This window comes from Rattus norvegicus, chromosome 2, assembly GCF_036323735.1.
Source record: "Rattus norvegicus strain BN/NHsdMcwi chromosome 2, GRCr8, whole genome shotgun sequence".
NCBI classification, from domain to species: Eukaryota; Metazoa; Chordata; class Mammalia; order Rodentia; family Muridae; genus Rattus; species Rattus norvegicus.
This window is the reverse complement of record NC_086020.1, coordinates 29,325,856-29,397,944: the sequence shown is the minus strand read 5'-3', so window position 1 is coordinate 29,397,944 and position 72,089 is coordinate 29,325,856. Positions and strand designations below refer to the sequence as shown.

General features: G+C 41.8%; 1 pseudogene; it reads left to right on the top strand.

Moving 5' to 3' along the window:
- The first annotated feature begins 61,345 nt into the window (after positions 1 to 61,345).
- Positions 61,346 to 62,344, top strand: Npm1-ps10 (nucleophosmin 1, pseudogene 10; annotated as a pseudogene).
- Positions 62,345 to 72,089: the final 9,745 nt, after the last annotated feature.

Here is a 72,089-nt window from a genome sequence, read left to right as displayed (position 1 = left end):
GCCACGGATGGGAGATGTGTATCACCTTTCTCTTCAAGGCTTCAGGGATTATCACAGATGAGAAGGTACAATGAGCCAGAGGTGGGAAGAGTAGAGAGAGATGGTGCTTTCTGGACCCGACATGAGCTCACAGCAGCTATGGCTGCCTACATATGACTTGCACAAGCTCAAGCCAGTTAACATTCTAGAATGAAGTGGGAAAGAGTTCATGAGCCTCTACTTCTAATGAAGAGGTATGGACAGTTGATGGCTTCTATAGGATGAGATGTCAGTTTTCTTTAAGGGTGTGACTATAACTGGGAGTGCAGGGCAGCCTAGATTGGACTCAAAGAGTTATATGGAAAATAACTTCTGAATCAAGACCCTTCCAGGAGGGTCATAGGTGGCAGTGCTTCTGGAAAAGGGTCATCAGAGTTCTTCATCCCGGGTCTCCAGCTGGAGGAATTTTGATCCTGTCAGAACAGGCCATAGCAACTCACAGTTAGGATCTGGAGTCATATGGAGTAAGCATAGACTTGGTCAAGTGGTGATGGGTATAGAGGGGTGCACATGGGGGCCATTGGTTCTTTCTATGTCTGATAAAGAGGAACCCAGTACATTTTCATAGCTGCAACACCCAGAAATATAGAGAAGCATCATTGTCACCAATGTTTTTTTAATTTACGTAGAACATGCTACCCAAGGCCAGGGATAGGGTTTGCACATTCCAATTTCCAGGTCATGATGTATGGGGCATATTTCCCCACAACATAGGGTTGCTTTTTCAGCCAATCACTCAGCTTCCCACCTTACGTCTTGTGTGTCATTAACTAACTGCATATGTGTGACAACGTGGATATCACTTCCCTATGGTCCCTAATCTGTTTACTACTGGAACCGACAAGTCGATCCTTGATTATTCTGGTATTGACTTAGACCAGTGGTTCTCACCCGGGGAGTCCAGTGATCTTTTCACAGGGTTTCACTAGAAAACACAGACGCTTTCATTACAATTTGTAACAGTAGCAAAATTAGTTATGAAGTAGCAAGAAAAATAGTCTCATGGTTGGGGGCTGCCACAACGTGAAGAATTGTCTTAGAGGGTTGCATCATTAGGAAGGTTGAGGACCACTGGGCCAGAGAATGGTGAAAGCAAACAAAGCCCAGAAGCCAGGCTTTAGCAAACAGTTCACTGGTATACCAGTTTGTCGATTCTGTTTCCGTCCCGCAGAAAGGAGCGACACCACGACGTTCTTCTCAAAGCAGTTTACTCAGGAACCTTTCTTTCTGCATGCAAGCAGCAATCTCCATCCCCCAAGGACACTCCCTACTAAAAAACCTGTAACCACGCCCCATCAGTCCAGTCTACGTAGTTTCAGTTCATAGGTCCACGCCAAATGGCCTGATCTTGTGTCACGGTGCACCTGCGCAGCTCTCACGATGGGCGTGGCTTACTTTTGGGTGTATGAGGAAGTCAGGTGCTAGTCATAAGACTTGGCAGCAGTCCCGGGCGCCATCTTGGGATTGCCGCCACACCCCCTCCCCACACCAGTTGTCTCGCAAACTGGTACAACCATTCTGGAAATCAGTCTGGAGGATCCTCAGAAAATTGGACATTGAACTGCCTGAGGATCCAGCTATACCTCTCTTGGGCATATACCCAAAAGATGCCCCAACATATAAAAAAGACACGTGCTCCACTATGTTCATTGCAGCCTTATTTATAATAGCCAGAAGCTGGAAAGAACCCAGATGCCCTTCAACAGAGGAATGGATACAGAAAATGTGGTACATCTACACAATGGAATATTACTCAGCTATCAAAAACAACGAGTTTATGAAATTCGTAGGCAAATGGTTGGAACTGGAAAATATCATCCTGAGTGAGCTAACCCAAACACAGAAAGACATACATGGTATGCACTCACTGATAAGTGGCTATTAGCCCAAATGCTTGAATTACCCTAGATGCCTAGAACAAATGAAACTCAAGACAGATGATCAAAATGTGAATGCTTCACTCCTTCTTTAAAAGGGGAACAAGAATACCCTTGGCAGGGAATAGAGAGGCAAAGATTAAAACAGACACAGAAGGAACACCATTCAGAGCCTGCCCCACATGTGGCCCATACATATACAGCCATCCAATTAGACAAGATGAATGCAGCAAAGAAGTGCAGGCCGACAGGAGCCGGATGTATATCGCTCCTGAGAGACACAGCCAGAATACAGCAAATACAGGGTCGAATGCCAGCAGCAAACCACTGAACTGAGAACGGGACCCCTGTTGAAGGAATCAGAGAAAGAACTCGAAGAGCTTGAAGGAGCTCGATACCCCTTATGAACAACAATGCCAATCAACCAGAGCTTCCAGGGACTAAGCCACTACCTAAAGACTATACATGGACTGACCCTGGACTCTGACCTCATAGGTAGCAATGAATATTCTAGTAAGATCACCAGTGGAAGGGGAAGCCCTTGGTCCTGCTAAGACTGAACCCCCAGTGAACGTGATTGTTGGGGGGAGGGCAGTAATGGGGGGAGGGTGGGGAGGGGAACACCCATAAAGAAGGGGAGGGGGAGGGATTAGGGGGATGTTTGCCTGGAAACCGGGAAAGGGAATAACACTCGAAATGTAAATAAGAAACACTCAAGTTAATAAAAAAAAAAAAAGAAAAATAGTTACATGTATCTAACAAGAAAAAAAAAAGTAATGATTAGAAGGGAATAGACGAGCACACTGAGTTAACTCTTCACTGCCTCCAGTTCCATTAATGTATAAGCTGGCAGAGAACTGTACTTTGTGGAGTGGTGGATACCATGGGATATGTTAGCACACAGAGGGGTCAGCCAAGGAGAGTTTTTTTTTTCCTTTGGGGCTACATCTGTCTGTAGCATGCAGCTCTGTTTGTCTTTAGAGGAATTTGGTTTTTTTTTTTTTTTTTTTTTGGTTCTTTTTTTTCGGAGCTGGGGACCGAACCCAGGGCCTTGCGCTTCCTAGGTAAGCGCTCTACCACTGAGCTAAATCCCCAGAGGAATTTGTTAATGGTTCTGATCCTATCTGTTGCCAAGTCATCTTTAGAGGAACAATTTAAAATACTGTCTCTATGGTGATACCAGATAGGCCAATTTGTTTGTTTATTGGAGAATCATGCTTCACAGGGCTTGATTTGATGCCCTTCTCTGTAGTCTCCTTTGAGCATATGAAATTATCAACCAATCACAGAGAGCACTAATCATATGTAGGTCCAATATTAAAACAAAACCCAGAGAAAAAGTCTTTCAGGTGCCCCCCCCTCTCATATTATCTCATCCTTCCTCTTTGGGGCAGCCAGAGTTTGAGCAGCTGAAATAATTACATGATAGTTTAGTTGTATGATTTTTCCTTTTCTCTTCTGATTCTTCAACTTAGACAATTTGTAGGCTTGTCTAAAGTAGTACATAGACAGATTGAGAGCTTCTGAGTGTCCCTGTCAAAGGGCTGTAAATGCTTCAGGTAAGACAAGGTCAGAATTTCCTCCTGATCTTTCTTTTGTCTTAGAGGTTGCCATGGTGATAGGTGGGGTGAGATTGGAGTGGCAGACCATGCTTGACTAGCACTTGGGAGATAAAGGCCAAAAGGTCAGTAGTTCAAGGTCATTCTTTACTACATAGCAAGTTTGAAGACAATCTCTGTGACATGAGACCCTGTCAGATATATCCACACACCCCAAGTTACTGAAGAAATAACCAGAGAGCTGGGATTTATTATACTATATGAGGCTTATAAAAGCAATGTGGTTATTTCTGACTGAGCTATTTTTTTTAATCTCTATCATGGGGAAAACATAATCTGACTAAAATATCTCATGGCATTCTTTAATGCAAATAAATATCCCTTCTTCTTGTATTCCATCAAGGTTCCATGTAGCTTATTGTGTGTGTGTGTGTGTGTGTGTGTGTGTGTGTATACATTGTATAATTATAGATTATATATGTGTATTATATAATCTATAATCATATAGATTATAGATGGAGAAGATGTTCTTGCAACTGTACCATCATTTCACTTTATTCAGTATGCAATTTAGTTTCACTTGCATTGCAGAGAGTAAAGTTATATTATTCTAGGATTGTCAGAGGATTTGTATGTGTGTGTGTGTGTGTGTGTGTGTGTGTGTGTGTGTCAGGAAGAATAATGGGGAAGCTCAAACGGAGCTTTTCAGCAACACACAAGATTGCTGATACCTGTGTAAAGACATGTGCTCTATGTTGAGAGGGGTCTTTTTATAACTACACATATCATAACTACATGAGAACACTACCAATTGGAGCTCTTCCCAATAAGCACTGGCAGTGACTTAGTTCCTAGTGACGATATTCAAGAAAATGCATGACCAAGACTGTTCTTTACCTGTGACAGACACACGAGGATGGTAAAGAAGGCAGTTGCTTCTGCCGGGCATTGTGGTCATAGCACATGAAAGTGGACAGCATTCGGAATAGCTTGTAAGCCCTCAGTTCAGATGGAGGGCTTTATATAGGGCGGTACAGACTAAACTGTGCCTGTAGTGTCTTTGTAAAGATCACTCTTACTGTTGAACACCAAGTGACATTTGAGTGAAGAAATATGGAGCAAGAGCTCTAGGGCACTGGTTCTCAACCTGTCAGTTGAGACCCCTCTGGGGGGTTTTCATGTCAGATATCTTGCATATCAGATATTTACACAGTGATTCACAACTGTGAATCACTGTAGCAAAATTACAGTTAAGAAGTAGCAACAAAATAATTTTATGTTTGGAGGTCACCACAGTGTAAGGAGCTGTACTAAAGGGTTGTAGTATCAGGAAGGTTGAGAACCACTGGTCTAGGGGAAGGCACTCTACAGTTTGGTCCTAGGTATCTTCCTCAGATGGTGCATTATTCCTTTGGCCTGGGTTGACCAGTTATCCAAATGTGGTGACACATGAATAGTGAAGATGAGAAGGCTACCAGTCCACAGCTTCCCTAAGCTTAGCTGAGGGACTATGGATGTATGGTCAGAAAGAGTAATGCCCAATGGCAAAACAGTGGTGGCTGTACAGCACTAGAGGGATTGGGACTTTACGACAACTTTTACTTAAGCAAAAAAAAAAAAACAAACCAAAAACCAAAAAACAAAAAACAAAAAAAACCAAACCAAAACAACAACAACAACAAAAAAACCAAAACAAAAAAACTAGAATATTTCTTCAAGGATAACTAATTTTTTTTCATCAAGATTTCTTAGCTTATCTCAGGGGAGAAGAATTTCCATTTGATAGACAATTGGAAGTATCTCACATGTGATGTTTCCCCCTTATGTGCTTTTATCTATGAAAATAATAATAAAAGCCTTAGTAAACCTAGATGTAGCAGAAGACACCAAAGACTGTTAATTTACAATGCCGTGTCTGAAGCAGAAATCGTAAGGTAGAAAAGAAACATAAAAATTTCAGGCGTGCTTCTGAAATGTAACTTAGGCATGAACAACCAAAGGTTGTGAGACTAATAGAGCCTGTGTCCAGTTAATGCTATTGCTTGATGAACCGCATTGTCTACTGAGGTACTGTGGCCCTTTAAGAGAGAAAAGGGGGGGGGAGAGGGAGAGGAGGAGAGAGATAGGAGTAGAGATCACTGGTAATTTGAGTAACTGGTTATTTACTTGTTACAGTACTCAGTTGAGTCTCATTTTATGCCTCAAACTCATAAAGGACACTTAGCAAATACATTCCTCTCCTGAGCCCTGAGATTGTGTAACTAGGTTTACTCTTGTGTTGGTCCATAGTTTCCAAGCACCTGTGGATGTGGAAGTCAAGAGGAAGATCTGAGGGGCTGAGAGATCCTTATAGTAACATCTCGACTGAAAAAGAGAGATCTCTGTTAAAATGCTTACATTTATTTGACAAGAACAGAGAGCATTATGTAGATCTGAAAACACTGCTCTAATTTGATACCTAAATCACTAAAAAAAAAAAAAAAGTAACTTTCATCTCTAAGATATTTTCTGGCATTCAAAATCCTCTGTTTAAATTTTACTGTGACTAAAGGCCCAGTTCAAACCCTACCTCCCTTATGAAGACTCACAGAATATAGGTAGCACACATGGTCTTTGCCGGGCATGAGAGAAGAGATCATCATATTATTAACATGTATGCTGATAAATAGGGCATTTTTGATTTGCTTATAAGATTAGTAATACTTGGTATGTATTAGTTGTAATGTAGTGTTAATAAAAAATTTTATAAAAGAAAAAGTTCACAAAGAAATCACCTTATATATTATGTTTTATATATCACATATCTTACTATTTCCATTTTTTGTTACTGACCAAATAAAATAAATTAATTTTATTTATACTCATGATAGATTTTTTTTAACTTTGACATTTTTTTCTTTTAATTTTGTTTATGTCTTTATCCAAATAAATGTTTTATTTTGTACTTGCCCCTGGTTCTGGGTAGGAAAGGCTTTTTGAAATCTGAGTATAAAACTATTCAATTTCATATTTTCTTTTTCTTTTCTTTAGTCCCATTTTTAACAGTGCTTCTTTGGTTTAAATATTTATTTATTTATTTATTTATTTATTTATTTATTTATCTATTTAATGTGTATATGAGTACATTGTAGCTGTCTTCAGACACACCAGAAGAGGGCATTGGATCCCATTATTGATGGTTGTGAGCAAACGTATGGTTGCTGGGAATTGAATTCAGGATCCCTGGAAGAGCAGTCAATGCTCTTAACCTCTGAGGCATCTCTTCAAACCTGGTTCAAACTTATATTTATACTTAAATTATGAAGCTGTAACCTATATTATCAGCAAGTTAACCTATTTTGAAGTGTAGTGTTTAACAACTTTTAGCAGATGTATTATTGCGTACCCATCAGCAGAACTTGGTCTTAGGACATTTCCTTTGCCTCTCAAATATTTTATGTCATTTATATAATCATTAAATTATGATTTTGATCTGTATGAAATTTAGGTAGAAGGAATGAGGTTGAAAAATGTAGAAAGCATATAGACCAAAAGAAATAAATTAAATTAGGAATCTATTTTTTCCAAACTGGCTTTCCTTTTGCGCCTCCATCTCCACTTCTTACAAAAAAACCAAAATTCCTGAATATATAAACAAGGGACAGCCAACTTATGCCTACTGTATGCAAGGCAGAATACTCTGCTCTATAGTCTGTATTATGCCTTGTTCTGTTGACTGACTTCCATTAATGTGTGATAATCATGTTTTTATGATTACCAAATCACTTGGGTAAACCAGTCATGGAGTTGCTAACCTGTGGTTCTTGTGCCCCCCTTTCAGATATTACTTTGTACTGTGATTTGATTATTACATGTCCCCAATCTGATAGGTTCATATGTTGAATTATTGGTCCCCACCTGGTGATTCTATTTTGGAAGACTCTGGACACTTTTAGACATTGGGGCCTACTTGGAAAACGGAGGTCCTTGGGGGGCATGCCTCAGAGGCTTTACCTGGTCCTTAGCTCCTTCCCATCTCTTTGCTTCCTGTCTGCCTTGAAGTGGCTTTTTCACAAGCTCTTTCAACCATTACATTCTGCTTCATCACTTCAATACGATCCTGGATCGATATCTCTGAAACTGTAGGCCAAAATAAGGCCTTCTCCCCTTAGTTATTTCTGTCAGGTATTTTATCACAACCACTAGAAAAGTAACTACAAATATAACTTACATATCTATTTTTAGGTCATTTTTGTAAGTTTTCCAATTCCTCACAAAATACAAGTTTTCAGGATTTTTTTTTATATTTATTGAATTGGTAAAATTGAGAAAAAGTGAATTTAAAGTTGTTTAAATAGTTTTTGTGAAATTTGCTTCAAGTATTTTTGTTTCATTATTGAAATCACTATTTGCAAAATATTTGTGAATGTTAAAAATAAGTATACTATTTTTGTCTAACCACATATCAACTCTGTACTTGTTAATAATATCTATTTTCCAGTTGATGCTTTTGGACTTAAAACTATATAATGACACACTCTTTAAGTAAGAATATGAATATCTTCACTGGGTGTCTTAGTCTGGGTTTCTATTGCTGTGATGAAATACCATGACCAAAAGCAAGTCTGCAGGGAGGAAAATGCTAATTCAACTTATATTTCCACATTGTTGTCCATCACTGAAGGAAGTCAGGACAGGAACTCAAGCAGGGCTGCAATGTGGAGGCAAGAACTGATGCAGAGGCCATGGGAAGTATGCTGATTACTAGCTTGCTTCCCATGGCTTGCTCAGCTTATAGAACCCAGGACCACCAGCCCAGAGATGGAACCAACCACATTGGGTTGGGCCTGCTCCCATCAATAACCAATTAAGAAAATACCTTCTAGCAGATTTATGGAGGTATTTTGTCATTTGAGGTTTCCTCCTCTCAGATAACTCTAGGTTGTGTCAAAATGGCACAAGATTAGCCAGCACAATTGACCTCTTGTCAACTTGATGCACAAATGCATCATTACTAAGCCATAGACTTCCCTTTCTTATTTATACAAGATCTCATGTTAAAAACATAAATCACTTTAAAAGTCCCAGTCTTTATAAATTGAAGCACATTAAAATTTTAAAAATTTAAAATATTTTAAAATATTTCATCTCTTAAAAATCCAAAGTCTCTTTTAAATGTTCATTTGTGGGCCCCTGTAAACATCAAAATTAAATCCAATACCTCTTTAAGAGGGAAGAACCAGGGCAAATCATGGTCTGTGACAAAACCAATCCCCCTACAGTATAAATATAACTCAATGTCCAATCATCCGGGATCCACTCACCATCTTCTGAGCTCCTCCTAGGAGCTAAGGTCACTTCTCCCGCTCTGCCCTCTGCAGCAGACACAGTTGTCTTCTAGGTTTCAGCAGGCTCTGCTCCATTGCTACTGCTTAGTGGTCATCCCATGGTGCTGGCATCTCCAAAATGCTGAAGACTGCTGCATATGGGCTGCATTTGCACAAATCGCCTCTCGTAGGCTGTCTTTATTGTGCCAAGCCTCAACTTCTTTGCATGACCTCTTTCATGTCTTAGGCTTTCAACTGCTACTGAGGCAGCACCTTCACCAATGGCCTCTCCTGACCTCTCATGTTGCCAAGCCTCAACCATTCCATGATCTCTTCATACCCTCAAAAACCAGCACCATCTGCGTGACTCTTATACAGTACAAAATCCAGTTGCTAGCATGAGGTACAACTGTGGTCACCCTTGAAACACAGTTTCTATGTGTTTACTCTCAGGAAACACTTCCCAGTAGATTTAACCTCAGTGATGCTGGCCTCTTCTTAATCATCACTAAATTCTCAGTTCTACCTGACCAGCATCAAGAATCCCAGCAAAGCAAAGATTTCACTTTAGTAGTTCTGGTAACTTGTTAATCACAGCTAACCATAACCATGGAATCTTAAATCAACATAGCAATTAGCCCTGATAGAAACTTTAAATTTCCCCATGAAATTTCATGAGCCTGGTCTCCATCTTCTGCACTGCTCCCAACATTCTTCTCTTCCAAGCTTCTATAGACTATCACACTGAGCTCTCAACACCCAAAAGCTCTTTCAAGTTACAGAGTACTTCCACAATCCTTCCCAAAACATGGTCAAGTCAGTCACAGCAATACCCCACTTCTGGTACCAACTTGTCTTAGTTAGAGTTTCTATTGCTGTGATAAAAGATCATGACCAACATGCAAGTTGGGGAGGAAAGGATTTATTCAGCTTATATTTCCACAGTGTTGTTCATCACTCAAGGAAGTCAGGACAGGAAGTCAAACAGGACAGAAATCTAGAACTGGGAGCTGATGCAGAGGCCACAAAGGGGGTGATGCTTACCAGCTTGTTTTCCATGGCTTATTCAGCTTATAGAACCCAGGGCCACCAGCTTAAGAATCAAACCTGGGAATGAGCTGGAACCATCCTCATCAATAACTAATTAAGAAAATGCATTACAACTGGAACTTATGGAGGTATTGTTCCATCCTTTCAGATAACTATACTTTGTGTGTCAAGTTAATGTAAAACTAGTCAGCACACTAGGCATTTTTATAATCTTGACTTTCTCAGGAGATTTCTAGTCTCTTACTATAAACCACAAAGCTGAATCTTGGTGATTATATCAATATATACTCCATGATGAGTTTGTTTTTACTTCTCACCCTTTAAATCAGAAAGAAGTATTAGTTTTAAGAAATACCTCTTTTCTTCATTTTTTTAAGAGCATGATTCTGTCTGACTTTTAGAGTTCATTAGTCTGTGTTTGGGGGAGAGTCCTCTGATTCATGCTTATCTGTTTGTCTGTCATCTTTCCCTTTGAGAGTTTTTCAAGGCTGTATCACAGATCACTGGCTTGGGCTTCTGCCACTTTGCTCCTGTCCCTGTCTATATTTAGCTCATGGCTTGTTTCTCAGTGCCATTGTTTTCACTCCTGATTTCTTCTTTAATTTTGCAATGTCATTTAAAAATCGAATCTATCACCAATTATCGCCTTTTAAAACACAGATGTAGAAGTTTAGGAACCTCAGTGAATTCTTTTTGACTTATTTCCAACTTATGGCAGAGAATTTAGTATTTTTCAATATCCATTTTTTTCTTCTTCAGTAACAAAACTCCTGAAATTAAGAGGAGTGAATGGGTAACTTCCTTTCCATATGACTGACAACAAGAACCCTTTAGCAGAAAGCCCAAACTTCATAAATGTACTCAGGCTTCATGACCCTATAAGCAATATTGCTTATGATATGTACTGTCTAATTTTATGTCAACTTGACACATGCTAGAGTCATCGGAGAGAAAAACATCAACTGAGAAAATGCTACCAAAAGACTGGGGTGTAGGCAAGCATGTAGAACATTTTTAAAAACTATTGATGTTGGAGAGCCCAGCCCATTTTGAGCGGGACTACGTATGGGCAGGTACCTATGGTCACTTGATTTTTGACAAAGGAGCCAAAACCATCCAATGGAAAAAAGATAGCATTTTCAGCAAATGGTGCTGGTTCAACTGGAGGTCAACATGTAGAAGAATGCAGATCGATCCATGCTTATCACCCTGTACAAAGCTTAAGTCCAAGTGGATCAAGGACCTCCACATCAAACCAGATACACTCAAATTAATAGAAGAAAAACTAGGGAAGCATCTGGAACACATGGGCACTGGAAAAAATTTCCTGAAAAAAACACCAATGGCTTATGCTCTAAGATCAAGAATCGACAAATGGGATCTCATAAAACTGCAAAGCTTCTGTAAGGCAAAGGACACTGTGGTTAGGACAAATCGGCAACCAACAGATTGGGAAAAGATCTTTACCAGTCCTACAACAGATAGAGGCCTTATATCCAAAATATACAAAGAACTCAAGAAGTTAGACCGCAGGGAGACAAATAACCCTATTAAAAAATGGGGTTCAGAGCTAAACAAAGAATTCACAGCTGAGGAATGCCGAATGGCTGAGAAACACCTAAAGAAATGTTCAACATCTTTAGTCATAAGGGAAATGCAAATCAAAACAACCCTGAGATTTCACCTCACACCAATGAGAATGGCTAAGATCAAAAACTCAGGTGACAGCAAATGCTGGCGAGGATGCGGAGAAAGAGAAACACTCCTCCATTGTTGGTGGGATTGCAGACTGGTACAACCATTCTGGAAATCAGTCTGGAGGTTCCTCAGAAAATTGGACATTGAACTGCCTGAGGATCCAGCTATACCTCTCTTGGGCATATACCCAAAAGATGCCCCAACATATAAAAAAGACACGTGCTCCACTATGTTCATAGCAGCCTAATTTATAATAGCCAGAAGCTGGAAAGAACCCAGATGCCCTTCAACAGAGGAATGGATACAGAAAATGTGGTACATCTACACAATGGAATATTACTCAGCTATCAAAAACAACGGCTTTATGAAATTCGTAGGCAAATGGTTGGAACTGGAAAATATCATCCTGAGTGAGCTAACCCAATCACAGAAAGACATACATGGTATGCACTCATTGATAAGTGGCTATTAGCCCAAATGCTTGAATTACCCTAGATGCCTAGAACAAATGAAACTCAAGACGGATGATCAAAATGTGAATGCTTCACTCCTTCTCTAAAAGGGGAACAAGAATACCCTTGGCAGGGAAGAGAGAGGCAAAGATTAAAACAGAGACAGAAGGAACACCCATTCAGAGCCTGCCCCACATGGGGCCCATACATATTCAGCCACCCAATTAGACAAGATGGATGAAGCAAAGAAGTGCAGGCAGACAGGAGCCGGATGTAGATCGCTCCTGAGAGACACAGCCAGAATACAGCAAATACAGAGGCGAATGCCAGCAGCAAACCACTGAACTGAGAACGGGACCCCCGTTGAAGGAATCAGAGAAAGAACTGGAAGAGCTTGAAGGGGCTCGAGACCCCATATGTACAACAATGCCAAGCAACCAGAGCTTCCAGGGACTAAGCCACTACCTAAAGACTATACATGGACTGACCCTGGACTCTGACCCCATAGGTAGCAATGAATATCCTAGTAAGATCACCAGTGGAAGGGGAAGCCCTGGGTCCTGCTAAGACTGAAACCCCCAGTGAACTAGACTATGGGGGGAGGGCGGCAATGGGGGGAGGGTTGGGAGGGGAACACCCATAAGGAAGGGGAGGGGGGAGGGAGATGTTTGCCCGGAAACCAAAGAATTATTATTAAGTATTAAATAAATTTAAAAAAAAATTAGAAATGTGGGTGACCCACAAGCAGTTACATTCTTGCCAAATCTGCTATGATGGTTGATGGTCGTGGAAACTTTATCCTGGAGCCCTTTGGAATGGGAGGAACCTTTAAGACTGTTTTCTGGTTTACCTATAAGAATCTATTATTTTCTTGCTAAATGGACAACATTCAGGACTTAAGTAGGTTATCCTACATGTTAAAGAAGGTGAGAAATTATCTGTATTTAAAAAAAAAGAAAAAAATGTTTTAAAAAAAAACTATTAATTGATGTTGGAGAGCCCAGCCCATTTTGAGCGGGACTACGTATGGGCAGGTAGGTGATCTTGGTTTCTATAAAAAGCAGGCTGAACAAGTCACAGGGAGCAAGCCAGTGAGCAGCACTCTTCTGTGTCCCCTGAATCAGCTCCTGCCTCCAGGTTCCTGCTTTGTTTGAGTTCTTGCTCTGACCACCTTTGGTGACACACCGTTAGCTGGAAATGTGGGCTGAAATAAGCCCTTCACTCCCAAGTTGCTTTGGTTATGGTGTTTCACTACAGCAACAGTAATGCAAATTAGGACATGAAGGTTGTGTTTACTATTTAGACACAACCTTATTGGTCTTTTTCTCAAGAGAAACACATGTTCATTGTATTGGAACATTTTATTCCTGTGGAGATGTATATACTATAAAAAGGCAAGAAGAAACATGCTAAAGTTATCATAGCTTTCCTCTCAGAGATAACTTATTGACACCTTTAAAAAAACATTTTTTTCCTTCTTAGTTCATCTCTCTCACCCAGATCCACTCCTTCATTGCCCTTAAGAAAAGAGCAGGCCTCCCAGGGATATCAACAGAACACAGCATAGCAGGTTATAGGTAAGACTAGAAACAAACCCTGATATCAAGAAACACATCCCTAGGAGTAAAAAAGGTTCCAAGACCCAATGAAGAAGCAGAGGCACCCCTTCCCCCACTCCTATGTGTTCCACAGAATAACAAACTCCATATCATATACACAGAGGGCCTAGCACAGATCCATACAGGTTCTGGGGTTGTCACTTCAGTCTCCGTGAGCCCTGCTCAGTTGATTCTGTGGGCTGTGTTCTCCTGGTGTCCTCAACCCCTCTGCCTCCTATAATCCTCCCTCCTGTTCTTCTATGGGATTCTCCAAGCTCCCCCTGGTGTTTGGCTGTGTGTCTTTGTATCTGCTCCCATCAGCTGCTGGATGAAGCCTCTCCATTGGGACTATTGGCATAGGCACCGATCTAGGAATATATTATGCTATACGTGTTGACGTCCTTTTGAACATAGTTTCATATTTCTTATTAAACATGTGTATCTTCTCCAACATAAAAGTGAGATGAGACAGTTTCATAATTTGCTAATTTTTATCTGATGGCACATGAAAAATCACTTGTATTAGTATTTTCACAAAATTATTAATACTGTTAGTATGGATTGAATTATTGCTTAATGCCATTTACTGATCTATTTATTTACAAATAGATCATCTTATCATTGCTATACCCTTATTAGGTAGTTGCTATTAGTCTTTCTACTTAATGGATGAGGATAGTGAGATGCTAACGAGCTAAGTAACTTTATTTCTAAGCCCCTCAGTGTCTGGCACATAGTGTGTACTCAATTAATATTTGCTAAGTGAAGAAATGAGCAGGATCAGAGTAGCACAGTATGGATTCTGGTGTAGCTACCTGGCCCCAGCCAGAGGTATCGGTTTTTACTATCCATTTCACCGACTCTGTCCTTTTCTCTTTCTTCATGTCTAATTTTTCCACTTTTAAAGGAGTAGTTAGAATTCTTTTGTTGTTGTAAAAATATAAAAAAATAAAAAAAATATGGTTGTCTTTTATCCCCCATTAGATCCAGCACCTCAGTGCTCCAAGATATCTGCTGGATATCTTAATTCTCAGTCAGCAAAGCGTCTCACCCGCTCTGCTCCATCCCATGTCACACTGCCAAAGGCCTCTCTCTGAGCCGTCAGCAATCTCTCTACCTATCTAGTTCCTAAGGCAGGATTCCATGCCAGAAACACACATCCCAACCCTGTGGCGGACCAGACCAGCTGCCGCACACTTTCTTTCTTTCTTTCTTTCTTTCTTTCTTTCTTTCTTTCTTTCTTTCTTTCTTTTTTTATTATTAACTTGAGTATTTCTTATTTACATTTCGAGTGTTATTCCCTTTCCCGGTTTACGGGCCAACATCCCCCTAGCCTCTCCCCCTCCCCTTCTTTATGAGTGTTCCCCTCCCCATCCTCCCCCCATTGCCGCCCTCCCCCCAACAATCACGTTCACTGGGGGTTCAGTTTTAGCAGGACCAAGGGACCCCTTACACTGGTGATCTTACTAGGATATTCATTGCTACCTATGAGGTCAGAGTCCAGGGTCAGTCCATGTATAGTCTTTGGGTAGTGGCTTAGTCCCTGGAAGCTCTGGTTGGTTGGCATTGTTGTTCATATGGGGTCTCGAGCCCCTTCAAGCTCTTCCAGTTCTCTCTCTGATTCCTTCAACGGGGGTCCTATTCTCAGTTCAGTGGTTTGCTGCTGGCATTCGCCTCTGTATTTGCTGTATTCTGGCTGTGTCTCTCAGGAGAGATCTACATCCGGCTCCTGTCTGCCTGCACTTCTTTGCTTCATCCATCTTGTCTAATTGGGTGGCTGTATATGTATGAGCCACATGTGGGGCAGGCTCTGAATGGGTGTTCCTTCTGTCTCTGTTTTAATCTTTGCCTCTCTCTTCCCTGCCAAGGGTATTCTTGTTCCCCTTTTAGAGAAGGAGTGAAGCATTCACATTTTGATCATCTGTCTTGAGTTTCATGTGTTCTAGGCATCTAGGGTAATTCAAGCATTTGGGCTAATAGCCACTTATCAATGAGTGCATACCATGTGTGTTTTTCTGTGATTGGGTTACCTCACTCAGGATGATATTTTCCAGTTCCAACCATTTGCCTACGAATTTCATAAAGTCATTGTTTTTGATAGCTGAGTAATATTCCATTGTGTAGATGTACCACATTTTCTGTATCCATTCCTCTGTTGAAGGGGATCTGGGTTCTTTCCAGCTTCTGGCTATTATAAATAAGGCTGCTATGAACATAGTGGAGCACGTGTCTTTTTTATATGTTGGGGCATCTTTTGGGTATATGCCCAAGAGAGGTATAGCTGGATCCTCAGGCAGTTCAATGTCCAATTTTCTGAGGAACCTCCAGACTGATTTCCAGAATGGTTGTACCAGTCTGCAATCCCACCAACAATGGAGGAGTATTCCTCTTTCTCCATGCCGCACACTTTCTTACACTTAAATCACTACATGAAAGAACACACAACACAATAAATTTTGGCCCAATTGATAAGATATAATTGCCCACCTAAATATAAAAACCCAATACATCCATCCCTTAAAAACATTTGTAACAACCTGTAAAGGCACAGGAATCTTAACATCACCTGCCATATTGTCCTGCCACATCTTCTCTCCCTCTCCCTCCTGTCTCTTCCTCCTTTCCATTCCAGTCACCTCCTCTTCCTTCAAACTGCTCTCCTGCCCATCTTTCTTTCTCATCCAATGACAGGCCTCCTTCTATCTTGTACCTGCCTCCCCTGTGACATCACCCCACATTCTTTAATAAGGAAAGCCAGTGTGGTGGTCTCTTGAGTTGAATGGGAACCTGAGGATAGCTGCACGACCAAACCATACTGTTCTATAGTTGGCTCAAGCGAAGAATTTGGATTTAAACTCAACTAAAAATTCAGAGATGAGGAGTAATGCTCCCACCAGGCCACCTCAGCTGTTGGCAAGCCATCTTCTGATTTTGTTTTCTGTTGACTTCAAATTTTAAGGTGGCCGTCTGGAGGGATTAAAGACACTCACTGAAGATACTCATCAACTCTGCCCAGTTTACAGTGTGCTCGGAAGAGGTCTATCCAGCAACTTGTACCTATAGCACCTCAAGAAAGGCTAAGAAATGCGGTTTATCAGGAGCACATTGTCAAAATCCAGATGATGCTTAGGGGAAGGAGAATGACTGTGGACAGAGTGTCATAGCCCTGTTCTAGGAATTTTCTCTTAGTAGTGGTGTGGTGGGAAATGTTTTACTGTAGCCTTGTTGACTGTAATATTTGCATACCTATATATTTTCATTTTGGTAGGAACCAGTTTGTGAGCATATGTGCAGGCTGAAACATATCATATCTCTTGATGAGAACTACTACAGCTAATATCTTTATCTTGTCAAGTGAATAAGAGGTGCATGAGACCAAGCTCTCCACTGTGTTACTCCTACTGTGTTTTACCTAGTAATATTTGTGACGTGTGCTTGCCTGTCTACTTAGTGCTCATATATTAGAGGTTATTAATTTGATAGAAACAACAAAGAGGTTAAGGAAATGGGGCCAAGAGGGGAGCATTGGATCCTGACAGGGGGCTCAGCAAGTAAGGGTACTTTTCCACCAAGCATGATGACTTGGCTTTGATTCTAGGGACCCTCCATGATAGAAGGAGAGAACTGATCCCCATAAGCTGTCTTCTGACTTTCCCACTCATGCTATAGTACCTCCCACTCTGCACATACACACAAAACAAGTAGATAAATGTAAAGCATTAAAAGAAGGGAAATCCATTAAGCATTGAAAGAAGATAGCAGCACTTCATTAGCCAAGAACACTGGCTAGAACTTTGCCAGTGCTTGGACCACAAGGCATAGCAGAAAGAACAGAACAAATGTGCGATGACATCAAGGCAGAAATCACAGTGGCTTCTACTGATCACCATGTTACATAAATATTTGAGATGTTTGCATTAATTTCTAACAGTACCCTTAGAAAATAGGATGTTCTCACTGTAAGGGTTTCTATCCTGAAAGATGCATAGGAGGACACATTTTGGGTGGAGGGTTTCGTGGGTGGGTTGCTGACCTTATGCCTCCTCTGCCAGGAGTCCTGCCTGGCTACAGGAAGTGGCCACTTCAGGATTCATATCCCCCACTGCTAGGAGTCTCAGCTAGAGTCACCCCCATAGCACCCTGCTGGCCCAAGCCCCTGTTCCAGGTCTCTGGCTTGTCCATCTTCAATATCTATTCTATTTCCCTTTCTTCTTCAACCATCTTTCCTTGGATCCTCCTTGTTGTTTGGCTTTTCTTTCTTTCTTTCTTTCTTTCTTTCTTTCTTTCTTTCTTTCTTTCTTCCTTCCTTCCTTCCTTTCTTTCTTTCTTTCTTTCCTTCTTTCTTTTCTTTTCTTTTTTCTTTTTTTGGTTCTGTGGATTATAAAATGGTTACCCTGTACTATATGGCTAAGATGTGCAGGGACAAGGATAGAATAGAGACAGAGGGAATGGCCAACCAATGTCTGGCAAAAAATTGAGACCCATCTCATAGGCAAGAACCAATTCCTAACAAGGGCTCCACCCAGCCACCAATGGAAACAGACAGAGACCCACAGCCAAACACTGGGAGGAACTCAGGGAACCTTGTGGAGGAGTTGGGGAAGGGCTGAAGGACCCAAAGAGGACAGTGACTCCACAGAAAGACCAACAGAGTTAACTAAACTGGATCCCAGGGGGTTCTCAGAGACTGAACCACCAACCAAAGAGTGAGCATGTCCTGAACTTAGGTCTTCTGCACGTATGTAGCATATGGTTTTCATGTGGGTCCCCCAACAACTGAAGCAGGGGCTATCCCTGAATCTGTTGCCTGCCTGTGGATCCCTTTCCCCTAGTTAAGCCGCCTTGTCTGGCCTCCGTGGGAGAGGATGCGCCTAATCCTTCAGTGACTTGATGTGTACAGGAGAAGATGGTGAAGGGGTCAGGGGATGGGGGAGAGGAGCAACATTGCTCTCCCTTCTTAGAGGAGAAAGGAAGTGGGGAATGGGGGAGGATCTGTATGAATGGGTACTGGGAGGGGGGGTGATATCAGAATGCAAAGTGAATCAATAAATAAAAAAGATTCACTAGGTATCATAGATGTTTGACGCACTGATAATAAGACCTGACTCCCCCCTATCCCCCGCCCCTCCCCCAAATGTGCCTCTCGTGGATGGATCTAAATTGTGTAAGGACTGAAAAATCGATGAAAATTTATATACTCTTTGTGGAAACGGTCCCCAATTAGGTACAAATGTAGAAATTTATTTAGAGTGAGAGAAAACAACAAAGCAAGTTAAAATTAAAAATGGCAAATGCTGACAAGACCATAGGCATCGAAACTTCCAAAAAGTGTGGCATACAGTTTTAATTCATTAACTGTTTGGTACTCTTTTTCTCTCCTACTTTATTTTTGCTCCTGGAACTTTTAGCCACCTTTTTTGAGTGGCAAATGACTTGGTAATGTCAGTGTTCTGTGGAGAGAAAAGAAAGGGAGTTTAGTCTCCCCTCTATCATGTTTCACTGAAATTACTACAGCTTAGAAAAGTTTCTTTTTAATGTCATTCGTCAGTAAAATCATGTAGTAGTTAAGATCTTGTCCTCACAGTACTGGCAACCATGACCTCTGTGTTATCTGACAGGGGAGAGTCCATTTTGAGGAGGTATGTTGACAATCATGCTTTTACCTGCTTTCCTACATGTCTAAGGTTGAGGTAGATTCCCCCAGACTAGCTTTCACCTGGTTTTCTTTCACCACCCACACACTTCCTAGCGAGCACCACAGGACATTCATGTGCGAATGTGACAACCTTGTCAGGGCACTAGACTGACACACTCGTGTCAGGAGCATTCCAGGAAACACTCTCCACAGTAAGATAACTGCCCACACCTGGTCTACATAGGAAGTGCCAGAATTTAGGTAAATGTAGTCTTCCAATCCAGATGAACAGATTCCCAACTTACGCAAAGCTTAATTGTGTCCCTAGGTGTCGAGCATTGCTGCAATACCACGTGGTGTGCTGAGAAGCATGAAATAGCTGATGTTGAGATGGAAAGAGACAGAGCTCTTAACTTATTGTGGGTATGGTATCTTAGTTTGCACATTCTGAGACAGTGTAGCATGAAGTATGTTCCTTAGCAAACACCCTCTGGGTCGTTCCTGTGAAGAGCAACACTGGTTGGAAGAGTGCTCGACAGTCTTTTTGCTGGCCTCATGGAAGAACCCTGGAGCAAGAATGGCCCCTCATGCTGTTACCTCTTCACGTTAAATAGGTATAGATGTGGTAGAAAATCCAAAATCTCACCTCCATGTCCCTTCTCCAGGGTTAGCCAGAAGTATCCACTCCTTGTTCACATTTCTGGAGAGAAGTGTAGACACAGAATCCCATTCATATTGCTTCTTCTATTTTTATACAAAATGTGTGCACAAGGTCGGCATCTTGGCTTTTGCCTTTCCCAAAATCTTTCTTAAAGCTAATTTTAAATTAGTCTTAAAAACGAGAAAAGTATGAAGAAGGTCTGGAGAGTTCTCACAAAGCTTTTTCTGCCTCCCCACCCCCAATCCCCTCTTCTGGTATCTTCCAAATCAGAACAGCTGTCATGGCTGTTGAGTTTCCAGACACACTCTCCAAACCTAATATCAGCAAACAGAAAGCAGGGCCCGTGAGATTCGAAGATGTCATTAAGCAAGGCCTCCAGAAAGAGGTGTCTACATTCCCCTGCCATCCAGTCCATATCAGAACAAACAAAAGCGATGTACTAACATTGTCCCCAAAGACATTTTCTTCTCAATTCTAGATGCATAAAGTAACTACTGGTGAGAAAATATGGTGGAGAATATTTTGGGGCCCTAAATAAACAGCTCCTTTCCAGCGGTCTCTAGAATATATATGACGATGGAATGCATGTATGATGGTGTTCCCGTAAGATTGCAATGGAGCTGAAGATTCCCATAGACTAGTGATGTGGTGTAGAGTCATGTAGTACAACACTACACTCACATGGTAACTATGGTAACAACTCTATCATGTTGCTTTAGCAGAATTACAAGGATACCTTAGAAACATTGTGGGATCATGCAAAGGTTTCAGCTTCTTGGTGCATACAGCTATACTGTGGTATTTAGTAGCAATAGCACTGTCTAAAATGCACTTAATTTAAAATACTTTAATTGCTAAAAAGGCCAACAAATTTAGCAAGTCCCCTTCCCCCCTTTTTCTTACTAATGGTGGTATCACCTTGACTGTTCATAGCCACTGACTAAGGGGTGGTTGTTGAAAGTTGGGGCACCTGGAGCAATTTTGTATACGACAACAATGCAGCTGTTTTTATTTCCCTTTGTCTTCTGCTTTTAAAGATCTCATTTCAGGAGCAAGAACATTATTCTCACTTTCCCAGGTTTTCCTTAGTCAATGTCACATGGCTTCTATTCTGAAAGGCTATATCATCTTCTCCCCCTCCCCCTACGGCCCCCGCAAAACACAGATTTCCCTAAAGGATTTTTTTTTGCCTGCCTCAAATTGAGCTGTCATCCAGTTCACTGATGCAGCAAGAGTGAGGATACATGCACATAAATAACACAGGAGGATTTTTCCTGGCAAAATAAAAGGTGCCTTTAAACAGGCAGTGTGATGAGAGCCAATTATGAAACAGGCAGACCTATTATTATATATTTCTTGGCCAGAATCCTGTCAAATGGCCATATTTTGGGTTGTATGAAGTCCGAGAAATTTATAAATATTTAATAGTCTCTATAAAATGGCAGTTGGGCTAGGCAACTGTACTAAATGCTCAACTTCTTTACTCCATTTTCTAAGCTCCCCAAAGTCCAGTACAGTTTACTATCCCTTATTTTTTTTCAATAGTTTTATGTGTAAGAACTTGTAAAAATCGAAGAGATTTTTCTTTGTTATCTTTACTCAGCACCACAGATGATAATAGCTTATGTGTGACTTGCAAATTGTAATGACATAGAAGTCAATGCTAATTTATAATACTAATGATCAGATAAGGACTATATTTAAATTTTGCCAGTTTTTATGCAACTTCCTTTGTTTTTTGAAGTGTGGTATTTTACCGTATGTCTAGATTAGATTAACCATGACCACAATTGGCATATAAGATAAGACCGTTCTGTCACTACAAATAAAAGGCCACATGGTACCCCTTCCTGCACACCTTCTCACAGTAAGATACAAGTCGCACACCTTGTAGAGTAGCCAAGGTTAGAACAGAATAAAAACGCCAACCACTGATGAAGGTCGGAGAACCTGAAACTCTCATGCGCTACTGGAGGGAGTGTGAAGTGGAAAAGACACTTCAGAGAACAGTTTAGAAGACTCTTCAGATGGTAAATGAGTGCACGCCATGTGATCCAGCCATTTCCATTCGGGTGACACCACTATGACTCTGTAAGGACTTGGAGACAAATCCTGAACCACATAAACAATTGTGATAGACCCATGCAATGAAATAGCACTCAGCAAAAGGAATGTGTGTGTGTGTGTGTGTGTGTGTGTGTGTGTATGTGTGTGTGTATGTGTGTATGTGTGTGTGTGTGTGTATTTTTCTGTGAGTGTGTGTGTGTGAAAGGAGAGAGAGAGAGAGAGCATGCATCAAACCAGATAAAAATAATTATATATGATATCATTGCATTTATATGACTGACACTTGTATAGAAATGCAAACTAATTCTAGTGATCATTATTGTCGGTGCTAGTGGGAGGAAGGGAGTACAGTAAGGCCATTTTGAATAGAAGATACAGGGAATATGTGTGAGTAATAGCCGTGTTCCCTATCCTAAATTATGCTGGTAGGTTTGGGATGTGACCTATGTTAAAAGTTCTCAAAGTGCAACTTTAAATCTGTCTAATTTAGATTTCTCGTTTTGTTACTGTTGTTTGGTGGTTGTGGTCCTGGGGACTGAACCTAGGGCCTCATGCATGCTAGGTGAGCACGCCATCAGCGAGCTGTACTCTTGTGTTTTCGTCTTAGCTTTTGCGATAAGGTCTAACTAATTTGCCTAGGTTGAGCTTTCCCTCAACATGTAGTCCTGGTGGCCTTGAACTTACAGTCTTTCTATCTTAGCATCCTGAGTAGGTAGGACTCTAGAACTATATATCTTGCTATCTTCCTGTCTTAGCATCCTGAGTAGGTCAGACTGCAGACCTGTGTGGTTAGGCTCACCTTCAAGATTCCTTCATTTTCCCCAGTGAAGGCAATGCTAGATAGCCTTTGGCTCTGGCATCTCATCAGTTTCTAGGCTTCTTTTAGATTGGGTGGTTTCGGTGTTCTTTGTGCCAGACTCTTGGGCATAAATTTTGTGTCACAAAAATACTCTAGGGAGGCATAGTTTGCTACTAGCAGGACATATTTTTGTACTTCACCCAGGACTACTTTCTACTTTAGAGGAAATGGGATCCAATTACACTCTGCCAATTGCATAAGGGATTGATTCTGGAAATCTGGGATGACGACATTATATTTTTGATTGACTCCAGAATGTTTTAAGTGGCCATTACATCTGGCTGTTGCTTGGTAGCCTATCGCTTAATGCAGTTTTGGCATATCCAAGTCTTAACAAATGATCAGATTTGCATTCAGAGAAACAGAGTAGAAGGAGATGGCCATTTAGACTCTGCACTGAAATGGTACCCTGCACCGTGTGTGTGTGTGTGTGTGTGTGTGTGTGTGTGTGTGTGTGTGTGTGTGTGTTTGGGCTCTCTACACTTTTTATATCTTTCGTTTTCTCACAACACTAACAAATGAGTAAAGGTGGGGTGAGGAAGACCATGGTGCTCTCTTCAATTGACATCAAAGGCTTCAGAGTCAAGCTCAGTAGCCCCTCCCTACTCTTGTGACTTGTCCTTAACCCACCCTGAAGGGCAATAGACCTTGTTACTGATTTGTTGACTTGTAACTAAGTTAATTTTATTTGGGGGTAAGATTCAAGTTGACTAATGTCTAGGTCTGCTTTATCTCTGTTATATATTTTTTTCTTTACCTGTTAAGAACATGCTCAACAACAACAACAACAACAACAAAATAATAGCACTAGGTCTTTTTTTTACCACATCACCCCCTTCTTTGGGGATTTGACAGGCAAACTAATAGCTTGGATTCTGTATTCCACCTTGATTTATAGTGGCAGCATAGTTCTGATTTGGGAAAGGCAGATACTGATTTATGACCTGGATAAAAATGGTCAAAATTTTGATATGCCATCAACAGTTATAATAAATGAACCCTTGTGAGCCTGACTCTGAATTCAGTTGTGCTTAGTTAGATGTTGAATACTGAGAAGTTAATGATAACTGAGACAACAAAAGAGGCAGGAGGTTGATGCCTCAGTTTCCCCATGGCTCTAATGAATACTACAGTGAAATCTTACCCTCTTTTTATGTCTCCATTTTTTAATCAAGAAAGCACAACTGTGAAGGTTGTTTCTGACACCCATGAGTAGGTATTTCATGTATGAGTTGCACTTGAAATGTTCTGACAACTTATTAAAGAACGATGACCTAAAGTAAGGACATTGGTCTCTAATCTCAGCATTCAGAGACTGATGCAGGAGAATTGCATATTCAAGGCCAATCTGAGCACACAACAAGAACCCATACTGAAATAAATAAATTCAGGCTCAAGAGAAGTCGAGCAGATACCAAGTTATTAATAGTGTCAAACAACATAGATGATTCTTCTTTTTTTTATTAACTTGAGTATTTCTTATTTACATTTCGAGTGTTAATCCCTTTCCTGGTTTACAGGCCAACATCCCCCTAACTCCTCCCCCTCCCCTTCTTTATGGGTGTTCCCCTCCCCATCCTCTCCCCATTTTCGCCCTCCCCCCAACAGTCGCGTTCATTGGGGGTTCAGTCTTAGCAGGACGCAGGGCTTCCCCTTCCACTGGTGATCTTACTAGGATATTCAATGCTACCTATGAGGTCAGAGTCCAGGGTCAGTCCATGTATAGTCTTTAGGTAGTGGCTTAGTCCCTGGAAGCTCTGGTTGCTTGGCATTGTTGTTCATATGGGGTCTCGAGCCCCTTCAAGCTCTTCCAGTTCTTTCTCTGATTCCTTCAACGGGGGTCCTGTTCAGTGGTTTAATGATGGCATTCACCTCTGTATTTGCTGTATTCTGGCTGTGTCTCTCAGGAGAGATCTACATCCGGCTCCTGTCTGCCTGCACTTCTTTGCTTCATCCATCTTGTCTAATTGGGTGGCTGTATATGTATGGGCCACATGTGGGGCAGGCTCTGAATGGGTGTTCCTTCTGTGTCTGTTTTAATCTTTGCCTCTCTATTCCCTGCCAAGGGTATTCTTGTTCCCCTTTTAAAGAAGGAGTGAAGCATTCACATTTTGATCATCCGTCTTGAGTTTCATGTGTTCTAGGCCTCTAGGGTAATTCAAGCATTTGGGCTAATAGCCACTTATCAATGAGTGCATACCATGTGTGTTTTTCTGTGATTGGGTTAGCTCACACAGGATGATATTTTCCAGTTCCAACCATTTGCCTACGAATTTCATAAAGGCATTGCTTTTGATAGCTGAGTAATATTCCATTGTGTAGATGTACCACATTTTCTGTATCCATTCCTCTGTTGAAGGGCATCTGGGTTCTTTCCAGCTTCTGGGTATTATAAATAAGACTGCTATGAACATAGTGGAGCATGTGTTCATGTTATATGTTGGGGCATCTTTTGGGTATATGCCTAAGAGAGGTATAGCTGGATCCTCAGGCAGTTCAATGTCCAATTTTCTGAGGAACCTCCAGACTGATTTCCAGAATGGTTGTACCAGTCTGCAATCCCACCAACAATGGAGGAGTGTTCCTCTTTCTCCACATCCTCGCCAGCATTTGCTGTCACCTGAGTTTTTGATCTTAGCCATTCTCATTGGTGTGAGGTGAAATCTCAGGGTTGTTTTGATTTGCATTTCCCTTATGACTAAAGATGTTGAACATTTCTTTAGGTGTTTCTCAGCCATTCGGCATTCCTCAGCTGTGAATTCTTTGTTTAGCTCTGAACCCCATTTTTTAATAGGGTTATTTGTCTCCCTGCGGTCTAACTTCTTGAGTTCTTTGTATATTTTGGATATAAGGCCTCTATCTGTTGTAGGATTGGTGAAGATCTTTTCCCAATCTGTTGGTTGCCGATTTGTCCTAACCACAGTGTCCTTTGCCTTACATAAGCTTTGCAGTTTTATGAGATCCCATTTGTCAATTCTTGATCTTAGAGCATAAGCCATTGGTGTTTTGTTCAGGAAATTTTTTCCAGTGCCCATGTGTTCGAGATGCTTCCCTAGTTTTTCTTCTATTAGTTTGAGTGTATCTGGTTTGATGTGGAGGTCCTTGATCCACTTGGACTTAAATTTTGTACAGGGTGATAAGCATGGATCGATCTGCATTCTTCTACATGTTGACCTCCAGTTGAACCAGCACCATTTGCTGAAAATGCTATCTTTTTTCCATTGGATGGTTTTGGCTCCTTTGTCAAAAATCAAGTGCCCATAGGTGTGTGGGTTCATTTCTGGGTCTTCAATTGTATTCCATTGGTCTATCTGTCTGTCTCTGTACCAATACCATGCAGTTTTTATCACTATTGCTCTGTAATACTGCTTGAGTTCAGGGATAGTGATTCCCCCTGAAGTCCTTTTATTATTGAGGATAGTTTTAGCTATCCTGGGTTTTTTGTTATTCCAGATGAATTTGCAAATTGTTCTGTCTAACTCTTTGAAGAAATGGATTGGTATTTTGATGGGGATTGCATTGAATCTGTAGATTGCTTTTGGTAAAATGGCCATTTTTACTATATTAATCCTGCCAATCCATGAGCATGGGAGATCTTTGCATCTTCTGAGATCTTCTTCAATTTCTTTCTTCAGAGTCTTGAAGTTCTTATTGTACAGATCTTTTACTTGCTTGGTTAAAGTCACACCGAGGTACTTTATATTATTTGGGTCTATTATGAAGGGTGTCGTTTCCCTAATTTCTTTCTCGGCTTGTTTCTCTTTTGTGTAGAGGAAGGCTACTGATTTATTTGAGTTAATTTTATACCCAGCCACTTTGCTGAAGTTGTTTATCAGCTTTAGTAGTTCTCTGGTGGAACTTTTGGGATCACTTAAATATACTATCATATCATCTGCAAATAGTGATATTTTGACTTCTTCTTTTCCGATCTGTATCCCCTTGACCTCCTTTTGTTGTCTGATTGCTCTGGCTAGAACTTCAAGAACTATATTGAATAAGTAGGGAGAGAGTGGGCAGCCTTGTCTAGTCCCTGATTTTAGTGGGATTGCTTCAAGTTTCTCTCCATTTAGTTTAATGTTAGCAACTGGTTTGCTGTATATGGCTTTTACTATGTTTAGGTATGGGCCTTGAATTCCTATTCTTTCCAGGACTTTTATCATGAAGGGGTGTTGAATTTTGTCAAATGCTTTCTCAGCATCTAATGAAATGATCATGTGGTTTTGTTCTTTCAGTTTGTTTATGTAATGGATCACGTTGATGGTTTTCCGTATATTAAACCATCCCTGCATGCCTGGGATGAAGCCTACTTGATCATGGTGGATGATTGTTTTGATGTGCTCTTGGATTCGGTTTGCCAGAGTTTTATTGAGTATTTTTGCGTCGATATTCAGAAGGGAAATTGGTCTGAAGTTCTCTTTCTTTGTTGGGTCTTTGTGTGGTTTATGTATAAGAGTAATTGTGACTTCATAGAAGGAATTCGGTAGTGCTCCATCTGTTTCAATTTTGTGGAATAGTTTGGATAATATTGGTATGAGGTCTTCTATGAAGGTCTGATAGAATTCTGCACTAAACTGGGCTCTTTTTGGTTGGGAGACCTTTAATGACTGCTTCTATTTCCTTAGGAGTTATGGGGTTGTTTAACTGGCTTATCTGTTCCTGATTTAACTTTGGTACCCGGTATCTGTCTAGGAAATTGTCCATTTCCTGCAGATTTTCAAGTTTTGTTGAATATAGGCTTTTATAGTAAGATCTGATGATTTTTTGAATTTCCTCTGAATCTGTAGTTATGTCTCCCTTTTCATTTCTGATTTTGTTAATTTGGACACACTCTCTGTGTCCTCTCGTTAGTCTGGCTAAGGGTTTATCTATCTTGTTGATTTTCTCAAAGAACCAACTTTTGGTTCTGTTGATTCTTTCTACGGTCCTTTTTGTTTCTACTTGGTTGATTTCGGCTCTGAGTTTGATTATTTCCTGCCTTCTACTCCTCCTGGGTGTATTTGCTTCTTTTTGTTCTAGAGCTTTTAGGTGTGCTGTCAAGCTGCTGACATATGCTCTTTCCTGTTTCTTTCTTCAGGCACTCAGAGCTATGAGTTTTCCTCTTAGCACGGCTTTCATTGTGTCCCATAAGTTTGGGTATGTTGTACCTTCATTTTCATTAAATTCTAAAATGTCTTTAATTTCTTTATTTCTTCCTTGACCAGGTTATCGTTGAGTAGAGCATTGTTCAACTTCCACGTATATGTGGGCGTTCTTCCCTTATTGTTATTGAAGACCAGCTTTAGACCGTGGTGGTCTGATAGCACACATGGCATTATTTCTATCTTTCTGTACCTGTTGAGGCCCGTTTTTTGACCAATTATATGGTCAATTTTGGAGAAAGTACCATGAGGAGCTGAGAAGAAGGTATATCCTTTTGATTTAGGATAGAATGTTCTATAAATATCTGTTAAGTCCATTTGGTTCATGATTTCTCTTAGTCTGTCCATGTCTCTGTTTAATTTCTGTTTCCATGATCTGTCCATTGATGAGAGTGGGGTGTTGAAATCTCCTACTATTATTGTGTGAGGTGCAATGTGTGTTTTGAGCTTTAGTAAGGTTTCTTTTAAGTATGTAGGTACCCTTGTACTTGGGGCATAGATATTTAGGATTGAGAGTTCATCTTGGTGGATTTTTCCTTTGATGAATATGAAGTGTCCTTCCTTATCTTTTTTGATAACTTTTAGTTGAAAATTGATTTTGTTTGATATTAGAATGGCTACTCCAGCTTGCTTCTTCTGACCATGTGCTTGGAAAGTTGTTTTCCAGCCTTTCACTCTGAGGTAGTGTCTGTCTTTGTCTCAGAGGTGTGTTTCCTGTAGGCAGCAGAATGCAGGGTCCTCGTTGTGTATCCAGTTTGTTAATCTATGTCTTTTTATTGGGGAGTTGAGGCCATTGATGTTGAGAGATATTAAGGAATAGTGATTATTGCTTCCTGTTATATTCATATTTGGATGTGAGGTTATGTTTGTGTGCTTTTCTTCTCTTTGTTTTGTTGCCAAGACGATTAGTTTCTTGCTTCTTCTAGGGTATAGCTTGCCTCCTTATGTTGGGCTTTACCATTTATTATCCTATGTAGTGCTGGATTTGTAGAAAGATACTGTGTAAATTTGGTTTTGTCATGGAATATCTTGGTTTCTCTATCTATGTTAATTGAGAGTTTTGCAGGATACAGTAACTTGGGCTGGCATTTATGTTCTCTCGGGGTCTGTATGACATCTGTCCAGGATCTTCTGGCTTTCATAGTCTCTGGCGAAAAGTCTGGTGTGATTCTGATAGGTCTGCCTTTATATGTTACTTGACCTTTTTCCGTTACTGCTTTTAATATTCTTTCTTTATTTCGTGCATTTGGTGTTTTGACTATTATGTGACGAGAGGAGTTTCTTTTCTGGTCCTATCTATTTGGAGTTCTGTAGGTTTCTTGTATGCTTATGGGTATCTCTTTCTTTAGGTTAGGGAAATTTTCTTCTATGATTTTGTTGAAGATATTTACTGGTCCTTTCAGCTGGGAGTCTTCACTCTCTTCTATACCTATTATCCTTAGGTTTGATCTTCTCATTGAGTCCTGGATTTCCTGTATGTTTTGGACCAGTAGCTTTTTCTCTTTTACATTATCTTTGACAGTTGAGTCGATGATTTCTATGGAATCTTCTGCTCCTGAGATTCTCTCTTCTACCTCTTGTATTCTGTTGGTGAAGCTTGTATCTACGGCTCCTTGTCTCTTCTTTTGGTTTTCTATATCCAGGGTTGTTTCCATGTGTTCTTTCTTGATTGCTTCTATTTCCATTTTTAATTCCTTCAACTGTTTGATTGTGTTTTCCTGGAATTCTTTCAGGGATTTTTGTGACTCCTCTCTATGGGCTTCTATTTGTTTATTTATGTTTTCCTGGAATTCTTTCAGGGATTTTTGCGATTCCTCTCTGTAGGCTTCTACTTATTTATTAATGTTTTCCTGTGTTTCTCTAAGGGAGTTCTTCACATCTTTCTTGAAGTCCTCCAGCATCATGATCAAATATGATTTTGAAACTTGATCTTGCTTTTCTGGTGTGTTTGGATATTCCGTGTTTGCTTTGGTGGGAGAATTGGCTACAATGATACCATGTAGTCTTGGTTTCTGTTGCTTGGATTCCTGCGTTTGCCTCTCGCCATCAGATTATCTCTAGTGTTACTTTGTTCTTCTATTTCTGACAGTGGCTAGACTGTCCTATAAGCCTGTGTGTCAGGGGTGCTGTAGACCTGTTTTCCTGTTTTCTTTCAGCCAGTTATGGGAACAGAGTGTTCTGCTTTCGGACGTGTAGTTTTTCCTATCTACAGGTCTTCAGCTGTTCCTGTGGGCCTGTGTCCTGAGTTCACTAGGCAGGTCGCTCGGAGTAGGAAGGTTTGTTTTACCTGTGGTCCCAAGGCTCAAGTTTGCTCATGCGGTGCTGCCTACGAGCCCTCCGCAGGGGAAGCAACCAGGAAGATCTGCGCCGCCCTTTCCGGGAGCTTCCGTGCACCAGGATTCCAGATGGCGTTTGGTGTTTTCCTCTGGAATCAGTAGTGTGTGCAGAGTGCAGTCTCTTCTGGTTTCCCAGGCGTGTCTGCCTCTCTGAAGGTTTAGCTCTCCCTCCCACGGGATTTGGGTGCAGAGAACTGTTTATCTGGTTGGTCCCTTCAGGTTCCGGCGGTGTCTCAGACACAGGGGACCTGCTGCTGCTGTGCCCTTATCCAAGGGAACCCAGAAGCCATATACAGTTTCCTCTTGGGCCAGGGATGTGGGCAGGGGTGGGCAGTGTTGGTGGTCTCTTCCGCTCTGCAGCCTCAGGAGTGCCCACCTGTCCAGGTGGTGAGGTCTCTCTCCCACGGGGTTTGGAACATAGATGATTCTTATTTTCTGTGGTTTGCGAAGTTTCTTCTGTGAATAGGTTCAATTTTGTAATTAGTAAAAATAGTAAATGTAATTTAGGAAAGAAAATTGATTCAGGGCTTATCAGTGAACATCATTATGCCTAGAAGGTAATGCGTGCGCTCTATACTACAGAGGACAACCAGAAGCACAGGGCCCACCATCTTCGCTTTCCTAGCTCCACAGACTCAGGAGTTTCACACCGGTTATCTCCACGTCTCAATGCTCTCCCTTTCCATAGTCTCCTCTTTTGCACATGCCCACTTTTGTTTGCTGGTGTGGGGACTCATGGTTTTTCGCTGTAAGGTTGAATAGTAGTTTTTAAAGATGTGCCAATCCCAACTCCTGAAGCCTGGGCATGCAATGGAGATCTTGCATTTGTGGTTCAGATTTTGAAATAGGTTCAAGGTCAGGCCTAAACATAATCACTAGTATTGTCAGGAGAAGAAGGCAGAAGGTGAGGGTGTAACTCAGTGGTGGAGCACCGAGCCTAGTTCTGATCCCCATTGCCACAAAATGAATGAATGAAAGAACAAATGAATGAATGAATGTGAAGGAGGCAGAGAGATATTTGTCTGCAGAAGAATACAGACAGCATGAAGACATAAATAAGGTAATACCATGCTTTGTCTTCATGGACCCAAGAAGCTCCAGATCTGGAAAGGGTAAGGGAATCTATTCATTCTACATCCTCTGAAGGGACTGCAGCCATCTCAAGGCCCTCATTTCAGTCCAATGAACTAGTGACCAGTGCCATAAACTATACGAAAATAAATTCATGTTGGTATAAGGCATAAAGTGTCACAGCAGGTGTTCGGAACTAGTATAATCCATCCACAGGTCTCATACGAGTGCATACTATAAATAGTCAAGGAACAATCGTAATGAGCATGGGAAGACATTTTTTCTTGCCATGATCCTATAAGCAGTACGTTTTAGCAACTTTTACATAGCATTGGGTACTATCAGTATTCTGGAGCTGTTTGAAGCATACAGGAGGATACATGTGGATTAGACACAAATACCACACCATCTTACATAGAGATACTGAAGCACCATGAGTTTCAGTGTCTGGGAAAGCTGCTGGAGTCAGCATTCCAAGGACACCAAGAGATAACCCCATTTCATGACTATGCAGCATGGACATTTTTTTCTCTTGTTGTTATAGTGCAGGTGATAGAATATTCTAGTCAAGTGTTACACCACTGAGTTACATGTCCAGCCCAGTAGCAGGCAGCTCCTGATGCCAACAGCTTCCCTAGTCTCTCCAGGGCAGTAGAGCATCTGTAACATAAGCAAAGCTTTGCTAGCAAGGACCCACTTTCATGGCTAAGAGATTTTCTTAAGTACTTCTAACTGCACGGAAAGGAACAAGACATCTGGAAGAAACGGAAGACATCACCTTGCTCAGGAGGCTGGACCCCCTAGCACTTCAGGCCTCTTTTCTGTGTATCGATGCTGGTCTTGCTCCAGTGTCTCCCAGCCAGATTTAGGGAATACGTGACAGTCCACCCTGCAAAGGAAGTTTGCATCATAGAGTGGCTATGGGCTTCAGCCTTTTCTAGGACTCCTTAGGGCTAGTTTGTTACACTTGTTATACTTCTCTGTCTATGTAAGGCATTGTAAATTTTATAGATGGCTTTCTCCAGGACCTATTTGTACCTCAGAGCCTCTAGTTGAGAAAATAATAATAATAAATAATAAATATTTATTAATATTATTATTCATTTAAACGAAATTTAAAATTTCGTTTTTGGGAACTTTTTTTTTATTATCATATTCACACAACCTTCAACTCCTCTAGGACCTACCATAGAGTCCAACCTGTGTTTTCTGTATAGACATTCCCTGGAGCATAGTCAACTTATTGGGACTATACTATCAAATAAAACTCTCTCTCTCTCTCTCTCTCTCTCTCTCTTTCTCTCTCTCTGTCTCTGTCTCTCTCTCTCTCTGTCTCATCATCATCATCAATTACCAATAGTTCCTCAGTTAGAGGTGGGGATTTGTATCCAGACTCCCTCTTCATGTTGAAATTGTTTTCTGGATTGAGTTTGCAAGGATCTTGCCATGTTTTCATAGGTGCTGTGAGTTTGCATGTGCAACTGACCTGTTGCGTCCAAGAAACTGGTTTTCTTGCAGTTGCCTACCATCTCTGGCTCATACATCTTTCCATTTCTTTTCCCACAATAATCCATAAACAGTGAGAGGAAGTGTGTGATAGAGTTATGCCATAGGGCTGAGCATTCCACAGTCTTTCATTGTCTACACCTTGATCAGCAAGGGTCTTTGTGTAATTGCCATCTGATACAAATAGAAACATCTTTGGTGAGGAATGAGTGAGACATTAATATACAGGCATAACGAATGGTAAGTCATCGATCGGGAATCGGTTTAACACTGTGAACACTTAGAAGAACGATAACAATAGGTTCTCCCCTAGGGCTTATCCCCTGTGTAGCTACAGCGTCTTGGCCCCAGTGATGGTGCCAAGGTATGGCTTTCATCTTGTGTGACAGACCTTAAGTCCATTGAGAAAATGGCTGATTACACTGCACTCGTGCCACTATTGGACCAGTGTGCATGTCTTGCTATGCTGTTTGTCACTATGGCTCCCAGAGGTCACAGATGGGTAAGACTGATGAGAATCTAAGTCATCAGTATTCTTCCCCAGTATGGTGGACTTCAGTCTCCAAATGCCTCTATATTTGGAACCCCAAAGGCTAGTACCGAGTGAGGGATTTGGCTCATGTTTGAAGGTCATGCTGGTACTGAGGGCACTCATGATAGCTCCAGGTGGACAATGTTTTCCCTCTAGATTGAGGACTGAAATGACCTGGATAGATTCAGAAAGTTTTCTGTCCTTTAAAAATACCCCTTTAGAGTCTCTTACATGACTCATGAGTAGCATCCCTGGAATGTCTTCCCCATTATGAGAAACTTCAAACTGTGAAGACTAATTAGGTGTGGGCGATAATTGCTCCGAACTCATCAGAGAAAGAGGTGCTATAGAAATAACGACTTTAAGTTGTTTTTTCCTTCAAAGCTGAAAACAAGCACTTTAATATTTATTAGCTCTGTCGGTTGGCTTTTATATGTTGAGACTAAAATACGGTGTTGCCACTCTGTCTTTATCGCTGGGTCACTTCAAGTCAAGTCAGAAGTTAGCTTCCACTTAAGGTGCCCGCTCTCCTGCTCGTGCCCTGGGAAGTCTCAACGTCAGCATTGTTATCTCCAAATCCATCCGTCCCTGATGGCATTCGAGGTAGCAGGACACCATTGCACATTTTTGGTCCATAGAGCTCAGCAAATAAATTCTGGATTCTCTTGCTCTGTGTTCTCTTTTTGTCTTGAAAAACTTGAACTTGGCGGATGTAGGTTTGGACCATCTGAAGAGAAGACACACTTTAAGAGATAGGTTTTTTAGGGCGTGGGTTAGCTGAGAGGTATTTTCCTTTTTCTGTGAATTCCTTTATTGGCTCACAGGATTCTTTGACCTTCTCTATACCTGTATACATTATGTTTGTCTGGAAGTGGTTTAAGCGTATTATGTAATGAGCTGCGAGATGGCATTTTTCAATGAGAGAATGATTGGAAACTTTGGAAACAGCTTCAATGCCAGTGCGGTTTTTCTTAGTCCTTACCATTTGAGTTTTCAAAGCCACCATTGCAGAAAACTGTTCAGAGCAAGTGTGGAAACTGTAGTCTTGAGATAAAGATAAGTCATCGGAGCTGTTGTTTGAGGAAAAGAGGAGATGACATTCAAGGTTTAAAATGAAAGCATTCTTGACTGGTTGACTGTCCGTGTTGAGGCCTCTTTCGCTCTTGTCTGAAAGACTCACGTTTAACCAAGGACGGATGCACAGGACTTGGAGAAGATATCCTAAACAGGGTGGCTGTGGCTGTGCTTTTTAGTGCATTAATGTTTATCTTTGCTTCTATTTCTACTGTTGTGATAAAATATGAGGTCGAGAGCAACTTAAGGGAGAAGGGTCATTGTGAGTCACAGGTCAAGCTATAGTTCCTCATGGTGTGGAAGCTAAGACAACAGGAGCTTAAAGCAGCTGATTGCACTGCACCCACTCCCAAGAAACAGAGGGCAATGAGTGCACGCTACTGTCCAGTTCCCTTTCTTCACTTGTCTACTCCAGGATCCCAGCCATGGATTTGTGCTGCCCACAGAGTCTTCCCATCTCAATAGCTGCAATCAAATAACTCTCCAGAGTGACATTAACTATTGCAGTGTTTTTAAAGGAAACATGGATATATATATATATATATATATATATATATATATATATATATATATATATACATATATATAATCTGTTCTGGAAATTGTTGCTAAGAACATTTAACAACTCATACCTAACAGCACATATTCTTTGGCTTGGTCAAACTGAATACCATTGGGTACTTTTCTTTGTTTTGGGGTATAACTGGGATTACTTATAGGTTTACTTGCATAACTTTGTCAGAAGCTTGTCAGGACATGGTACATGGCCAGAATGTGATCACTGCATAGAATAGGACAAGATTATACCATCATGTTCTTTCAAACACAAATGCCAGCTCTAGACAGGCAGAGAAGTTTATTATTCCTTCCTTAGCAGGCATGAGCCATGGAAACTGAAAGTTTCCCTAATTCTCACAGAACTATTGTGTAGACAGGGAGTCCAATGCCAGATAGTTCAATGTCAGCATATTTAAAACCCAGAATAATTTGGGAAAAGGTTTCCAGGCAATAAACACTCCAATCAGTCCAGTTCCAGGTGCACAATAGAACTTAAGGTGTAACCAGATAGGAACTCCTTCACAAAGCGACCATGAGAGTGGATTCTATAGCTAATCTATTGTATATGAGATTCTATGTGTGTGAAGGTTTACTGCTCTAACAGTTTAAGAAAACAATACGGGGACTCCTATTTACTACTTGTAGGTACTGGGGGCACAGAAGGCCTGGTACTCATAGAGAAGCGCTAAGAGAACCAGGACTATTGGTTAGGCAGGGAGAGCTGTCTCCTCAATGGAGGAGATAAAAATCAAATACCTGTACTTCCTCAGAGTGGATTTTGTTTACTATCTGTGGAGGCAGACCTCACCTACCTTTTGCTGTATAGGCAGACCTTACCCAAATTCCCCAGAATGAGTATCCCAAACTCTTCCCTCTCTAGACTGTAACCCATCCTTGGGGGAGATGTCACATGTACTTCATGGCTTGTTGACCTCTTTGTTATCAGTCAGAGACTGCACTAGATTCTAGGCCTTTTAGCTATGGAGCCCACCCTCATGGTCACGTGTACTTTGTGAACAAATTTCCATGTACTCACACCTTAAGCTCTATTGTGCACTCCGGAATTGGACTGATTGTTGCCTGGAAACCTTTCCCCAAATTGTAGTGGGTTTTAGCTATGCTGACACTGAGCTGTCTGGCATTGGAATCTCTGAAATCTGATACCAGGGCTGCTGAAGTTAATCTACCCCAGGTTTTCATTCTCATCACTTCTTGCAGTTTGCTTCCCTGTCCGACACCTGCAGGGACTCCTTATCTGGGGTTACAGAAGGACACAGCCCCTTTGGAAGGTGTTTCGGCTGTTTCTACACAGCCTCATCGTGGGATCCAGCACTAATATTCCCAGATGCTGAGTAAATAAAAAGAAAGCACATGTGACTACAACTTTCTACTGTCCAAGGCGCTAGACACGATTAAGGTACATTTCAACAGAATGGACAAATAAGACAGTGTATTTATACAGTGGAACATTATGCTGTTGTGAAAAGAAATTAACTTTCAAGTCGTAAAAAAGGCACAAAAGAAACTTGAAGCATAGTCATACAAAAGAGGTCAACTCTAAAGGGCTATACTCTTCATGGAAATGTGGAAATGCAGAATTATATAAATAGTAAACAGATCAGTGGTTTCCAGGGTTTGGAGAGGCCAGGGGAAGGACGTGAAGCTATTCTTCATGACTCTGTAATAGTGGATGTCATGTATTTATTGAAAACTCAGAAATTCATGGAATAAAGAATAAAATTCAATACATACCAAATGAAAAAGAGTTCAGATGTCAGGGCACCAGCATAGGAGGAGAACAAGAGGCGTGACTGGAGAATCTAAATGGATTGCAAAAGTTCAAAATTGCTTTACTTGATGGGGCAGGGAAAAGGGCAGACAGGGTAACTTTGTAATGAGAGACACGGTAAAGGTAAAAGAAAAGAAGTTGTAAACCCTGCACTTGGCTGGAAAGTTGTCTCTTTGGTACAGAGATTAGCTCTCCAGACATTGTTACATGTTTATATTGGATACAACTAAGTGTATCCTCTGAAGAATAATGCAAAATACTATTTTGTGTAGCAACTTTACCCTAAAAGAAGGAGTCCTCGCAACTTAGGTGAGTCTATACACAGTAGCTAGCACTCTTCCAAGGTTTTCAGTATACAGAGGGGTGGAAGGAGGAGTGGCTGTTGTTGACAGATCCCTGACAAATGCAGCCTTAGCCTGGTGATTAAGGTCAGCAACAATGGTTATAAATCATGTTGGTGGCGGTCACCCTTGATGTGATGTGAGGAGACTCAGACCTCACCTCTGCCAATATGTTTCCTCCAGAGCCTGGCTGTGAGAAAAACATCAGACAAACAACGCAGAAGAAGCCTATGATATATCTGTCCATACTACTCAAAACTGCTCAGGACCTCAGCAGTAATGAGAATCTGAGAAAAATGCCACGGCAGAAGGAGCAAGGAGACGTGAATACTCACTAGAGTATTCCTGAATGGGATATAGAGTATATCCTGAATGGGACCCTAGGACAGGAAGGACACTGAGAGGAAATGAAGGAAACAGACTTCAGTTCAAAGCAATGGACCAGTATGGACCAGTATTTGTCCATAACTTGATAAACATGTACTAATAATGTTAATAGAGAAACGAGGCCAAATGCATAGGGCACTGACTTCTCACATTGTCTGTGCATCTAAAAACAATTCTAATGACTGCTTACTTTAAAAATATTTGTTATCTAGCAAAATATATTTTTAGTTTAATTAAATTTGGAGCATGTGGAAAGAACCAGCAGGGCTAATTTATTCTCATGAATATTAATAATTTAGTTGTTTATATGCTGAGACAAGGCCTCATCGGGGAGTGACAGCTAGGCTTGAACTCATGATCTGGTCTAGCCTTCTGAGTGCTGCGATTACAGGCATGTGCCACCTTGCCAAGTACAATGGATGTATTGGTGACTGTCCTCACTGTGACAAGGTACATGGCAGTAACAGCTGAAGGGACTAAAGGTTTATTTTGTCTCGCACTCTCTCGCACTCTCCAGTCAGTCTTGGCAGGAAGGTCATGGTGGAGTAGCTAAATTCGCATTGCCAGAGGGTTAAGAAACCAAGAAAGCAGAGGAGGTGGGGGGGCTGGGCTGCCTGATTTCACGTCGGAGTGCTGTTCCTCCATCTTGATCCCTGCTGGGACAGCCTTTGTAGTCAGATTCAGAGGTGAGGCTTAACCAGCCTCCTAGGTGATCCGATCCAGTCAAGCAAAAAGGATTAGCCATCACAATAAGTCACTTAACAGCACCCCTACCCCTGCAAATAATACTGGATGGATGTCAAATGGTATTCGAGGCAGCAAGGTGAAGTGTTTAGAGTCTGCCTTTGTGTGTGTGTGTGTGTGTGTGTGTGTGTGTGTGTGTGAGAGAGAGAGAGAGAGAGAGAGAGAGAGAGAGAGAGAGAGAGAGATTAGTTTTACCTGCTCCTGCTCCTGATATCACAGTGTAAGCCACAGAAGACGTCAGGTGCGCCTGCTTTCTTTGCACTGGGACTTTGCTTTACCCAGTTCCACTTCACAACCAGAATCAAAAGTAACGAGGACCCCATAACTGTCTAAAAACATCCTGTCATATGATCATTTCGTGTGCTGAAAGAGCAGAGGGGTTGGGGATTTAGCTCAGTGGTAGAGCGCTTGCCTAGGAAGCGCAAGGCCCTGGGTTCGGTCCCCAGCTCTGAAAAAAAAAAGAATAAATAAATAAATAAATAAATAAATAAATAAATAAATAAATAAATAAATAAATAAATAGCAGAACATTAGACTGGTAGTTTTTATGTACAAAATTCACAAGCCAGGTCTTGGGGGAGCTTTGCGAATACCAAGCAGAACATTTGCAGCAACTGCCACCGAGATGGCTCACTGAACCCACCCTCAGCACCTCAACCTTCCCGTTCTTTTCTATGTCTTGGCTTCAGCATCTCTTGAATGAGGCTATGCTATTGTTCACGAATTGGTTCTTTGTGAGCAGTTCGATGTTGATGATGGTGCCACCAGCAGCGCCAGCCATAACTTACCCAGATCCAACTATCATTTGATGATCAAAAACATTATAATTGCAAGGTTGTCAGGTTCAAGATATATGTGTTTCCTTTGTATTGAAAAACAAAAGACTCAGGGTGCCATATTTAATGACAGAGAACACCCAATTCCTACCAGAAAACGTGAAAATGCTAGAGTAGAGGTGGCAAGTCATTCTGGTGATTTCCTAAGTGATAACCCATGACAAAACTGGGAATGCCGGAGTCATGTGAAAGGTTTAAGTAGCATATTTTGTTATTTTACAAAATTGGTATTTATAATGTCTCAAAACAAAGCCAGCCATGGCCAGTCAGACTGCTTGCTCTAACAGGTGCGGTGGAGCAAATTAAACTCATCCACCACAGTTAGGGCTGAAAACATTCCTCTGAGAGGATTTGGGTCTTGCAAGCTTTATGGCCCCTTCGTGTATGATGGCTTTGCTCTGAAACTTATGAGAGAGCAGAGTTATTAGTATCAGCATAATAAGGACCTGGTATTTATTTGTGTAAAACAAAACCAGAGTGATGGGTCTTACAGACCGCCACATTTTATGAAGCTAAGGATTTATATTCGTAGCTATAGAATGTTTAATAATTTAGTTCTATTAAGACAGTGAGCAGAGCCCAGTGTTGGACCTGCTTCCTGCTTCTCAGCACACCCTCACCAAGGTCGGGATTGACAGCCCCACCCTTGGCCCGAGCAAAGAAAAGTAAATAGGAGTGATAGAAACATTCTTCTGTGAGTCCTAGGGGGAAATGATGGTGGTTGAGACGTTGTGCAGCTGTGGTGTATAACCGACCAAGATGGCAGCTGGGCTGTGGATGTGTGTCTTAGGGATGCCAGGAGAAGACTGTCTGAAAAGAAAAGGCTGTGGGAGGAAGAAGGACCATGGAGTACCTCTATCCCACCTCAGCCTCAGACCCATCTGCAATGGCCTTCTCCCGGTGGGAGTTAGCAGAGATCAGACATAGGAGTCACCCAGTTGCCACTCAACCATAGTTATTGACAAGTCTGAAGTCACACACATTCCACGGGACACTGGACAGGAAGGGCCATCACAACCTACAGGCAACAACTCAGGAGGGAAAGAGAAGGCTGTTACCGGACATTGTCATCTCTGAAGGATGCTCTGAGGGTTTCCTAATGAGTGACCTACCTTAGTGGGCAGGCACATCTTTCTGAGAAATTGCCCACAGAATCCCTGCAACGATGAAACATATCGCCATGAAAACATGGAGGAGAGGCAGCTGTTCCCACCTTGTACTTCGGGACAGAAAGTCTTTGTTGAAGCTGTTATGACACAATTGCTTAGAAACACAGAGTCAGAACGGCCAAGTGAGACACTAAATAAATCATCCATTATGTAATAATGTGTATGGTAAATGCCTCACCCCTTATACATGGCATAGCAAGGTCTTTTAAATTTTTTATCGGAATTTTTAATTTACATTTCAAGTGTTATTCTCTTTCCTGGTTTCCTGTCCATAAGCCCCCTATCCCATCCCCCACCCCTTCTTCTATAAGGGTGTTCCCCTTCCCCAACCACCCACCCCTTCCTGCTTCCCTGTCCCGACATTCCCCTACACTAGGGCAGGAACTGGGGGGGAGGGGCATCCAGCCTAGGCAGGACCAAGGGCTTCTCCTCCCATTGGTACCCAACAAGACCATCCTCTGCCACTTATGCAGCTGGAGCCATGGGTCTGTCCATGTGTACTCTTTGGATGGTGGTTTAGTCTCTGGGAGCTCTGGTTGGTTAGTATTGTTTTTAAGGGGTTGCAAATCCCTTCAGCTCCTTCAATCCTTTCACTAATTCCTCCAACGGTGATCCCCGTTCTCAGGTCAATGGTTTGCTACTAGCATTCCCCTCTGTATTTGTCACGCTCTGGCTGAACCTTTCAGGAGACAGCTCTATCAGGCTCCTGTCAGCATTACTTCTTGGCTTCATCAATATTGACTAGGTTTGGTGGTTGTATATATATGGGCTGGATTCCTACGTGGGGCAGGCCCTGAATGGCCCTTCCTCTAGTCTCTGCTCCAAACTTTGTCTCCATATCTCCTCCTATGAATATGTTTGTCCCCCCCTCTTTTTTTTGGTTCTTTTTTTTTTTTTCGGAGCTGGGGACCGAACCCAGGGCCTTGCGCTTCCTAAGCAAGTGCTTTGTTCCCCCTTTTAAGAAGGACTGAGGCATCTGCACTTCGGTTGTCCTTCTTCTTGAGCTTCATGTGGTCTGTGGATTGTACCTTGGGTAATTTGAGCTTTTGGGCTAATATCCACTTATCAATGAGTGCATACCATGTGTGTTTTTTTGTGATTGGGTTACCTTACTCAGGATGATATTTTCTAGTTCCATCCAGTTGCTTATGAATTTCATGAAATCATTGTTTTTGATAGCTGAGTAGTACTCCATTGTGTAAATGTACACATTTTCTGTCTCCATTCCTCTGTTGAAGGGCATCTGGGTTCTTTCCAGCTTCTGGCTATTATAAATAAGGCTGCGATGAACATAGTGGAGCACGTGTCTATTTTATATGTTGGGGCATCTTTTGGGTATATGCCCAAGAGAGGTATAGCTGGGTCCTCAGGTAGTACTATATCGAATTTTCTGAGGAATCTCCGGAATGATTTCCAGAGTGGTTGTACCAGGTGCAACCCCACCAACAATGGAGGAGTGTTTCTCTTTCTCCACATCCTTGCCAGCATTTGTTGCCACCTGAGTTTTTGATCTTAGCCATTCTCACTGGGGTAAGGTGGAATCTCAGGGTTGTTTTGATTTGCATTCCTCTGGTGACTAAGGATGTTGAACATTTCTTTAGGTGCTTCTCAGCCATTCCATACTCCTCAGTTGAGAATTCTTTGTTTAGCTCTGTATCCTATTTTTTTAAATTGGATTATTTGGCTCTCTGGAGTCTAACTTCTTGAGTTCTTTGTGTATATTGGATATTAGCCCTCTACTGGATTTAGGATTGATAAAGATCTTTTCCCAATCTGTTGGTTGCCGTTGGCATAGCCAAATCTTAACATGGGATCTACTGGAGATGGGAAGAAAAATGTTGCATGTAATTTCCCTTTCCTGGGAGCTTGGGAAGCGCACTCTGACCTCCCAATTCCCTTTGCTCCATCAGGCTTAGCCCAGGCTTGATTGTAACCATCCCCCAACCTGGGAAAGCTGGGAGCTGCTGTCTGCACTCTGTGGGGTCCTTCTCTTTGGTTCCTCCCAGCTAGCTTCATCAAGCCACCAGCTACTGCCCAGGCTTCTCTCTCTTCCTCTGCCCAACTTTGCTCTGTGGATGAAAAATGCTCAGACAGCTTTATTATTTTAGAACTTGCTAGATAACACAATTGCCGGGCACAGAATCTTCTGTTCTAACCTTATCAGCTAGTCTCTATTAGCCAGCCTCCACTGACCTCCTTGGCTATCCTCCAGTGGTGGAGGCAGCCAGTTTGAGCTTCCCTCAGATCTTACATGGTTGTTTCTTGCTTTTCCTTCCAAAGCCTGGTCTCAAAAGCCACTTCTCTTTCCTCAGGTCTCTTTTTTCTCCCCGGCCTGGAAGTCCTACCTGTGCCCTTCGCCCAGCAATTAGTTACCACCTTCTTTATTGACCAAATCAAAAACCAATTAGGGAACCAGACTTTAGTATCAGCACTTCCCCCTACAGAAAAGTCTGTTTTTCCTCAGAAGTAATGAGTCTTTTGTCCCATCCCAGTACTATTACAGTTTCTTCACTGACTCTTCCAGAGAGCTATAGGCTGAGGAAACCACAGAGCATGTCTATGAACAGCTTCTGTGTGAGCGTTCCAAGAAGCAGACTGTCCATTAATACTGAGCTAATGAAGACTTCAGAACTTCCTGTCCGGTGAAGAACTGAGGGAGTGGGCTTCAGAGCAGCTAAGGTGAAGTCATCATTCACGACTGGAAGACTACCAAAGGCTTTTATACCTTAAACCTTGGGCCCAGCATATGTGTGCAAGGTCAACACAGAATAGAAAACAAGATTTGACATAAGAGAAGAACAGACTTAAGTTGCTTAACTTTTATTCTTTAATGACGTCATTGCTGTTTCATGCTTTATTTATTTATGCGTATGTGTGGGTGTGGTCCCTGTGTGGGTGTGGTCCCTGTGTGGGTGTGGTCCCTGTGTGGGTGTGGTCCCTGTGTGGGTGTGGTCCCTGTGTGGGTGTGGTCCCTGTGTGGGTGTGGTCCCTGTGTGGGTGTGGTCCCCTGTGTGTTCCTTCATGGAAGCTGGGAGTAGACCCTGGGTGTTTTCCTCTATCTCTCCAGAATTTCTCACTTTCCCCGAGATCAGCACTTGGGTGAGGATGGCTGCCAGCGAGCTCCTGGGTTCCTTCTTCCCCCTCTTAGTGCTGGGATTCCAGGTGGGAGCTGCCACACTCAGCCTTTATGTACGTGCTGGGACTCCAACCAGGCCTGTGGTTGAGTGGTAAGCACTTTCCCAGTGAGCTCTGATTTTTAGAACAGATATAGTTACTGGCTAGTTTTGAGTCACACCGTTTCTAGATAAAAGCAGTTGGTGATACCCTGACACCTGAAACTTAATCTTCTATTCAAAATTCACCGTGTGCAGGGGGTCAGCTCTATCAATACACGCCACTAAAATCAATCATTTTCATCATATGAATATTCACTGGTGGATATTCTTTGACTTTTCATTTTTTTGATATATACATTTTATTTGTTTATTTATTTTTTTTTTATCTCTGCTGTTAAGGTGCTCCCAACTTCACCTGGTCCTGAGTGGCAGAACATATGTCGTGTGGATCCTAGAAAAACATTTCCCACCCCGTTTCTCCACACCCCAGCTGTGTGGCCCATAGTTCAGCTTCTGTGTCTCATTGTTCTCCCTTATGGTAAATATTCTAGGACAGTGGTTCTCAACGTGGGGGGTCAAACGAGCCTTTTACAAGGATCACCTGAGACCATTGGAAGACACAGATATTTACATTATGACAGCAAGATGGTAGCAAAAATTACAGTTATAAAGTAGCAAATACATTTGGGGGGCGGGGCTGGGAGTCCACAACATAAGGAACTGTATTAAAGGGTTGCAGCGTTAGGAAGGGTGAGAACCACCATTGTAGGCTATGTCCTGCTCCCACAGATGAGGGGAGAGGAGATGTTATAACAGGGAACCAGAGATACTGACATCATACTCCGGTCTTTTGGCTGCCGACCTTCAAAGCACACTTACTTCACACACTTCCGGAAAAAAAAAAAAAAAAAGAGAGAAAGGGCAAATGCTCTTTTCTTGTCCTTCCTCAGTTGTAGATGGCTTACCTTTCACCACTTCCTGTTTCATTTCCAAATCCACCTCCAGCCAGGGGGCACAACTCACATCAGTGTTCCACATAGCGGGTAGTTTTTACTACCCCACTATAATGTTCCTGGGTGAGCCATGCTACCAGCCATCTTCCCAGGTTCTCTAGGGTCCGCAGATGAAAGACACACGTTAGCTCATTTTTAACCTGCCTTACTGGCTCAGTGCAGTGGCTGGGCACTAAGCCACCCGCGGCTAGTGTGCCTTTCCCTTTACTCCTCGCTCAACAACTCTAATCCCTTAGTTTAGTTGTCCAGTTACCTTCTGTGAACCCCATTTGGTCCGGCTGCCCAAGATGTTTTCCGGCTGCCCTTTCTATGTTTCTTTCCCTTTCCACCTACATTTTGGAAGATCTCTCCTGCAGCTCTGAATCTGTTCTGTCTCTCTCTCTCTCCCAAGTATCTCCATTCTCTCCCCCAGTCCTCGCCTCTCTCCTAGCCTGCAGGAACCTGGAAATCCCGCCTCTTTCTTTCTGCCCAGTCATTGGCCGCTGGCATCTTTATTGATAGATCAAAAACCAATTGGGGACAAGGACCTTCAGCGTCAGTACAGCAGATTCCTGATGGAATCAAAGCGTCAGAACCATTCCTCTATAGCTCCACAATTCACTTACCATGGTGTGACCTTACCCACACTATATATTTTATATAAATGGTGTTACATAAAATACTGAGGCGTGTTATCTCTTCCCCCTTATACATGGATCTTGTTTTTTAGAGACCATACACTGCAGGACACCGTGGTGGTGAACTCATTCCCTGTGTGGCACCAGAGCTGCTGGGGACTTTAGATTTAGACCCTGAAGGGTCAACCACACTGATTTTGATTTTCTGCCTGTCTTAGGAAGGAGACCCAATGTGATCAGGGATGGGCTCCTAGGAGACGTGAGCATCACTTGACAACTTTTTATATTCTTTTCCAACTTCAAGTTTACCATCTCTGGGTGAAGTTGAGGCTTCATCCAGTTCTTCTGAGATTCTGTCCTAATAACCTTGATACCAGAAATAATCTTCTTTTCAAGATTCAGTACATGCAGTGGGGAGGTGTGGGGGGGTCATCTCTATGAATACACATCGCTAAAATCAATTATTTTGATTGGGATGTGAATAGTCTTTGATGAGTATTCTCTGCTCTTTAGTTTTTTGACATACATATTTTATTTTTTGTCTTGAGCTGTTAAAAATAACAGCAGTGAAGACATTTATGTGTGTTTCCGTTCAAACACGTAGAGTGTTCTTTTTTTCTTTGGAATATATGTAAATGCGCATGGATATGGATTTGTATGCATAGACGTGATATGGAGGCCATGGGTCAATGTTGAGTGTCTCGTAGAGGCGTAGGTGAGCCAAGTATGGACATCTTAAATTTTCTTTTATGGATATATGTTTTTTCATTTTTTTTTTTTTCGGAGCTGGGGACCGAACCCAGGGCCTTGCGCTTGCTAGGCAAGCGCTCTACCACTGAGCTAAATCCCCAACCTGGATATATGTTTTTTATGAACTTCTAGTTCCATCAACTCTGTATGGGAATTTTATTCCTTAATTTTTCTCAGGAACACTTACTGTTAGATTTTAGTATTCAGGCTTATCAGATGGGTATGACATGGGTCCCACATCACGACTATGTCAAGATCGTGTGGCTGGCATCATTGCTAACTCAGTTTTGGAGACAGGGAATGAATTGTCCAAGGCTTTATAATTTGTATAAGCCTGGAGCAGTTTCATCCTCAAGTCTGCACCATTTACTATCTCGCTCCAACATGCTAACTTAAGCTTCCTTGCAAGTCCAGATGTTTTATTATAATGCAGAAGCAAGTAGGGGGCCGACTTCCCTGGTTCTGCAATCCAGAAGGCTTCCCTCTCTACATATCCTAAACATTCCATCCATCTTTTCTCTTTCCATCTTCTCCCTTCCACCATACGTATATTTTATCCTTAGATATTTTAAAAAGCGATTTTTAGCTCAGTCATCTACACATACATAGTCATGGGGCTGAGACAGTGAAATCACTCTGTAGTTTGAAAATGACTGCTAGCACCAATTCTCTCCAGAGCAGCTGCTTCTGACACAGTCCACTTGTCTTTTTTAATTAGAATAAAATCTGAGCTTTCCTGGGAACTGAAATTATGAGGCAGATTTATAATTAACAATAACGTGTTGAACTGAGAGCTGCTCCACTCATTTCTGCATTAATTTCTTATTCAATCTCGCCAGCATGTTCTATTCATAGCTAAAAGGGAGTTACCACCTAGACAGATAATGTGTGACATGTGGGAAGTAAACCACAGGCTTGGGATTGCTGCGCACCGGCCTTGCAAGAGAAGAGTACTAGTGGAGCCGCTGAGACCCAGTCACCCACCACCAAGTATTTTCCCCATCCTTAATGCCTCATGGAGACTTTGGTCATGAACAGCACACTCTAGATGTACAACAGATGACTGCAGAATTAAGTCGAATGGAGTTTGTCAGGGTAGCAAACATTTTCGGTCATAACTGTGCCTGTGAGCCACCAGCATTGGGAACAGGGTGCCTGCTATGCATATAGAAAAATCCCTTAAATCTGTGATTCCTCTAGTAGAAAATGAGAGTTTCCTAGGTGGGATGTGGTGGGTGAGCTTACAGTAAAACCAGATCCAAGAAAAGCAGTCCTGCCACCAGGGCACATCTGAATAAAGAGTAAAGGCTGTCCTGCTGCAGGGGAACCCCTGGGTAAAGGTATGAGGTCTTTATCTTTGGAGAGAATGGCTTGATTTTGTGCAAACTTTACTATGTAGAAATGACTTAAGAGCTTATAGAGAGTGAAAGGGTTTGAAAAAAAAAACAAGGTTAATTTTGAATAAAATTGTGCCTGAACTTACCATAATATTATTGAAACATTATGAGGAATAAAGACATGTCAGACAAGACCTTAGAACACAAGTAGTTTAGTTTCCAAACTGGGCAACACTATGAGAAGTTGATCCCTTCACGTACTGGTAGACGGTGGATTATTTTCAATCTGGAGCTACTATGAATGGAGATTTTTGTGAACATGATCATTTTTAAGAGAAAATCTACATAGCCCAGCTTGTCCTAGACCTCATAATATGGTCCAACATGGCTTCACACTTGCAATAATCCTCTTACCACAGCTTCTTGAAAGTTGGGATTTCAGATGTGAGCTACCAATACCACACCACGGACATTATCGTTCAACTCTTTCTGTGGGCAAAGCACTGAGTAAATACCTGGGAATGAATTGCTGAGCCTTACAGTAAAAGCAGAAGTAACCACATAAGTGGAAATTTCAGTGTTTGTTAAAGTGGCCACAGATTTTTTTTTTTGCACCAACAGTGAATAGAATTTATTTACTTCACATTCTCTCCAGTATTTGATAGACTCACTCTTTTTAAATTCTAGCAGCTCTTGAGAAAATACCATGAATCCCAATGCATTTTTAGCTCGCCCGTGTCTGATGGTCGACAGCCTTGGGCATATTTTCACACGCTTACCGGCAATAATTGATGCACGTTCTACCGTGAAGAGTCTTTTCAACTCAGTTTCATGTATCCATTTTGGTTGGGATGTTTGGTTGGGAATTTAAGATTCTCTCTATGCGTAGGCAAGCTTTTCCTACCAGTCTGTGGCCTGGCATTTTGCTCTCTTACTGGTGGTGTCTTCAGAAAAGCAGATAATAACCCTGAACGAATAGGCTCTGTGGACTTTTCCGTTCATTGTTCATGTCTTTTCCTTCCTAAGGACGTTTGCTTTTTGCAAAGTTGGATATAGGGGAGTCTGAGAGACCCTCGAACAATATGGGGTATTGATATTGGCCTTGGTTGACTTCCAGAAAAAGAAGGTAAGACCTAATTGCTGAGGATACCACACTTGGGACATAAGACTTGGAGGAATCTACCTGTATTTGAACTGGAAGTTTCCTCTCTGACAACGATGGCCTCTTGTACTATTGGAAGTAGGCTGTCAAGGTAGGAAGTTACCAACAGTCCTACCAGCTGTAAATGCTACAAACCACAAGGACCAGCATGGCACAGTATCCCATAAGCTGCAGTAGTGGCACTTATGTCTTGAGAGTAACTGAAAGTCACCTAGCTGTACTTCAGGTTTGTTAAGGAAGAGGGAATTCATGCCTGGAACTGTAAATTTAACTACCTATGTGGCTGGTGAGGTCATGGAACTTAGAGGAAACCTTATTACTGACACTTTCCTAAACTAGTAAAATTTCTAGAGGCATTCTGAGAACTTATTCTCATACCCACAGGTAAGTGTAGCTTGCATCCCTCGTCAAAGGAGCCCTGCTCTGCATCAGTTGGAGATCATTTCAGAAAGCCACAACTGGTCAAAACAAGCAATTGATTGTGGGGTGCCCGCCCCCATTAATACAATATAACTGAGGTTCAGGGAACACTGAAGAAGAGATTTATGAGACAGAAGGGAGGGAGAAAGGGGTGGATGTGCATCTGGGAGGGGAGTTGGATGAATACAATCTAACACATGGTATTCTCAAAGAATTCATAAAATATTGTATCATTAAAATGCAAGCATTTCTATTTCCTTATAGGAAACTACGTAATTTTTTGCTTTTTTTTCCTGTTTTTTTTTTTCTTCATAGTGTGAAGACTCAAAGCTAGAGATTTCCCCTTAGGGTCCTCTGTAGCTTTATGCTGCAAGTTTTGATGTGCTGTGCTACCATTAATATTAACTTTGAAATCTCTAAATTTTCTTTGTGGTTTCTTCTTTGACCCGTGTGCTGTTAAGTATGTTTGTTCCAATTAATCTCTTGGAGCTGGCATGATCCTAAACTTAAGAGACCTAAAAGACTCTCACAGAAGCAAGAGACCCGATAAGCACTTTTACCAAAAGGTCCCGTCATGCGAAAACCAATGTACAAACGTTAGCAGGTTTTCTATACGCTAATCATGAACTTGCTGAGAAAGAAAAACAGTGAAAAGATCTCATTCTGAATAGCTTAAAAATACTTTGAAGCAAACCTAAACCCAGAGGTGAAAGAGTTTGGCAAAGAAACTTTTTAATATTTAGGAGTAAACTTAAGGTGGGCGCTAGGAGGCAGATAAACCTCCAGGACTCACAGGTTGGAAGAATCGACATTCATGAGTATGTCATAGAAAGCAGAATCGATGCAACCCCTGTCAAAAATCCCACGGACATTTTTTCACATAATTAGGAGAAATCACCTTAAAATTTGTATGGAACGGAAAAGACCAGCAGTAGCCAAAGTAATTACGAGCATAAAATGATTTCAAATCATATTGGAGAGCTAAACCAGATAGCCCTGGAGCAAAAACAAACACATAAACCCATGGAATACTATAAAGCACCCAGAAGTAAACCTGGGAAGCTGTAGCCACTTGATTTCTGACAAGGGTGCCAGACAGCACAGACTGGAGAAGGCAGCCTCTTTAATAAATGGTGTTGCGAGGACAGAGGATCTGGTTATAGATGGGGAATTATATACCTATCACTTACCCCACACAAAGTTCCACATAAAATGAATCAAAGACCTCAGTGTAAAACCTAAAACTCTAAAACCTCTAGAAGAAAAGAAGCCAGGGAAATCCTGGAAAACAATTTCCCCAGGGATTCCGCCGTCCTCCCACAGAACCCAGCTTTGCACACAACCTGTCCCTCTGTATCGGGTCCCTGTATTTGGAGGCCCTCTACCTGGGGACCTGCTGGTACAGTGGCCTGAGCATCCTGCAGGGGATCTTCACTCTCCTTGTCTCCCATTTTCAATTTGCCAGGCTCACCCTAGCCCTTTGACAGACAATCTGTCTGTCCTTCCTCTCTGGACTCCACTCCCTGGGGACTCTGCTGAACTTCCTGGCAGACCCAGCTTTCCTTCCCCATGTGAACCCTTTCAGCACCCCCAACCCAGCTCATCTCAACTCCTTTGTGTCGGCCCCAAATACCTAGAAACATCTTCTACCTTAACCCTCAGTGCCCAAACCAGGCAGGGATTTAAAATGCTCTTACTAAGCAACCCATAACTACCACACTTCCTAAGATCCAGAGAGGATGACAGAGACCAAAGTAGATACCCTGCGTGTGATTAGAAGAGCAAGTGGGGAATGGCTTGGAACTCAGTGGCCCAGGAGAAGACTTTCTGAATAGAACACCATTAATGCAAGCACTGAGATGGACAATGAACAGGACCTCGTGGAACTGACGAGCTGCATGGCAAAGACCACCACTGTGGAGTGAGAAAAAGACTTTACCAAGTACACACCTGACAGGGCACAGCTAAAAGTGTATAAAGAACTCCAAAAACTGGACTTCAGGAAAACAAGTGAGCTAAGAAATGAGCCACAGCTCTCCTCAGAGTTCTCAACAGAAGAAACACGGAAACTGAGAAGCACTTGAAATGTTTGACACCCTTAGTCGTCAGGGACGTGTGAATCAAAACTGCTTCGAGATTTCACCTCACACCAGCCCCAAATGGCCACGATCAATAAATAAAACAAGCAACAGGCCATGCTGACGAGGATGTGGGGTACGGGGAACCCCATGTATTGCTGCTGGGAGTGCAGACTTGGACAGCCACGCCTTTTGCTTAAGTCTTATGGTTTCCGATTTTATGTCTCTAAAGAATTTCTCTCTGTGTTCAATTAAAAAAAATAAAAAGAAACAAAAAACAGCTAAACAAACAAACAAAACGCCCAACAGCTGTAGCTCTTTTTTTTTTTTTTCCTAAACCTATGTCTTTCATGGGGTCTATAGAATCCATTTAACCTTTATTTTTACTGAAATATATTAGAAAATGGCATGTTTTATCAAAAAAAAAACAACAACAACAACAACAACCTAGGAAAACATAAGCAATGACTTTCTGGTATGTAGTGCAGTAGCTTTTGAAATGATCCCAAGAACTGACAAAAGGGATTACATGCAATTAAAACAATTTCTTCACAGAAAAGGCAGTATTTAGCAGAGTCATAAACAGCTTACCGTGTATCTGACAGGGCATTAATAACTAGAACTTATGAGCCCCCACGGTCCTATCTGTAAATGGGCAAAGACTGTTCCTAAGAGGAGAAATACAAATGGCCTAGTCAGTTCAGGAAGGCATGTTTAATGTCCTTTGTCACTAGGAAGACAGCATCGAGAGTCTATCTCACTCCGATAAGACTGGCTACCCCAAGAAAATAAATGATGAGTAGTGCAGGGAGGATGGCGAGGAGTCCGCACACACTGCTGGTGGGTGTGTCAACAGCATATCCGGTGTGGAAGCAAGCATGGCAGGACCTTAGAAAACGAAAACGTCTACATCTGACCAGCTAGGCTCTCATGAGTAGATGCCTGATATAACCCAAACTGACAAACCCACGGAGCCAACAGCACAGCGGTGTTCGCGGCTGCTCTACCGCGAATGGCAAAGAAACGCGATCAGCATAGACGACCATCAACGAGCAAACGGACAAAGGAGATCCACACAGTGCCGTGAGGAAAAATGAAATCGTCATTTGCAGTAAAAGGGATGGAACTGGAGAGCATTATGAGTAGCAAAATGCCAACTTTTCATGTTTTCGCTCCTACGCAGAAGCTGGAATGTGTATACGCAGCCTAACGGCAGGAGATCTGTGGAGGGATAGGAAGAGGTCAGTGGGAGGAGGGGGCACAGTGCAGGAGGCAGGAAGACACGTACCACATTTCTTCTTGCAGAATCTGGGTTCATAGGGAGATGATGGATTGACAGACAACCGAGCGGTAAAATGAAGGCAAACGTGGATTACCTAAAGAAGGAAGTGAACCAGAGGGGAAACAAGGGAAACTGAAGAAAGGGTTACTCTAAGTAAAACACAATGACACCCATGTTAGAAAATGCTACCATGAAAGCCATTCTTTTGTATACTGGGAAACACTTTTTAAAAGATCTGTTTTATGCATGTGAGCGCTCTATCTTTATGTACACCAGCGTGCCAGAAGAGGGCATCAGATCCCATTAGAGATGGCTGTGAGCCACCATGTCATTGCTGGGAATTGAACTCAAGACTTCTGGAAGCGTGGCCAGTGCTCTTAACTACTGAGCATTCCATCTCTCCAGACCCCCAGCTAACATTTTAAAGAGAATTATACCTGCACAATTTTAACATATCTGGCAATTTTATATATCTTAATATTATAACTGTAAGTGGTATCCTATGCTTTTTGTCCTTCTGTGTCTTGGTTATTTCACTTAGAATAATATCATCTGAAGTTTATCTATGCTGTTGCAAATGATGGGACTGTCTTCCTTTAAGAGGCCAAATAATAGTAGTCTGTCCTCTACTAGCTCTCTGTTGGCTCCCACCCAACACGCTCGACTTGTCTCCCTAGCTCTGGTTTATTTCTCACAACAGCTTGGTCTCTCTTTCCACACATTTCTTACGAATGATGTGATTTGTTTTTCTGAGTGTCTGAATAATTCCCCATTTGTGTGTCTGCCTCATTTTTAGTTTCCCACACTGGCAGATGCCAAGGCCGACTCCATGGCTGGGCTGTTGCGATTACTGCCATAGCAAACATGGAGCTGCTCCTGGCTTCTCTCTTCTGCTTTGTTTCTTGCCTCTGAACTCTTTCTCTTGGTGAGTCTTTTTTTTAATGGTCTTTTTTCCCCCATGAGGGTCTTTTTCTCACATGAATTGGAATTGGTGACGTCACTCATTTTTTAAAATTTTTTTTTATCAGATATATTACTGTACTTACATTTCAAAGGCTATTTCCCTTCTCGGTTTCCTGTCCATAAGCCCCCATTCCCTCCCCTCCCCCTCTCCCATACGGGTATTCCCCCTACACATCCCCCTTATCCCCCCCAATATTTCCCTGCACTGGGGGTCCAACCTTGGCAGGAAAGTTTTTAAATATTGAAAAGAAGCTTTACACTGTGAGTGGAAATTCTGTGCTTATTGCACTGAACGTTCAAGTTGTGTGATTTGATAAATTGTCTGAGCCTTCCTCTAAGGGAATCTTTAAATGTCAGTATATCTAGCCTTTCCTATCAGGCTCATTCTTCAATGAGGAATTCTTGACTCTCATGCTAGGATGACAGGGCTGAGGTCACTGTCCAGGAAGTCCAGCTGGGACTGGGGCTCTAGCTGGACATTGTCCTTTTAATGTCCCCTTATCTCTGTGACATCTCTGGTCTTCTGTGCTTCATGCCCTATCCAAGGGGGCAGGTGAAATCCATCGGGGTTATAAGGACTGTGAGTCAAGGTTCTTGCTTTTAGCTCAGGTTAAATGGACCCAGTGATGTCTGGTTTATTCAACACTTAAGGATTTCCAAGGTCCTGTAACTTATCAAGTTTTTGACATATAATTAGCTTACTTCTTATTGGATTTCCCATTATGGATTCAAGCCTCATTTTTCTCTGGTCTATTATAGTATCCCTCGTTTATTGCTTGTCAGCCTCTAGATTTTGTTGATATCTCCCATATGCTGTAATGATTTCTCTTTCTTGTGAATTTATCATTTGAAATTCTTTCCCCTCATTTCGGGAGGTATCAAGGAGAAGCAATAGAGTCCAATCCACTTATTTTACCCACAGTTTTATGCATTCTATCTTAAGGTTAAAAAAAATTGCAGGGCACAATGGTTAACGGGTATGAATTTTAGCTATCAAAAAGGCTGAGGCGAAAAGATTGCTTGAACCTGGAATTTTGAGACTGGCTTTGACAACACAGTGAAAATTCATTTCAAAAACAAAAAATCCCTGGAAACTCAAGGAGTTAGTAGCACAGGTATACTAAGGAGTTAGTAGCACAGGTATACTAAGGAGTTAGTAGCACAGGTATATTGAGGAGTTAGTAGCACAGGTATACTAAGGAGTTAGTAGCACAGGTATACTAAGGAGTTAGTAGCACAGGTATACTAAGGAGTTAGTAGCACAGGTATATTGAGGAGTTAGTAGCACAGGTATACTAAGGAGTTAGTAGCACAGGTATATTGAGGAGTTAGTAGCACAGGTATACTAAGGAGTTAGTAGCACAGGTATATTGAGGAGTTAGTAGCACAGGTATACTAAGGAGTTAGTAGCACAGGTATATTGAGGAGTTAGTAGCACAGGTATACTAAGGAGTTAGTAGCACAGGTATACTAAGGAGTTAGTAGCACAGGTGTATTGAGGAGTTAGTAGCACAGGTGTATTGAGGAGTTAGTAGCACAGGTATACTAAGGAGTTAGTAGCACAGGTATACTAAGGAGTTAGTAGCACAGGTATATTGAGGAGTTAGTAGCACAGGTATACTAAGCAAATTTTCTTGCTGCTTACTCCAGCTTAAAAGATACAACAATATGGATGGAAGTGAAGGTGTAATTTTATTCACATATGAAATCAAGCATAGTTGATAACAACACTGGGGACTGAATCTAGGGAGAAGATGCTGATCAATGGATGCTAAGTCATAGGGACAAGGAGTTTCGGATATTGTGTAATAGGGTGAGTATGATGACAGCAGTTAGTGCACATTTCAGAAGCCTAGGAGGAAGGATAAAGAAATAATGAATATTTGAGGAGATAAAAATGCTTAGTTAAATACCATGTGATATACATACATACATACATACATATATAATGTATATTGGCTGTTACATGGCATTGCAATATTAAAACAACTTTCATAGTTTTAAATTATTTGTGTATATGCTTTTCCTCTGTTTTATTTTATTTATTGAAAATAGATTTTTTTTCATAAAATGTATTCAGATTATGGTTCCCCCTCCCCGAACTCCTGAGATCCTTCTCGCTCACCTCTCCTATCCGAAGCCACTCCCTTTCTCTTCTTAGAAAGCAAACAGACATGTAAAGAATGGTAATAGAATCAAACACGACAAAAGATAAACCAGAATAGGACCAAGCAAACACAAAAGTGTGTTGATGGTTAGTCACTGGGGAGCAGTACTATTTTAAAGGATTAGAAGGAATAGGAGGTGTGGCCTTGTTGGAGGAAGTGTGTCACTGGGACTGGGCTTAGGTTTAAAAGCCCATGCTAGGCTTAGGATTTCTCTTTCTGCTCATGGATCAGGCTGAAGCTCTTAGCCACTTCTCCAATACCACACCTGCCCACTGTCGTGCTTTCTGTCAGGAAGGATATTGGGCTAAACCTCTGACACTGTAAGCCAGCCCCTGATGAAATCCTTTCTGTTATAAACATTGCTTTGGTCACAGGGTCTCTTCACAGCAATAGAACAGTGTCTAAGCCACATAAAGAGCTAAGGAACCCTAACAACTCAGGCAACAACAGAACGCAGCTCAGGAAGCTAAACTGGGCTATTCCCCCCTTTTCTAAAAAAGTTTAAATGAGTCATACTAAGGCCTGGCTTAGTTAGGAGCGGTGAGTAAAAATGAAAAAGGATATTATGAAGAATAGATAGGGCCACGGTAAACCAAAGCTCTGAAGATTCAGAGGCCACAGGAGAGCAGTGCGTCTGTTGAGTGCAGATTTGGCAAAGGAAAGAGGAATCAGAGAAAGCTCACATAGGCACAGGAAGGCGGAGGGTCTCTTTCCTGACAGCTTTCTTCAGTCAGCTCCTGTCCATTTCAAACTAGTGCTGTAGCACTGGCTTCCTCACTTCCCCCCTAATCTTCTAGGTCATGATCTGCCAATAGGATCAGCCCACAGATTTCTTCTTCCCATAGGTTGTTTTGTGTGTATACCTGTGTGGATAGAAGCTCATGGAGGTCAGAAGAGGTGTTGGATCCCCTGGAATTGGAGCTCTAGATGGTTGTGTTACCTGGGGCCCTCTGCAAAAGCAGTCAGTGCTCTTAACTGTTGAGCCATCTCTCCAGCCCCTCTGTGTCACTCTGTGTGAGAGGAGGTCCCTCGTTAATTTGAGTAGGTTAGCTGGCCAATGAGCTACAGAGAACATCCTGACTTTCCCTCATTGGCAGGATTATAGACATCTGCCACCACAACTAGCTTTTACATTGGCCTGGAGGGTCTGGACACAGGTCCATAACCTTGTTTGCCAGACATTTTAACAACTGCGCTGTGTCCACAGCACTTTCCTGAAACTTTTTTTTAATGACAAGCATGGCTCAGACATCCAACCTCGAAAGATCAGTTAAACAGTTGTGTCCATTTCTTCTTTACTTTTGTTTGTTTTGCTTTTTGCTTGCTTCGTTCTCCCAACCAAAACAAAACAACCCTAAAACAAAACTCCAAGCAAAAACTCCACTGTGTCTAATGGCATTCTTGTTTTATAATGCGTAAAGTAATGGAAACAGACTCACAAAGATATGATTTTACATGACCATAGGAGTTTTTTTTATAAATGGGAGAATGAGTATTAACATTTGGTCGGAATGTTCTCCCTGAAGCTTAAGAACACCAGCTCATACATACCAGTCATACCTCTTTCAAGAAACATTTCATTGGCCTATCAAGTAGGTGTTTTCTAGGCAGTCTTAAATAAAGGTATTTTGGTTCTGCTTACTGCTACACACTAAGCTTCTCATTTAAAGGAGTAAGAGGCAGTCATTAAGATACCACTATCAAACCCAGGTTGATGCCAAGAATATCATCATTTTATTACGGAGAATAAAGAATTCCCAGTTGTGACTTGTACTTACGTGTGTTTTTCTTATAGGAAATTTCTACCAAAACGCCCAGTTAAGGTGTTTCCAATGGAGTGTTTTGATTTGCTCCTACCATGAAGTCAGGTCAGGGGAGGCTTGTACCTGCTTACAAGGTCATTCTTTAAAACTCCAACCCCTTCTTTACACATTGATACCAACGCACGGTCACATTTAGTACCCATTGTAGTTCTTTAACCTAATCACTGTACTAAAGATATAATTGATCTTTCTCCTGTAGGAGGAACATAGAATAACAATGCCCTAATTTTGTACATTTCTGTTCTCTAATGACAGGCTGTCATTTTCTATAATTTACCAGAGAGTATGAACAATGTACGTAGGCTGAGGGCCGTTGCTTGGTAACCACCTTTTAAAACTTTCTTAAATGTAATTGCTTCTCTGCCAGGGAAACATTGATCCTACACATTTGCATGGGGCTGATCACTCCTCTGTGCTTTTTAGTGCAAATCATTTGCCTTTTAAATTCTGTTGAGCTAAATCACCTTTGCTTTGGTTGTCTTTGAACACAGTGAGACTTCCAAATGACTATCTGGACTTTGTTCTTCTGTTTTCTCCATTTATACTCCTCCATTCCCATTTAAAGTTGAGGCTAGAAATGTGAAAGATCACAAAAACTCTCGGGTTTGGCACGATTCTAAATGCTTTCAGACATCACCAGTACAGCTGTGGTTGAGCTGATGTGTCAAAATTTTCCCCATACTAATATTACTCACAGCTACTGTTCCCAATTCTACCTCTTAGTGTTAGCCAAACACCCATATTGTTATCAAAGAAAACATGGAATCTATACTGGCATACAGCACGTACTTCACTTTATTGCTTGTGTCTGCTCGGGTACTGGTTTAGGAAAGGTAATGGTTAAACACTAGAATTTAGTTAATGTCTACCACAAATTATTAGTTGCTGCACATTTTCAAGTTTCCCATGTGTAGCTGCTCACTGGGGGCATTAGCACAATTTCCATTCAGAGTAAATTTCAAATGGAAGGCAAAGGTAGGCCTTAGTGGGATGAGTGGAAAAGCACCTGATAACAGAGATTTCAGTGAGAAGGTTTTGATCTGAGTGAAGAAAGCAAACACACACACACACACACACACACACACACACACACACACACATGCATGTGACTCACACACATGCACACACACGTACACACATGCATACATTCCCATGCACATACATAAACACACTGTGTATTTCTAGTACGCAGTTTTGGATGTGTACAAAGCTCTTGGTCTGTATTTTAAAGCATGAGCAGATAGTTTTGACTGCGTCTTTTTTTTTTCTTTCTCTGTCATCATCTGTCATTCACTATCTGCAAACTGAATTTTCTCTATGAAAAAAAGGTATACAGGCCGGGTGTCCTGGTGCACACCTTTAACCCCAGCATTAGGAAGGCAGGGGTAGGTGGAGCTCTGAATGTAGAGGCCAGCCTGGTCTACAGAATGAGTTCCAGGACAGTCAGGACTACACAGAGAAACCCTGTCTGGAAAGAAAGAAAGGAAGAAAGAAAGAAAGAAAGGAAGAAAGAAAGAAAGAAAGAAAGAAAGAGAAAGAGAAAGAAAGAAAGGTACTTAATTATATCACAAGGTTATTATTGATGATTTATTAGATTTAGGAGCTTGTCAAATGGATTAAAGTTGTAAAAGATTTTCATTTGACATTTAGAAGCCACAGCTGGTCTATAGGATACAATCCACTTTTACATCTGGCTTATGTATGAGATGGGTAAAAGACTTGGTTTTGGAATAAGAGCTCGCAAAGGACAATGCAATTAGCATATCAGATGTTATTGTGGTTTTAGTGTAAAATGTCTCCTATGGACTCATGTGTTTCAAAACTTGGTCCCATCTAGTGAACCTATTTTCAAAGGTTGTAAAATCTTGATGAGGTGAAGGCTCACTGGAGGGAGTAGGCCACTGGAGGTTGGCCTTGGAGTGGTATAGATGGGTCCCACTTCCTAATAACTCTACTTCCTAACCACAGACACAATGGGACTGGCTGCCTTAGACTCCTTCTGCCATGCTCTATCCACCACTGTAGATGTACCTTCAATATGTAGGTCAGGTCCTTCTCCCCCATGTTGCTTCTTGTCGGATCTTTGGTCACGGCAAAAGGAAATAGAATTAAGATACGAATTTCCCTTTCTCCTATGTTTTTAAAGTAAAACAAAACCCAAAAACCAGCTGTACAATCTTGTGCTTAAGTTATTATTTTAAATCATAAATGTTGGTAATGATGGGTAATTGTTCCTTGAAGAGAAAGTAGTTGTAAGTTTTTAAGAGATTTAACATCCTTGACATGGTAAATGATATTGTTAGTTCTGTTTTTCTTTAAATATTTCATATTTAATCTCCATACATCTTGTCTCTCTGTCTCTGTCTGTCTCTCTGTCTCTGTCTCTGTCCTTGTGTCTCTGTCTCTCTGTGTGTCTCTGTCTCTGTCTCTCTCTGTCTCTGTCTCTGTCCTTGTGTCTCTGTGTCTCTCTGTGTCTCTCTCTCTGTCTCTCTGTCTCTGTCTCTCTCTGTCTCTCTCTGTCTCTCTCTGTCTGTCTCTGTCTCTGTCTCTCTCTCTCTCTCTCTCTCTCTCTCTCTCTCTCTCTCTCTCTCTCTCTCCTGCCTGTGGCTCAGGAATACCAGGCTGGTCTGCTTCTCACCATGATGATCTTAGGCTCATATGCTTCCAGGATCTGACGTGCTGACTTCCATTTATCCTCAGGCCGCACATTAAATTCAGCTTTGTGGAGAGGATTCTCAGGTTAGGCCAGCCTTTTACATACAATACCGCCTCTTATTTCTTTGCAGTCTCATTGATTTTGTAAGAGTTTGTTTCAGTGTCTGTTGCGGGACATTGCAGATCACCTAATATGAGAGGCATAAAAGTCTTGTCCAGTATGTCCCCAGTTCCTAACAGAGCTTGACAGGTCAGGCACTAAATAACCAGGTATTTATGGGATGCCAACAGCCCCTAAATTAAGTAGAATTAGAGATTATTATTCTTAATCTACCGTTTAGCATTTCTTTACTGTAGATTTCATGAAGCAGGTTCAGAAGATGAAATCGTATATTGGAAACCAAATCACAAGTAGCTCTCAATACTTGCATCATGGTTTCTGACTTAAAATATATATCCAGCTAATAACTCACACACATCCGTCTCATGACTGGGACTGAGCCTTTCGCTGCTGAAGCAAGCTGGCTTTCTCTGTCAATCATGTTACAAACTTGCACAAAAAAATTCTGACACTCATTTAAATAATCACAAAATGCTTATATTTTAATTAGGTTTTTAAAGATAAGCTAAGAAACTGCAGTCTTTTTTTTTCTTTATTTTTTTTTTCTTAACCAGGAGTATGAAATTAGCTGTTTGAGTGGGCCATCACTTTTTATTCCTGAGAACAACATGACCAATTTGTTGCTATGGCAACCTAACGCTGGTCAGATTTAATTGTTGGATACACGCAGCAGGAAGGGGAAGGTAAGTGAAAGTCCTTGACTCCTCCTCAGAAAAGCACCGGAAAAGAAGTCAGCAAGGAAAGGTCGTCCTACCACAAGTAGAAAACACGAAGCAGCTCCTCCAGGACATCCGAGTGGAAATGGTAAAATCCACAGTAGATGTTCAAAGGCAATGAAAAGGACAAGAAAGATAGATGCAGACAAGGTTACCATCCACCTGATGGAAATAATACGAGACAAAACGATAATGGAACAATATATACAAAGACCCCTTTAGTTAAAATAGCCTTCAAATGTACAGATAATGAGATTCAGGAATACTAAAGTGGAACAAATCCGTCCCTCATAGAGCTGTGCTACAAAACAAGCACACATGGCTGTTTACTTGAAGTATATGCACACGGGTGCTGGTCGGTTGAAGAGGGGTGGTGCCAACCGAAAATTTGGGTAGCAGATAAAGCCGAGAGGAGGGGACAGTAAACTGGGCGATCCACATAGGGAAATTAAAAGGTTCCTTCCTTTGACAGACATTTAACCACTTAAAATTAGAGAAAATTTTACAATAAACACGCTGAAAGAAAGCTTGCTTCTGCTGCTTTTGGATAGTTGTGACTAGGAGATCTGAGGGAAGGGTTTAACTCAGTCTCAATCTGCCATGGGGGAGAGCAGGCAGAGCAGACTTCCTCACCTCATGGCTACAAGGAAACAGACACAAGGGAGCACAGGGAAGACGAAGCAAGGTAGCACCCCGAGCTTCCTTGGCGTGATTTCGTCCTGCGCCTCTGTTCTGTGGAACAGTAGGCACTTGTTTTCTATCCGGCTTCTCTCGGGTTGGGGATTTAGCTCAGTGGTAGAGCGCTTGCCTAGAAAGCGCAAGGCCCTGGGTTCGGTCCCCAGCCCCAGAAAAAACAAAACAAAACAAACAAACAAAAAAAAAACATCATTCATACACCTATCCGGCTTCTCTCACACCGACCTGTGCGACCCCACCTCACTGAAGACTCGATGGACATGAGCCCTCCTAGGCCTCAGAACTACCTTTTCAGTTGCGAACTAAAGGCTGACAAAGACTACCCCTTTAAAGTGGGTAAGGATGAAAATGAGCACCGGTTATCATTAAGGACGGTCAGTTTTGGAGCAGGGGTGAAAGATGAGTTGCACGTCCACATTGTAGAGGCAGAGACAATGAACTACGAAGGCAGTCCAATTAAAGTACCACTGACAACTTTGAAAATGTCTGTACAGCCAGCAGTTTTTCTTGGGGGCTTCCAAATCACACCACCTGTGGTCTTAAGGGCCTGAAGGTTGAAGTGTGGTTCAGGGCCTGCGCATATTAGTGGACAGCACCTAGTAGCTGTAGAGGAAGATGCAGGGTCAGAAGATGACGACGAGGAGGATGTAAAACTGTTAGGCATGTCTGAAAAGAAATCTGCTCCTGGAGGTGGTAACAAGATTCCTCAGAGAAAAGTAAAACTTGGTGAAGATGAAGAGGATGATGATGATGATGATGATGATGATGATGATGACGACGACGATTTTGATGAAGAGGAAACTGAAGAAGAGGTTCCAGTGAAGAAATCTATATGAGATAGCCCAGCCAAAAATGCACAAAAATCAAACCAAAATGACAAAGATTTAAAACCATCAACACCAGGATCAAAGGGTCAAGAGTCCTTAAAACAAAACAAAACAAAACAAAACCAGGAAAAAACTCCCAAAACACCTAAAGGACCTAGTTCTGTAGAAGACATCAAGGCAAAAATGCAAACAAGTATAGAAAAAGGTGGTTCTTTTCCCAAAGTGGGAGCCAAGTTCATCAATTATGTGAAGAATTGTTTCCGAATGACTGACCAGGAGGCTATTCAAGATCTCTGGCAGTGGGGGAAGTCTCTTTAAGAAAATAGTTTAAACAGTTTGAAATATTCTGTCTTACTTCATTTCTGTAATAGTTGATATCTGGCTGTCCTTTTTATAATGCAAAGTGAGAACTTTCCCTACTGTGTTTAATAAATATTGTCTAGGTTCAATTGCCAAGAATGTGTTGTCTAACATTAATCCTTTTCCAGGATGGAACTCCACCTTTACTTGGTTTTACCTATATATGGAATGCTATGATAGGACATAGTAATAGTGGTGGTCAGATGTGGGAATGATAGGGAGACAAAAATATACATGTGAAATAAACTCAGTATTCTAATAAAGTAAACAATCAAACAAAAAGATAGCACCTTGAGAGACAGGCTGGCACTGCCCTACTTTCAAACCTAGACCCCACCCCTTCTCACCTAGGTCCCATCTCTTCTCATCTAGGCCCCACCTCCTCACCTAGGCCCCACTCCTTCTCATCTAGGCCCCACCCCTTCTCACCTAGGCCCCACCCTTCTCACCTAGGCCACGCCCTTCTCACCTAGGCCCCACCCTTCTCAACTAAATCTTCTTACCTAGTCCACACCCCTTCTATCTATCACTATCTTTAATAATGTCATTGTTTTTATGAATCCATTATAGATAAATCCACCCAATAGATCGGTGCCTATCTGATGTAGAGGTGCAGTTCGCTAAACTCCTAGGTAGCCCCCACCTCACTCCCCGTATTGTGCTTCATTTATTCCAGAACAGCATAAGCTCTGCCCCCAGCTGCTCTTTTTTTTAATTGGATATTTTATGTATTTTCATTTCAAATGTTAGCCCCTTTCCAGGTTCCCCCTCCCCCTGCTTCTATGAGGATGTTCTCCCTACCTCCCACCCACCCATTCCTACCTCACCACCCTGACATTTCCCTACACTGGGGAAACAAGCCTTCACAGGACCAAGGACCTGATGCCTGACAAGGCCATCCTCTGCTGCATATGCAGCTGGAGCCATGCGTCTGTCCATGTGTACTCTTTGGATGGCGGTTTAGTCCCTAGGAGCTCTGGGGGGGGTCTGGTTGTTCTTCCTCTGGGGTTGCAAACCTCTTAAGCTCCTTCAGTCCTTCTTAATCTAAACAAGTTGACAACCAAGATGACTGGCAGCTCTTTGTTTGAGACAGGGTTTCTCTGTGTAGTCCTGGCTGTTCTGGAACTCCCCTGGTAAACCAGGCTGGCCTTGAACTTAGAGATCTGCCTGCCTCTCCCTTCTGAGTGCTAATATTAAAGGTGCGCACCACCACCGTCCGGCTATAACTCTTCCTACTGTTATGAAGAGATATATCCCTTTAAAATAGCTTGTGGTAAATGAAAGATTCACAAATTAACAACCAGAGATAAAGCAAAGAGTTCAAAATAAAACTTTAGGAGAAGTCTGGGCCAAGTGAACAAGCTCCCGCCCTACATTCCCTTTACAGAGCCGCTTGGCTCTGCCTTTTGCCTCGAGATGGGTTGGGATCCTTGGAGACCAACGGTGAACCGAAATAAAACTTCCTTGCTTATTTCTGCCAGGTGTTTTGGCCAGGACAACACAAGTAAAAAACGGTGTAACTATTTTTGTCGGGCATCGTAAGCGTGCATTTCCTCGGTCGTGTGCTTCCACAGGTGGTACGAGCATTGGTCAGTCGTGTCTTCGTGATGGGTCTGCTTAACTCTTCTGACGCCATTAAACGGCTTGCACACCCTCTTTCAAACTGTAAGCGTTTGTGTATATCCTGCACACAAGCTCTTTGTCAAATGCACCCTTTCAGTGTTGTCCGCTTTGGTCTTCTTACTTTAACACTAGTATCTTTTGAAGATCAGGTTTCCCTTCTATGAAGTTTTCTTTCAGTTTGTGCTTGTTGTGTTTTATATGAGAAGCTTTTGGTTGTAATGTCTTTTCCTATGCTTCTGCCATGGTTTATATACACTTGACCCCGGGAGTGGCACTATTAGAAGGTGTGGCCCTGTTGGAGTAGGTGTGTCACTCTGAGCGTGGTCTTTAAGACCCTAGTCCCAGCTGCCTGGAAGTCAGTATTCTGCTAGCAGCCTTCAGAGGAAGGTGTAGCACTCTCAGCTCCTCCTGCACTATGTTTGCCTGGATGCTGCCATGTTCCCACTTTGATGATAATGGACTGGACCTCCTAATCTGTAAGCCAGCCACAATGAAATGTTGTCCTTGCTGGTGGTGTCTGTTTACAGCAGTAATACCCTAACTAAGGCAGATTCCTTCTCAGTGTTTTACAGTTTTCGATTTTAGTTTTATGTGAGTTAACCTTTGAGTATGATGTAAGGTAAAGGCTGGCCCTGCGCCGTGCACTAGGCAGCTGGTCCTGCACCATGCACTAGGCAGCTGATCCTGCACCATGCACTAGGCAGCTGATCCTGCACCATGCACTAGGCAGCTGGCCCTGCACCATGTACTAGGCAGCTGGTCCTGCACCATGTACTAGGCAGCTGGTCCTGCACCATGCACTAGGCAGCTGGTCCTGCACCATGCACTAGGCAGCTGATCCTGCACCATGCACTAGGCAGCTGGCCCTGCACCATGTACTAGGCAGCTGGTCCTGCACCATGCACTAGGCAGCTGGTCCTGCACCATGCACTAGGCAGCTGGTCCTGCATCAGGCAAGAGCCAGCCATTCCCACACCATGCACCACTAGAAGACCATTCTTCTCTCCTTTAAGTGCCTTGGACTTAATAGAGTCAGTGACTGTGTATTCATTGGAACTGTTTGCGAGTTTTCTAGGTTCTTTCGTTGGACCAAACATTTATACTTAGAATAATTTTATTCTGTCTTTATTACTGTAGATTTATAGTAAGTTTGGAGCCAAGTACTCTTCACTCTCTAACTTAAATTTTCAAAATTATTTTCCGACCTTTACATTTTAAAGTAATTATTAAGTCACTCTGTTAATCTGTAAGGAAATTCTGTTTGAGTTCTGAATTGAATTTACATTGGCTCTGCAGGTAAATTTGATCCAATCTGTCTCTAAACACCCAATAATGTCTTCTGTTTTAAGAGGTATTACATTTGGAATTTTAATTACCAAGTTTTATTTACAAGCAGACAGAAAAACAATTTCTTTCATAATGGTAATAATCTTGCTGTTTGCAAAGACTCTGATTATTCATGCAGAATATTTATTTTATTGTTAACCTCTTTACTTTGTGTTTTGGAGATAGGGTTTCTCTGTGCAGCCCTGGCTGTCTTAGGACTCACTCTGTGGACCGGGCTGGGCTTAGACTCCGTGATCTGCCTGCCTCTGTCCCCTAAGTGCTAGGAATTGAAAGCACGCACCGCCGCCGCCGGATGGCGTGGAGTGTTTAATTGGTTTGCATCAATTGGCATTTGTTGTGTGTCCGCCACTCCACTTCAGCAGGGCCAGCACAGCATGGTGGCTTCAAATTTTGTAGTTTTACTTGTGTGCTTGGTTCAGATGCATTTTTGGCATTAATGCCTTAGTTATTTTAAAAGGGTAATATTTATAGAGTGAAATGTTTGCAAAACAAGATTTTGGTGTGCAAACATTATTCTGAACAGATCGACCGCCAATCTTCCTTATTCTTTTTCATAATCTTAGACTATGTTTTCCCGTCGGTTGATTTTACTGAATCAGTTCATTGAATAAGATAATCTTAAAGTGTATCAAGCTTTTATTTCATAATGCATGGCAAACATACATTGAAGCTATATTCAACTTTATACCCATTATATAAAGGAACAACTAATTATCAGCTCCCGTCAATGTAGCTTTGAGTTCCTAATTATTTTATGCAAAAGAACTTTGGTACGATGTCCTACCTGTCACACTTAAAATGTCTTTTAAAATATTTTATTTTTTGCACATGGCAGGTATTAGAGCCTCCAGAATAAAAGTTATAGCTAGCTGCAATCCACCATGTGGGTGCTGACAATGGAACTGGGGTCCTTGACTAGAGCAGCCGGGGTTCTTAATCACTGGGTCATCTCTCCAGCCCCTAAAACACTACATTTAAAGAAAGGCACAAAAAACAATGTAAGGAAAGATTCTGTTGAATTTATCATACAACACTGATTTTTCTTTCATGCCTCCCCATCTCTATTCTGTGGCCTATTTAGAAATAATACAAGAATATGGCTTTTCTAGTAACATTTCTAGTAACTTTTCTGAACTATCCACCGAGGACCTATGAATGTGATAGAAAGGGGGTCCATTTGCAGCAAACTCAGAGGCACTTTGATAACAGTATTACTTTTAAGAAATTTCACTATATTAATTGAATATATTAAGCAGTAAGTGTTCACAATAAACCTACGGATCCAGTGCAGTTCCCTTATTTTATTAGTGAGGAAACCGATGCTTAGAAAAAAAATTGTAAGACTTTTCAAAGTTGGAGTGGGAAGGTGAGGGAAATAGAATTTCACGCTCACTCTGGAGAGGATCCAGCATCACTCATGGCCAAGGTTTTTTTTGCCTAGGGAAGAGAAAACATAACAGAGCCAGTAGGAAGGAAAACATAACAGAGCCAGTAGGAAGGAAAGCCTCATATAAGAAGCCCAATGGGAGGTAGGTAGCATTGGGAGGGAAAAGGGCCTTTGTTATAAGATGTGAAATGAACCCAGAGTCCAGAATTTATCATGTGAGCAGTAGAGAGGGCAGGAGTTCCTGACGTCCCAAGACACAGACAGAAGTTAAGATGATTTCTGAGTTGAGGAGAGAACCTGGGCAGGTAACAGACACAAGATCATCATCCAGGGTTTCTGAGAAAGGTCTTCCATTTTTGGATAGGAGTAGAAGGAGTAGCAGGGACTCTGGGTGACATGAGGACCATGAGCTGAGCAGATGTATTGTTTCAGAGGACAGGGTGGATGGGTGGGTGGGCACCCACCCACCCCTTCTTGCCTCCCTGCCCTCACATTCCCCTACACTGGGGGATTGAACCTTGGCAGGACCAAGGGCTTCTCCTCCCACTGATGCCCAACAAGGCCATCCTCTGCTACATATGCAACAAATTTTAATCTTGAGAAATCTTCCAAATGCTGCCCTAGGAACGAGGAGTAAATACTAATCCGAGGAAGAATGATGGAGACACATTACTCACTGTCCATATGTGCCACTGGCTGCTTCTGTCAAATGTCCAAAGAACAGGTGAAGCTCCGAGATTTACCCTGGAATTGAGGACAGAAAAGGTGGAATTCTTTTCCCTTTATTCAAACAGGTCAGCAAAAACTTACTGTAGAAATCTGGAGGAAATAATGAGATAAACAATAGAATGACTTTGAATAAGTGGAAAAAAAAATCCAAGTGAAAAAGTAAGAAAATGAAGTCAGGAGCAGAATACAGGGATAATGTGCTAACATTATGAGGTCTGCTTTCCCTCTGAAAGGAAGGCTTTGGGACATTTATTCATGCCCAAGGAACAAATGATAAAGCATCATCCACATAGATACCAAAAAAAAAGGTATTTTGCATTTCGGCATAATCCAGTGTCCCTGTCTGCCTCAAGATTCTTTTGGTTTGGCTTTAGACTATGTGGTGGCTCCATTTTTGTTGAGATGCAATGGCGATGATTTATTAACATTCACATACACACACACACACACACACACACACACACACACACACACACACACCCTAACTATAGCCCATCAATATTTACAACGTGACTTGTATGTATGTTTTCAGGGCTGACCATTTGGCGCTGGACAACCAATTTGGTGTGCTTTTCCCCAGAGACGATCACCTCCCCAGCTCCAGGCTTTCCTCAGTTGCCTATAGTTCTTTGTATAGGGTTGAGCTATTATTTTTATTAGCATATTTATGAGATCCTTAAAGCACATTATCTAATTTTTAAAAGGTTTCAGAAAACCCATTTCTTTCAGGTGCACTCGAGTTGCCCGCAGCGAGAAAAACCCAAGCTCCCTCTATTCGATGCATTTTCACAATGGTATCATTTACCAGGCAGGTCTGGGAATCAAACTGTATGAAAGAAATGGCAAAATCCGAATCGGCTGGGGACTTTCCGTGTGGGCGGCTCTGCGCTGAAATCACATCTTTAAAGAACCAGGCTTCCCGAGTCCAGACTCAGCTCTGGATTTATCCCTGGGAAGATAATGCCCAACTATCAGAAGATTTCTGGGAGAGGAGAAACTGAAAGCAGCACTGAGTTAACCACGCTCCCCAGGGTGCAAACAGCAACTTCTCAGACACCGAGGGGACCTTAGAAATGGAGTTGTGACTGGCCTTCTGGTAATGCTAGGGACTCCTCAGCCTTGGCAGCCTGGCGATTTAGGAAGGACAATTAGTGGAACCCGCACGCACTGCTGTCTCGCTTGATTGCACCACGGTTGCTTTTATGCCTTTGATATCAAACTGAGCGCAATCAGAGACTATTCCAACTCACAACAAACAGTGTGTTTTGTTTTAACATGGCTGAACAACATCCTACAGAAGCAACTCCTTTGTGTCACAGACTAGGGCTCCTCGGGTCCATCAAAGGAATGCCAGTTCTTTCTCACAGGATCCATAGGTAGTGAGTATTGAGGGACCTGTTTATTCTATGGTGCAAAACCGGGCTGATGTATGTATGCATGGATGTTGGCTGCATCGCTAACTCACGTACAGGAGGAACAAAGTACACTGCAGAGAACTAAATGCCAATGAACTCTAGTCTATGGCCCGGACTGCATGGAATCTTCCCAGAACTGCTGATTTTTTAAAAGAAAACTTTGTAACTAGAAGAGGCTAAGTAATGCATGAAATTCAAGGCAACAAAATCAAGCTAACAGCAGGATAAAGGATATTTTGAGTGTTCTTTTAATGCATTTATGATTGAAAATGTGAGAAAATTTATATTTATTCAGCATAGATAGTGAGCATATCATCTCTATCTCCATCTCCATCGATATCATCTATATCTATACATCTAATCTCTCTTTATCTATCTATCTATCTGTCTGTCTATCTATCTATCTATCTATCTATCTATCTATCTATCTATCTATCTATATCTATATCTGAGAGCTTATTGCTTCACAGTGTAACTATGACAAAACAAATTCTAGAGAAGGGAGAAGTCCCCTCTCCTTATCAACTCATGTTGGCACTTCAAATCATTGCAGGAAACGCATCCTCTTTACTGAGACCAGACAAGGCAGTCCGGTTAGGTGACCAGGGTCCAGAGGCAGGCAGCAGCTTTGGGATAGCCTCCACTCCAGCTGCTCAGGACCCACGTGAAGACCAAGCTGCACATCTACATATGTGCAGGGAGGCCTAGGTCCAGTCTGTGTGTGTTCTTTGGTTGGTGGTTCAGTCTCTGAGTGCCCCAAGGGTCCAGGTTAGTTGGGGGTGAGGCCTCAGAAAAGAGGAGGGGAAGCTGGCAAGATTTCCTTTTGTTCTCTAAGAAGGGCACAGAGTAATGGGTGGGTAGTCATGGAGAATAGGCAGCCACCTCTGGGCACAGAATAGGAGCAGGAAGAAGGCTTGGTCAAGAGCTCTAGAATTTTAGCATCAAGTGGAAAAGTTCTGAAAATCCAAGTCAGGCACATAATTTGTTGCAAAAGTTTTTCCATGGGACAATACATAATGAATGAAAATTTGGGGTGTGAGTATATTTAGGGTATGGTCCTCAATAGACGTAGAACTGCCCCCTTCTGAAGGCACTTGGGTGAACAGTTGATGAAAGACTGGGTGACAATCCCCCTGAAATAAATAGGCAGGAGCCGGAGACAACAGATGCTTAATACACGAGGAAGGCTCATCTGGTCATAACTGATCTGCATCCTTTGACTTATAAATGTCTTTAATGTCTTGATGGATTTGCGTATAGGTAATAGACCAGTTGATACATAGATAAAATCAAGAAATTCTGGTGTGCTTTTGTACAATAGCGTGACTACCGGGAACAATAATGTGCTGTAGATTTCCAAAAGCTGAGAAAAATAATGCTGAAAGATTTTTATCATGAATAAATGATAAATATTTTTATTTATCAAGATATTACGATATTCATAAATATGATAAACATCTTTAACTTGATTTAATCATACGCAATATGTATTTGCATCAAAACATCACACAGGATCCCATTAATATGCATAAATTTTATGTTTACACGTATTGTTTAAAAATAAATATGCTAATTTGAAAACAAAGCAATCTGCTTATACTGATTTGAGCCTGGGTTTGATTTCTTTATACAAACCAGCATGGAGTCTTTTGTACCAGATGCTGTGCACCGTCAGATTCTAAAGTTTAAGTTGAAACGTTTTCCATTATAAAGCTTCTCAAATATAAAGAAGACGTGTACACTAATACGTATCTTTGTTACCGTATGTCGACATTTTCCCCCATGCTTTGTTTAGAGGTTTCTGTTTTTATGACATACAACTTGACAAGCTGGGTTATGTGGGCCAAATGGCTCACCGTGCGTGCTGGGCTCGAGTGCCTATTGGCTTGCCCTCTGCCTGATCACACCGCTTGGAATAATCCAGTGGATTCAGCGTCTGCTTTCCTTTCTTTCTTTGCAATGAAATCTCCCAAAGCCTCTTAATGGGATGTCTTAGTTAGGGGCACCCTTGCTGTGAGGAAACACCATGACCAACAACAACTTGGAAAGGGTTTATCTGACTTCCACTCCTAGACCATAAATCCGTCAGTGAAGCAAACTGTACGTTGATTACAAATATTAAGGGACGGACAGAGGCTGAACGGTATGTGCAGGCGATGAGGTGTCCTTATTCTGTAGGCAGAAAGGAGACTGTGTGAAGAGACTCTTTGATACTTCAAGCTTAAGGAACTGGTAGGAAACTCAGAATCCGTTTTAGAATCTGTGATCAGCAGACTGCCATTCCCCTAACCGTGCCAACTAGTTCGGTGAGTGGTCCTTATGTCAGAAGGAACCAGCCATTGATTTTTAAATCTTCAGCTAATATCTAAATGGATGTTAATTGGTAAATGTATGTTAACTGGTAAATAAGACATACACATACTTACGTTCACGAGCACTCATGTGCACACGCATCATCCGTGGTCCTGTAAGTAACCCCTTCCCCATGTCTCTTGAGGTGAACCCAATAAACCCACTTTAGTTCAGCAAGTTTGATCTGGCATCCTGCCTGGGGTGAATAGGCATTTGCTCTTGTCTTTCTAGAGAAAATTAGGCAACACATCCTGAAAGCAAGCACTCATAGCCCTACAATACTCTGCTACCCCAATAGTTCTTACAGCAACTACAAGGACATAGGGATAAGAATAATTGTAAGTGGCTGTGACAGGACATTTATTCTCCATGCCAAATCATTTCAAATAACTGTGCAATTACACTTGATCATTAATGCACACATGCAACTTCAAGAACCACATAGTCAGCATCCCTTCCTTTCCAGTTAAAACACTCTGTTTTCCTATCATCTATCTATCTATCTATCTATCTATCTATCTATCTATCTATCTATCTACACATATACATATATATGTGTGTATGTATATATGTACACACATATAACATATTTACACATAACACACTACACACACACATATATATACATATATATACACACACACATATATATATATATATATCTTTTCCTACCTACCTACTGTTGCTGCTGCTTTTGTTAAAGCTGATTGTACTTGCTTTGCTGAGAGAGTTGCCAGTCTTCTATGTATTTTTCTTGATTTTACCCCTTACAATAGTCCCAGGAGACAGGTACTGCTATTTCCTACCTTTAATGTTCATCTTCTTCCCACTTCCTATGAAGTAACAAAGC